We start from the raw sequence: 70,916 nt of genomic DNA, 5'->3' as shown, positions 1-70,916 counted from the left end.
GTATTTTCGTACTAATGTCACTTGAACTAAAACCTTGACATTTAGAGGTCAATGTTGTACGTAGGTGTACAGTCATCTACAAGATAATCAAAACTATAAACCGCAAAAAACAACCTTATTTCCAAAAGATAAGATTGTTAAAATCAGTTAGTTAAACGTGATAGGTTGTAGTTCCCATAAATATGAAAACGTACATGCTAAGAATTACTTATTAACAGAAGAAGCTGTTGTGCCGTGTGGAGGCGCATACTGCTCCTTCTCGCTTTAACAATAACAACGGTCTTCAACGGTCAACTCAAGATACCTCAGGTGTCAAAGAAGGAAAGGCACTGCTCGTTGCAGAGCGGTATCTATTTTCGACACGACAGGGAACCAAATCTGTTATTTACAATGGACGATGAATGAATGAAAATAAGCCTAAAATGACATTTAAGCATTAAGCATTTTATCTACATAATAATTAGAAATTCAGTACGGGACAGTAAACCCAAGGTCAGTGCAATGAATTTCCAATTATTTTGATAGCAAAATCCTTAAGAGAATAGGAATAATCTCAAAATTAATCCAATTGCCATTCGTTTATCGGCCGTTGTAAATAGCAGAATCGGGGCCAAGGTAGTCACCCTGCACTAGTAGGGTGTAATTTGTGAGGGTGTGACCACAGGGTGATAACTGTCGTCACTTGCCTCGCAGGTACGACATGATAAGACAAAATGTGGCTCCGCAGGAGATAAAGCTATTATTTATCTGACGTTTTATGCTCGAATATATTTTTGCGTAGAGTCGAAATGTTGCGTTTGAAGTATGCACGGCTCAATCTATATCCTTATTTAACTAATTTTATGTGTGGCAATTTGTTTATGTACATATGGAAATCATAAAGTCGAACAAAGGATTTGAATTCTCAATAAAGAGTCGTTTTTCAACCGACTTCGAAAAAGAACAAGGTCTCTATTTGTCTGTATTTTTTTTTAATGTTTATTGCCTCCAAACTGGGTACTGGGTGATTATTATAGCACGTTAGCATTGATTTCGTATCTTAAAAATTTCATCAATTAGGCCCAGTATGTTATTTGAAGTCGGTTTTACATTTTTTATTCTTAAAAAATAGTATTTGTTTAATTAAACTTGTTTCGTAAATCTGACTAACAATATTGGTCTTTAAAAGTTTATGAACAATTAAACATATCAACAAAATTAGAATCACTGTTTTTTTAACTTGAAAAGTAAGAAGGAAGACTTTTAATTGAAATGAAACTACTTTTACATATATTATCGCGGTTTAATCAATGTCCAACATTCGCGTAATCCTAAGAAACCACTATAGACTTTTAATTTTTGTACTTATCATGAAGTTATTCTGTACACAAACACTCGCCTACAATTGCAATGATCAGTTTGAGAGCTGCACCGGTAGAACCAGCCTCTGGATTATTAAACGTTTGTCCAAAGTGACGCAGTGGATCGATTCTCGCAACCGACAAATTGGTTATGTTCATAAGTATCTAACTAACTAGCAGGCATCTATGAAAACGTATCCATTGAAACTATCATAGATGTAGGTATATAAAAATGAATCATAAGTGCAAATGTAGAGTCATTAACATCTATAAATATGTACTAACAGATTATCGTAATTCGAAAGAAGGTTGAAGGTACAAAGACTTTTGTAGTTTGAATCTTGATTTTACATCCTTCTTTAAAGATATTTTCGAATGTAAGTCTCCTGTTCCACAGCACATATTGACATAAACATCACATGCACGATCCACCCTCCCGACGTTTACGGGCAATCACAGATGTTCGTACCACACTGGATACGACAATGAATTTAGAAAAGAGAAGCCACATCTAGATGCAAAGTATCTGTGTTATCAAGTAGCATAGTGTGTGGCAAAAATAAACTGATAAGTTACAAAAACGAACATTAAAAGTTAATCTCTGCCTCAAATCTTAACTCTCCATCGGCCATTTATTAAATATTATATTTTTTGGTATTTTACAAAATTGTTTACACTTCATTGAAAATAATATTGAGGATTCTGAATACTGGAAGTTGCCCGGGGGTAGTATGACAGGATAAAAATATTCGTCGAACGTATAAGCTATAAAAACTGAAAGTGGGCGTTCCGAAACTCAATAAAGTTGGTATTGCAGCGCCCGTATTAGTTGTATGCATTTCCTTTGAATTTTATATACAGTTTTGAGAAAAAGGCAACTGTAATACTTCTTCCAAATATCACCGCACAATCACATAAATCAGTTCTTTTTAAACGTAAATAATTACGTTAACGCAAAACATATTAGGTCTAGTTTCAAGTCATATTTCTATGGATAAAACAAACGTACCTTAACTTGTTACTGTTAAAACAACATCAAAACTAAAATCAAAGCACCAATCACGCCACATAACTGTCCTAAATCGTCGAAAATATAAAAAAAAATATTTAATTTTTATTTGAAACAATAAACAGATTACTAGGTAGGTACATCTCAAAGGGAGTAGAAGTGGGGTCTCGTCGGCTAATATAAATATTCAACGGAGGTTAACAGCGGTCGCCGGAGGTGATCCACCCTTGATAAAAAGTTAAAATAGGCTTCACACTGCCGTACTTAAGTCGCAAGTTATATAAGTACAGCTGTGTTGGTTTGTCATTCAATCATTTTTGAATATTGAATTATATATTTTGCTTTTTTAATCGTGAAAACTTCAATTACAGATTTGGTAACATACATTTTTATATTAGGTAACCAATATTAAAAACGTATTTGCAAATCAATCATATAAACTTACAAAAACCCGCAAGAGGTATTTTGTTTATTTATATCTGCTAACTCTATAACATCATTTACACTTTAAATCAGTTTTTAATGACCACCAGCAACACTAAAGACAAAAACAACAACCATCTGAATATATAAGTGACATTAAAAAAGTAGAGTACTTAAACACAACACTTAAAACAAATCCATAATCTTAAAAACATTCGACCTTTTTTCAAAAAAAGTACCATAATTCTTGCACTATCATCGTGAACTTTGAACTTAACGATAGGTCCTGTAAGTGAGTAATCACATCAAGTTGATACTAACTGTAAGCCTACTATGTCCACGTAAAGTCTTACTATTGAAAGGTGGAAGCGAGACGGAAGACAACAAGGCGTAAAGCGCCGTCTTCTTTCCTCTCCAGCAACAGTCATTTGTTTAGCGTAGGAGGTAGATACCCGTACTTACTAAAGGTTGCCGCCGACACGGGGTGAAACGATTGCGTGGGTTGACTGTACCGGCTCATTCATCTGAACTCTATACTAATAACTTTATACATAATAGAAATAATATTTATTTAGATGTGAAACGATTTCAATGTAATATCAGATTTTTTGGTAGATGAAGCAATTTTATAGTTATGACACCAAACTTGTTGCTTAAATTACACTTTTTTGTTTTAAATAGGTTGAAAAATTTACATTATATAATGAGTTTTGTGATTTAAAATCATGGAGATGATATGGTACCAACTACCAATCTATTTTAACTTAGAAGTCTACTATTTCGAGAAAATACCTACACCTAGTCATTTCAGTAAGTATTTTTTCTCAGAAAATACTCCGCTAGTCCATCTATAGAATTCCTCTTAAACACTTTTCTAGAACATTATATCACTCAGCTTCAAGTAAAACGAGGTTGCCGCATTCCGTATTATCTCTGATTTAAGATTTTCTCGGCTTAGTTATTTCAATAAGTGGATCAAATGTACCGAACAAAAGGTTACCAACACCGGTGAAGCGTTATTTTTACGTGGGCCTTACCATTTTCCTTTATACCCATACTACATCATGATAAGTATAATTATAAAAATAAGTCTGCCTGTCTGTACAGTTGTCATGGTTTAACTGATTTTGGTGAAACTTGGTATCAATGAATTCACAGATAGTCCATTGGTATAGTGAAGAGATACCATTGATTCGTACCCATCTTAGGACAGGCATTTGTGTAGTTCAAGATTATTTGCTCTGAGTCGTATTCTTTGTGCATGAGCCTTAAATGTTTATGAAACCCCCGCGGCAGTAGGATCACATTTTTACCTGCGGAGGACATTTTATAAAGAGAAAGTGCCTTTTTGGTACGATAATCAACTTCTACGCGGATGAATCTGCACTCGCACGTATGTATATTAATTCCTAAGACATTATTGGTGAGACGTTTTGTAACATCGTGAACGGCTTCAGAAATAGGTTACCGTAATGCGCGCTCGGGAGCTTACTGCAGAATTAATAGCGGTTAAAAATACATGAGAAATATGTAACAGTCTGCTTGAAAAGACATTGACGTATTCGATCTGGCATTCTCTTAGATATATGCTTATCATCGAGATGAACGTGGTTAATCTCATGCAAGCTATGATTAAAATCTTCAATGGCTTGTTATTGTTTTCAATGTAACTGATGTATATTGACACGCTAAATATTGAAAGAAGCATGTATGTAGGAATATGTGTTCTTATTCTAGCCGTGCCTATTTGGATCGGCACTGCTAGTATAAGAAGTGAGGATTAGCGATCAGCACACACACTCCCTGATGTTCCTTGTCCAAAACTTTTTCCTACGGATAACTTTTCTTGTCATATCGATTTTGCCAAAATTACCCAAGTGAGATATACTATTGTCTAATATAATCATTTTATTCATATCTTTCATTATTATTACTTTACTATAAAGTATCACTCGCTTATCAGGAGGAAAGAAAAAATCTCGTGACTCCCAGAACATTTTATGTAAACAAATCTGGTTAGTAGGTTCAAGATCAATGTATTTTTTTTAAATAAAACCAGATATTCATGAAACAGTAGACACGCTATGGTTATGAGTTTGCGACTGATTCTTTTGTGTTCGAATTTTTAGTGCCTTTGCAGATCTTTTATGTCGGATTGGTATTTTCTAGCAAGTTAACGTGCCTTAATGATAGATTTACTTACTGTTCTGCTTAACTTACTATTTAACTCACATAATTCTCTTGTACCGATAGATCATTTTAAGCAACAACTAGAAAGACCCATTTCTTATAAAATTCTCTACATTAAAATCTGCAGAATGTTTAAGTTAAATCATCATTTGTGTGCACATTGCCGCTACATTCAGTCTCCATATGTAAGTATTGATATTCGCTCGGTGACGCAAATTTGCCAATCATGTTTTAAATCAACTTAATGTAGAATACTGATATCGTGCTTAATGTGGACATTGCATAAACACTGCCGCCAATAACGGTGTAGTAAGCTAAAAAAATAAAATCAATTCTCAATTTAAACCAGCTAGCAACATACAGTTTGGTTCAAAAATGGAACGAGCTTACTCTATGGATACTGGACTATCGAATAACGTTTCGTTTTAAAATAGAGGGTAAAAGGTCGCTCTGGAATAATATTTTGCTTTTAAAAAGTAGGTACGTTTAGTTTATACCTATCAACAAAATATTTTTCACTTTTTTTAGTTTGAAAGTAAGTGATGCGGAGGTAATCTATCCGTGGATCGGAAATGGTTTTAGTAAAAAGTTTTTGGTATCAGGAATACCAAAATTTTAATACTTAATGTTAACCCAAAAAGATATAAAGCCTCTAAAATCAAAAAAAGCTGTTTAAAAAAGACACTTTTGACAACTTCTAAATATTACCACATAACTAGATTCACCCTATGACTATACGAATAGAATTCCCCATGAACGTTGAACACTGTGTTATTGGGTTCCGCACGTAGCAACGCGAAACGAAAGCACTCCTAAATATTGCAGCGGAATATATTATACGCTGCTTCGTAATATAAGGGCACAAAGGTTCGTAGTACCGCCTTTTCGCTACTTCAGAAGATTTTTATATTACAGGCTTTTGGATAAAAAGGTAAATTAATAGTGCGAATATTATACCAAACTATAAAATCCTTACTTTTTGGTTTACTGATTACTGCGGTACTCTTTTAAAGAACTTTTTGATTGAAATTCTCAGTGTGCCGATCATCATCATCATTCTCATCATAAGCCCACTTTAGTTTACTCAGATCGATCTTCAGCTCTCTTTTCTCAAATTTACGAAATGTGCGCCGATCAATGATTGCAAAAAATTTAGTCTACTAATATCAATGGGCTTCTAAATTTTGACGCTCAACTGAAAGAGGAGTTTATAAGCTAGCCGATCAGATGTAATAAAGTAACCAGCTCCATTAATTTCATGAAACCAGACTAGTTCTAGCAACAGAATTGAACAGAAAGAACTCTTTATTATACATACACCTAAAATCAATATCTTTTACTCAATCGAGATATGCTGTCACTACAATTGCGTATCTGAACTTCTTCTTAAGTTACATAATTAATTTGTTAGTGATTTCAATAGAGATTTGCATACATAGGTGCCGTGAATAAACTGTTTTTAGTTATCTTCAGATTCCTTTAGGTAACTAAACACAATGTGTGACTAAGGAGATGTGACAAAAATATTGAATGAACTTTTTAAAAGCGAAAATCTGTCTTGAGTCTGCAATACCACGCAGTCTTTGTTTCGAAAAATCAATATTACAAACCGATGCACGATGTCTCGATTAAAAACTCAACATCAACCCTCTAATGCACGGCAACTAGAATGAATAGCTCAAACCCTAAGAAATATCACAATACACCCCTATAAAGTCAACCATGCGATAATAGTATTAAAGTTTTCCATAAAATCGACTCTAACGCCTGGGCATAAGGCGAAATCGATACAAAACTGTTAGCAACTATTGTGTAAGGAACTGTACGATAGAATGTGTGACAAACCAATGTCGGTAAGTGTACCGATCCCCTGAATTTTGTCAAACACCGCGAATAAGTCAACATGTTGTATCGTATTTGTGTTTGTGGTAAGGTTATGCAACTGGTTTGGGAGTTAAGTTGATTTTAATACGTATACCTAGTATTTCCTTTAACGGTTATATTCTAAAACAAGAGGCAAAAGAAGTTCGTAAGGATAGTATAAGATTTTGTAGTTCCATAGTTTATTTGCCACGACGCGGTAAAAACAATCTACCGTACCCAATTTCTTTGAACACTTAGACTAGACATCATTAAGATAGAATAATTTACATTAATAAAATAAAATACATCGTTTCAACAACCAAATTCAAAAATGGGATTTTCAAATCGTCTGTATTTTGTACCTCAAAGCTTTGGACTGGATGAACCGATTTAGTTCTTTTAATTGAAGTATGTAGTTACCAAACAATCATTGAAAACACTTAATCCACCGAACTTCTAAATTTGCGTGAGGATAGTACTAGAAGGGAACTGTTCTAGATAAGTGGCAGTAATTTCGTCCGAAGCGGAGAGAATACATTTAGCGAGCGCGAGCGGTGAGCGCGTGGGCGACCGATATACACCTCCGCGTAACCTTTTAGATATAGCCTTTAACGATCTGGATTAAACAAATAAACATCAAAATAATATCCGATATTTATTACTTACTTACCTAGTTGAATTTTGGATATTGTGACTGGCAGATTTTTTTATTTTTATGGTTTTTTGGAAGGTCGGCAAGAAGATGTAAAAATATTAAATTCTTGTGCTATCTTTATAAATTTAATGGATGGAGGATAAACGGATTCTCACTGTGAGTTAGAATGGACGGGTAGTATAATGAAGATCCTAGAGATGCTGTGAATATTTTGACTCGCTGCGTGATCGACATCGTGTGTGTGTGCGTATGTAAAACTTATTTTTGTATAATTCTGATTATCATAACTATCCAAAAACGGCTTTGTATCCAAGACAAAAATACTTAAAAACATTCAGAGCTGTAAGGATGAATTTAGTTTAAAACTTTAACTTATATTTCAATTTTTAAAACGAGTCGGTTTTTTAATGGAGATTTTTCTCACAAGAGTTTTCTTGAAATTTTCTAAAATCATCCAATACCGAAGACTGATGTCGTCATGTGTACGAAAAACAACACTTCGTCTTAAACTTCAGTTAATATAAAAATGAAAATAATAATTTAAAACGAACGTAACACCGAGCGCATCGCACATTGTATAAAATGGAGTAAACTTGGCAGCACACACTCGGAAGCTCATTAAGAATTCCTGAACTAACATCCGGAAAAGCAATGTATGATTGATTTGTTTGTGCCTTTGTTTATGTGTTACAAGCATTGTGTAGTCTATACTGATCATATATTGGGGAATGTAAGAGCTACAAGTTTTTTTAAATTTCTAGGCTTGCTTTGGGCTTTTGGTTGCAACACATTGTGGTCTGGGTACCAGGTTTTTAAGTCTTTTTGTAGATTGATTAGAGTTGTATTATTGGTGAATAAATTCGTTCGTTATAGTGTTGTGTAACATTTATTTTTGTATCAAAAGTCGTGTTAGATTTATTTAATCAAAAAATTAAAACTGAATAAGTCCTATTGCTAGTCGTAAATGTCTGACAGCTGGGCAAAAGCATCCACTCTTCTTCCATTTGTCTTTCTCAAGAGCCGCTACAGTTACATTTGAAAATAATAACACATTTTGATTCACACATATGTAATCACAATCTTGTACAACCAATATCAAAAACCAGTCTAGACCGTGTCTCATCTAGAATGTTGTCTACCTGCATTCAAACGGAAACACACACGTGTCAATGTAGCCATAAAATTACACGTAGGTCCCTAAAATATCCAGCTTAAACTGAGCTGTATAATAACCGTATGAAATCACCTGAAAACCGTGTAATCTTAACTACACAGTATTACCAACATGAACCAGTATAAGTTGGTCTTTGAGAGCTTTTAGTTTTATTTGCTTGATAGGTCTAATGCGGAGCTGGTGAAGAGGTTGTATTGAGATAGAAAATTAAAAGAATCTGTGGAATTTTATGGTGGTTTTGTAAGGACATGTGTTTTAGTAAGTGATGTGAAAGGCGGATAGTTGGTTTGATAACGATTTACGAGATCGAAGTTAAATAGACTTAAACTTTACTGTAACTACTAAAAAGTACGATAAGGATAGGACAGTTGCTTTGTTTCCTGCACTATTGATTTTCATTATATTTTTCGAACATACTTTTATGTATTTCAAAGCTATTCTTAAATATTCTGCCTATACTGTAAAAAAACGACTCTGTCATGTAATCTAGTCCTAGTTACACAATAAATATATTTATCTTTATCCAATATCAAAATATTTTCATCAATATATATTAAATATCGAATATAATCAAACGACAAGACTTTCTTAAATATCTTACTGTCTCTACTCTTTATCCTTTAATGATAAAGACAGCATGATACTTTCCTTTTTTTTAAACGAGTCTCGCGCAAATGAATTTAATCCTTGTGTCACATGTACATACACTTAGACCCAGGACAAGCATTCGTCGAATCACACAAATGCTTGTCCCACATGGGGATCGAACCCGCGACGCGTCGTGCAATGGGTTTGGCGTCGTAACTCGTGGTGACCTCAACCACACCGCTATCCTTTTTATTTTTAAACACTGACGACCGGATTCGTGTCTTTTCGGCCAGTATCCGAGCTAATACGATCACATTCAATTGTTTCTACTTTAAGAACTCATTTTGTAAAGGTGTGAGTATGTGTGAATAAATCTAATCCCTCAAGGCTCTGTGGGCGGAATAGTTAAAACATTAAAACAGATAATTTTCTATTGCCAAATAACTATTAGTAAGTTATTATCTGTGATCACGTTTTATACAGCAATTGACCTTCTGTTAGTATTGTGAGCATAGATGTTGATCGTGTGTGCTGAGTTCGATTTCCAACTGAGATTTTTTTTAAAGTTCAGGCCTAGGAAACCTATCAATTACAAACCAGTAAGTGTAACCAAGGAATGAGTAAAGGGTGATGATTGATATAAATGAAATGTACCTGTTTTTAATTTTCTGGGATAGTGCATATGCATTGATCATTTGTGTACGATGCCATTTCATTCAAATATTTTTTTCTAATTATATGTATTTTTCTAATTATAGTGCTAAAACGAGCTATTTAAATATAAAAACGAATAAAAAAACGTACCAAGAATTCATCCAATACATTTGTAAAATATTTACAATGATTGTGCGAGCATCGCCGCGGGGCAGCCAGTGTTTAGCATATAAAATGGTCAGACCTTTTACTGGGAGACCTTGAGGAGATTGATTCACCTCGCCAGAGACGGAGGTTGGTAGCTATACACGCGATACACAACTCTACGTTGTTATGTGTGAATAAACATATAAAATATATTGATGTATAAAATGTATGAACCGACCCTGGTTATGCTTAAATTATACCTTCTGGGCCTGGTAATGAAAGACGCTAAAAACCAAGCAAGTCTTCAAAAACTAGACGGCTTTAAAATCCACAAAGGAAATTTGGCTTACTATACATAATAGGGATGACGACTGGGTATAAACAGAAAAAATCTCATTAGTCCCTCAGTTAGATAATTGAAAAGTATTAGACACGTATTTTTTCCTTTTTCAGAAAAACTAGAATTGACAAAGATTAACCGTTTTAAAGTTTAGGAGAGGGGGCTTGTGACGTTACGATATGGTAAAATTTATACACAATCGTGACGTCACGCGTAAGTTTCATTCACTATAATTTGGTCAATTTATGTTTGCGGGACAAATTAAAAAATAAGTATCCATTATTATACAAAAACTACAAGACGGACCCTGCAAAAAAAAATTGTCGTCATCCCTATTGTCATGTTGTCATTCGCGGATTAAAATTTGTATGGCAGGAACAACATTGTTTTAAATAGACCTAGCTTGTGAACTTAGTGTGCTTAGATTTGAGAAAGTAGTTGGTTTCCATCCATAAGCTTTATCCAAAACATGATATTGGATAATATAATCAAACAGACGTCATATCTTAAATAGCTGTTCCAATGATTAATATTAATAAGTTTTTAATAATCAACATACAATTTTATCTCTCTAGTAACTATTAATTGACTGCCGTTTAACAATCAGAATATTTGCAGTATACTTTTGTGTTTACAGGAGATTTTTAATTCAATTTTTTATATGCACATAACTTTTAAATCGATAAAAATATCTCGGATCGAAATTATTTTATAATGTGTCTTTAGAGACACCTGGTTGCTTACATGTCAACTTCCATTTAATACCTTTTATCAAAAAGAGGCGTGTGTTATTCTATCGTTAAACAATATAAGATCTTCTACACCTGCAACTGGGATAATACAAATTAATTTCAAACATTATCATCAACTTAAATAAATTAAACACTATTCTTATTCGGAAAAGTGTCAAACCGTAAAATAAGTGGACGGCGCCAGGACTTCCTGTCTGCCGGCGTGGAAACGTCAATACAAGCTAGAGGGTCGACTTCGTTTTACATTACCGAATCATCTGATAGCCGTGTAGGGTGACGACTGACGATATACTATCACATAACCTTAAATGGACTGCTTTAAGTTACCGAAAAGTAAGAGAGACATACAAGGATTTTTTGGAAGTCTTTTCAGCCATGGTTCTAAATATGGCTTATAGTAATATTATGGCAGTTGTGGAAGAGTGACAGCGCACTACACAGTTTATAACTGCATCTATCTTCTACAAATGTAAGTACGGGTATTGATAGATCAGGCATGTTTTGCAAAGCTGTGCAGCACCGCCAGCACCATCATAAGCGGCTGACGTCACCCGGCGGTTAGGTTTAGTCCTTAAGAGTCTGAGGGAGCGGGTGTCCATGAGGATTCCCCCGCCATACCAAAAAAAAAGGTATGGATAGACCATCCGAACTACAAAATTATTTTAACCGTCATCGGTCATGCAGTAGAAGAAGAAGAAAAGGCAAAAATAATTGAAAAAAAACGATATGACCCTGCTCTATCAGCAAAAGGTCCCCGTTTTCTCAAATTTAAGCTCTCACAGCAAATGCTGGTAGAGTTATGATTATTTAGCCGGACTTTTAGAGATATCTGTACTTACGACTGCCATCCTCGATAAACGAGAAAAATAATAAGTTTTATAGACAAAGAGATTTTTTTTTAAGTAAGTAAGATATTTTAGGTATTATAAGCGGCTTTTAATTTTATTTATCATTGATAGAGAAGTCTTTCAGGGCTTGTGTTGGATTTTATCATCCTGGCTGCTTATAAAATTAGTATACTTATAAAAGAAGTATGAGAAACTGTACAAAAGATGAAAGGAAACATAACGAATAAGCTAATTAGTTTTCACGTTATTTGGTAAAAGTAATTGATTTTATTTTGTTCTTTTTATCACCCACAAATAATCTAAACCCGTGTTACTCCGAAAAATATCTTATATTAATTCAAAACAAAAAATCTCACATCAAATAAACAAAACATTCGAAAACAATTACTCTAAAGTATTTAAATAAACAATTAGCGCCACGGTCGCTTTGACCGCCACTAATATATTTTATAGCGAGAGTCTGCGATCAATGCGAGTCCAGACTTGTTGCCCGACGGTTCGAGCACGGCTTGAGACTCAAGGCTCGTTCAAATGCCGCGGGAAATCTCAAACAAGTAGGTATACATTGCAAGGCCGCGTAGCCCTTGAATCAAAACTCATATATCATTGCCAGCAATGTATTGCAACTAGCTCGATATTTCTCGCTTCGTCTGAACGAGTCTTAACCAATAATATATGCATACGACCACGGATCACTAGCTCTACAGCTCCACTGCTACTGCACAGTAATCCATGAGCGCATTTTGTATGCCCACTGACTAAATGATAACAAGAAGTTGATTTCTCAAAGAATAATGTTGTGTTTTGTTGTACCTTTTGATCTATCGACAAAGATTTTTATCAGATATTTTTTATGGAAGCACAAATTTAATCGCAATGCAATGAAACTCCACACGAAATAACGTGTAGTACACTAATATGTCCAAAGAACATTCGTCACACAAAAATAAAGTTACCATAAAAACATCTAACTCAAATAAACAAGCGACGATGTTACATCAATAACTTTCCATTATCACCTCCTAAATGCGACTAACGCGTAAAAAACTCGCAAACTTCATTCATTCATTCAGTCGCCGTATAAAAAAATAATAAATATCAGATCAGTACGGAAATTACGTTCACTTATCGGGTCCGTATCGTTACCACATGTGTACTTACGGCGCGCCGTCAACGCGGCGTCATCTTGTTTCAGCACTGTACAGAATAGCTCAGAAGGCTCACTTTATTGGAACAAGGACATTCGAAATATAGAACGGTCAAGCAGACAAAACCGGCAGTTTGCTGAAACTTTCAAATGCTAGACAGCCGTGATACTGAGTATAGAGGTTCCGTATATACAATTCGGTCACAGGAACTTAAAAAAAAAAAAACAAATAATTGAGTCGGAACTTTCGGACGCAATAAGTTATGCTTGAGTTACGGTGGCTGGTAGAAAGATAAAATGTCGACGATATGACAAGCAGAAAATGATTTTCTACTCACAGAAAAACATTTTTATTTCTTTAAAAACGTAATGCCCTTTTAGGTCGCATTAGATGCATAAAGAAGAATAATAATATGTTTGTACGAAAACAAAATATTGTAACCAAAAGTCTGGAAAAATAAACCGATTATTGATATTAAAAAACAATACGATATCTTAGCAACTCTAGTAGATTTTATATTTTTATTGAAATATAAAAATACTGATAAGTTATAAACTGTATAGTGTTAACATAACTGAGTTCAGACATCGTAATCGGGAATGCGTAACAGGTGAGCACGAAACACTGACAGTTAAAACTACTGTTATTAATTATTATACTTATTGAAAAAACAATTGTTTATTTAATTGTGAAATAACTGAATAATACGTGACAACGAGCATGCATCACGCATGAACTGCTGGCTCTTGCATTTTCGAACTTAGTTTAAAAATTTTGTTTAAAATTATCTACACAATACTTTAACCAATTTTACCGAAATATTTGAAAAGCCGAATTTTAGAACGATAGATAAATAAGTGACATTTCAAATTGTCTATTTCAACTCTACATTTCACTTAAAAATGTCAAATGAAGCTTAAAAGTTAAATGGACATTTTGCTACGCGTCTGCTATGCATGCTGCATACGGCTGTATATTACTTAATGTGGAGTCTACAAACTCCTTCACTTAAGAGTAGGTCTTCTGTTTTTTCTTGTACCTGGTTCCTATCCCTCCGCGCCCCGCTCTCTGCCCCCTGCCCCCTCCACGCTACAGAGCCCCGCTTACCTAAATATTGTTTCGTAGAAGGCCCTTCGTAAACGCTTTGACGGAGACTCCGCTTGAGAGGCTTAGACGCCGATACAATGTTAAGATTAACCTGTAAACTAATAAAAGTTCATAATTATTGAATAAAAATAGTAAAAAAAAAAATTTTTTCAAGATGCCTTGATTGATATTTCGAATCTTAACAAGGTACGTTTTAGTTTTGTTTTAGACAACTTACTTCAGAAAATATCACTGATTACTATTTCCTAAAGCACTATTGATAAAGATTTGGATATGTCAATCAATATAAAAATACCTACATCTTAATGTAGGACAGTTGTCTCGTACACATTACGTAAAAAAACATTTGAATTAACAATCAACTATAGACAATATACTAATCGAATTTTCTAATTAAAGAAAACTACACTCGACCCTAGAGTCCATTTCATACTTCAAAAAATGCTCTCCATTTTACCAAAACAAACAAGTACTTTACACTTTGTAGACGCTGAGTCACGCTTACACTGGTTTAATATAATTCACAATAAGTTAACAACACATTCAATACCTACACAATAATACTATAAGTTATGCAGCTCATTACTGCAGGCCAACCAAAAAGGGGATTAACGTTCGCGTCACCTCATGTAAACACGTTGGCGTAATAACAACGAAGCTACTAACGCCATCTCTTGAGCGCGGATTACAACGCAGTACAATGGAACTAGTAAGGAAGACGCGTTTATGTATTGTGCATAGTCGTTAAGCTTTTATCTTGTTTAATGAAGAGTATTGTATTTTGTTTAGGTTTAATCATGTTAATTGATTTTAATTAATAGATAATGAGCTCAACTTTACGCATAAACAGGCAGCAAGTCGAAAACATTGCAACTAAATGAGTTACCTGCTTTTATTTCTGAAAGCCTAGTACTATTTTAAGAATCACCTATTTAATTTTTAAGAACATATCCTTAGCACTTTAACAGAAAATACCTTTTTCATTTTCGAGAGCACACTTTAAAAGTCTCGAAACTAACCCTTAAATGAATTCAAGATTCAACTAAATCTAAAAATGTATTCAAAGCCATGACGTTCATAATTGGTTTTAAAATAAAATCATTTAGCTTCCCCAATCAGGCTTCGCCCCTCCGTCTGTCAACAATAGGACAACAGATGGGTGGCTTACTAGCGCTCGGCATTTGATCCGGACTAAACGCTATTGTTACACAAAAATGCAATATACTCACACTTGGCTATTTACTTTAATAAGTATTATTATGAACTCTATTACAGGTAGTAATAGGGACTAGTATCTGTAGTAGGGATTATAGTAGTAAAAAGTGCTTATAGTTTTTATAATTGTTGTACTTTATTTATTTAATAGTTTATTTACTGCTTGTTGTGGTGGCCTTGCGGTTGTTTGCTGGGATTTGCATGCACGAGGTGCAGGCTCGATCCAGTCCAATGCAGTCAAAGTACCGATGTATATTTTTCTTTTTCTCGATTATTTTAAGGCACCACTGACAAAAACGGAAATATCGTGAGGAAACCTGGATTCCAAATATTTAATCAGAATTCGGCAATCCGCAGTGCACTGGAGATCAATGCTCAACGTATGCCCCTCACCCAGCCATACCATATACAAGCAGGGGCCTTTGCCCAGCAGTGGGACGTACATAGGCTAGTATAATATTGACAACGAGCCCTAGAAACCGAACATAAAAGAAAAGATTACCAATGAGGTTAATTTTTCAATTTGCACAAATATTTTTACTAAAATTATAAAAAGTCAGTCAGTTCCTTTATGGTTTCAATTATGCTAGGGTGCAAAGGAAATTGTTGCTAACTACATTAAGTATGTCTAGCCATCTCCGAATTATATCTGTACTACGCACCAGGCGAAAACGCAAATACTAGTAAATAGTGCATTATATGTGACAAGTAAGATGGCGACGTCAGAGCCAAAGAAAACAGATGGGTGTATTTCTATTTCAACTTTACTTCTAGTAGTAGAGATTTTTCCAAAAACTAAGAATATTGTTTAATAAAAGATAACGTCTTTTTTCAAAGCATAAAATTAATAACTAAACGTTTAATACTGTATAAGTATTAAAATTTAGGGACAACACAAATAGGAAGGAGGAAAATAAACAAATCGGTTGGGTTACACCCTAAATTTTTTGTCACCTACCAAAAAATATATGACTGCAACAACCGCTGATTAACGTTCATTATTATTAATAGTACATATTTGCTGTTATATCGACAACAGAAATAAATCATCTGTGAAAATAGCCACCATGGTGCAACAGCCAGCCTAGTGACGGACAGGCTAATAGAGAGATTCCCTTTTTACTCTGCGAGTACGAAATGATTTTCTATATTGGTTTTTAAACAAATTAAATTCAGATAGACGATCAAGAGAAGCTTCTGACACAAGAAGTATTTAATTATAAAGACTGGTAATCCGAAGCGTATCCTTAAGTCAAGTCTAAGGTTATGTAAAACAGTTCAAACCTTAACAAAAAGTTTTGTGAAGGCTTCGCTATGTGTCTACCCTCTGACAGGTCCGTGTGTAACATGTCCCTAATTATAATAAAGAAAGGGAAAATCAAAGCGAACGTTACTTAACAGTAAAAGTTATAATAAATATCATTTTCTGATAAGGAGTAAATTAAATAAAGACTAATCTATTAAATTAATAGACATTGCACGGACTTTGTTATATTAATTACTCTTACAGCTTTTGCTGATTTCATTCATACAATAAATTAGTTTCTCGGTATCGAAATATAATTTATTTTATTCCAAATAAAAAATAACAAAAATTACATTAAGTATCAAAAAGCTAAATGTTTGTGTAAAAGTCCTCGTCAGAAATATGGAGAGCGCTTTTATTGGTTAGTGAAATCAACTAAAACATATAATGTACCTCAAATAATTTATTTAAATTACTCTTCTATTTGTATACAGAAAAGTAATGTAAATTAAAAAAGGAAAGGAAATTAATACACTTTCTTTATGGGTCAAGCGCGAACACAGCGAGGCGCAGACAGCTCTATACAAACTTGGGCGCGTTCAAATAATTCAATTGGAGGTCCTATCCTGAATATTATACTACAATCAAAGTTTAATAAATAAATTATTTAAAGAAGCGTCTTTAATATTTAAGTATTTGCTTTCACGTATTTAAGGTAGAGACATTTACTTAACTACTCTATATCGCTCATCTTGGTCTCTACGTATTAAAATAGCATTTAAACACGAACCGAAAAACGTATGTTTTTATATAAATAAATCAAGAATAGATTCACAGTAAATAATTAATGTAGGCAAAACCTTCTTCTCCCGTTTTCTCAATTATAAAACTGAAATTTTCTGGTACATTCGAAACGTATTTAATAACAAAAATATAAGATACTTACGTATAAACAAATTATTCATAGAAATACAAAAAGATTTCCTAACAATATCTTAGTACGCTAACAATCTAACTTATCTAAGTAGTTAAACTAAATTGGACATAATTAAAGTCTTTTGTCTATGGCGTAACGTAATTTGTTTAATTAGTGCGACGGTTTCAGCTATCATAATAAAGCTGGGGACAGTTGTAAACTCTATGCACGCTGACTTGTCTATGCTTGTAATCTTTGGATCAATATCTCCTGCGCCTCGAGACTGGAAATGATACGTTAATTTTATTAGCACTCGAGCGATAGATCGCTTTGTTATTAACTGTTATATTGCCAATAACTCTTTCATTAAGTTGAAATTCTCAGATTTAATCAATTCCCGTTACTCTATGGCTTTTTTTAACAATGTTTTATGGATCTTGATGAAGTTTACATCGATTATTTCAAGGAAATAATAATAGGTTCAAAAGAATTTGAATATTTTAATAAAAGAAACGTAATGATTTTGCCGGAAAAACTGAACTTTAAGCTTCTTTCACAGTAAACTCGTGAATTTATTATAGAAACGTCCAATAATAAAACGGAAAACGAACTCTCATAACAAATAGAGTAGAAACAAAAGAAGCTACAAACAACTCCGGTTCAAAATAGTTTGTTTATCTATTTAAAAGAAAGATTCTCGACGTCTGAATGAAGTGGCTGCCCACAAACAGCCAAGGTTGTACGAATAACGCATAAAGCGCCTTTCACAAAAAACAAATGAAATCATCATCAAAACCACAAATGTTGGGCCAAACGTACTAAATCTTATCGCGTTTCGTCGGATAACATTGGAACAAAGATTGGGCAAACATTGTCTTGATATAATCAAACAATACATGTAAATTAAACGCGGAGCGCTGTGGCCGGAAATTTTTGGCCATTTAAAATTTTATCGCGCCCGACATTGGATATTAAACGTTAATGAACTTTTAAACTTGGTGCGCGTAAACTATGCGCCTCTCAAAACATATGGATTCGTTCGTTCACAAAAACTCGGGTAGAGGCGTTTTATGGTTGTGCCATACATTTCTTTGGAATAATTTACTAGGGTTACTCGGCCTGCATAACAACTTTTTTGTAACCTTATTGTATTGTATGTAGATGTATGTGTAAAGAACAGAATTACACTTTTTTTTTTTTTTTTTTTTTTTTTTTTTTTTTACCAGGTTATGTGTATTCATTAAGAAAGTATTATTGTCTCATCTACATAGTACTATACTACTTTATTATACTACTGTTATTTAACATTTCTCTCATATTATTAATATTCTAATAAAATATTTATAATTATTTATCACTAGGACGGTAACAGCGGTGTTGTGGAGGGTGCTACATCACTATCCCTACTGTTAGTCGAATTGGTGTCACCAGATGTCATGTACAACGGTCTGCCGTGGCCGGACGAAGACTTTACTAAGGTAATATATATAATACTAGCTGTTGCCAACACAACAAAACAACAACATCAACATAATGGTCGTATGTGCTCCGCAGCAAGTGAGCATCGAGCGCGAGCTGTACATGCGCGGCGCGCTGGAGAGCTGCGCCGTGGCCCGCGCCGCGCTGCGCCGCGCCGCCGCCGCGCCGCCCGCGCTGTGCCTCGCCTCCGCGCTGCTGCGGGCCACCGCCGCCACGCTGCTGCACCGCCTCAGGGCATACCTCGGTCAGGGGACATCGTAAACATTAACTGGTGATACATAGGCAGCCCAGTCATCCGCGCAATACATAGCATTGAGCGGCACCTCTGCTCCCTAGATGGCTCCTAGCTCTCTAATTAAATGGGCCCGTTCCGTTCCGTATTAGCGTTTCATCTATTAAATATGATGGGACATCCACACCTCCATGACCACTTGCCAACATGAGTAATACAGGTTTTTTATAATATCAGAAATGCAAAATGTGAGCTTTATTACGTTTTGTAGATTATGTTAACTTTTTTATACTAGATGCAGTTAAATGTAAAAGTAGACACCTTTTATAATTTTAATTTAATTTAATTTAATTTAATTTATTTATTAAGATAACATAATCCACTTGTTAGTAATACATGAATAATATGGTTAGTAAGTCACAATCACAATATAAACATATAAAAATACAGCAACATACAGAATAGATTAGACATGAAGTCTTATAACATTATTCATGTACGGGGAATCTACCCTATAAGCTATCATGTTCAGGATGCTGTTGGTGCTGGCGCGTACTCTGCTGACCATTGAAGCGATGCGTTTTCGCATTATCGCGCTAAAACCGTCAACATGCGCGTCCGCGAACATGCCGGAGGCACTACAATAACGCGGCAACCCCAACAGCATCCTGAACGCATTATTATACTGGATCCGAAGGGATTCGTACGATCTTCGAGTATATGTAATCCATAGGCTGCACGTGTAGAATGTTGTGCAATACGCTCTAAACAAGGTTGTTTTAGCACCAGTGGAGCAACGTACAAACCTACGAGATACCATATTAGCTCTTACCGATAAAGCCCTTCGTTCCCGTTCCATGTCCATGTCGTCACGTAAATCTGAGGCAACCACATGACCTAGGTATTTAAAACTATCTACTCTTTCTAAGGAGGTTCCATTTATTTTTAGCGGGGGAATATTGGTGGGATATTTAGTTCCGGATTTAAAGACCATAACCTGGCTCTTTTTTTCATTATATTTAAGTCCATGGGTTTGTGCATACCCCTCACATAAACAAAGCAGCCTCCTTAGACCACAGACTGAGGCGCTCAACAGCACCATATCGTCAGCATAGCTGAGATTATTGACGCATACGTCATCAATATGGCATCCGACATGTTCGTTGCTGAGCGTGACAATCAGTGCATTAATATATAAATTAAAGAGTACAGGAGAGGTCAACCCTCCCTGCCTCACACCACACTCCATTTTATACGAATCAGACAGTTGCCCTGCCCACCTTACATTGTTGACCTGGTTTCCATACCAATACCTAAAGATATTTATGACTTCTGGAGGCGTATTCTCCTCTTTTAACTTTTTCCAGAGTATGTCGTAGGAAACCAGGTCAAAAGCCTTAGAAAGGTCTAAAAAACACGCATATATTGGCGTTCCCCGATCTGTATAATATCTGACAGTTTGCTTGAGACACATAATTGCACATTCGGTTGAGAGTTTGGGCCTAAACCCAAACTGATTGTCATGTATTTGAAGATGTTTATTTAACTGTATCTCAAGCAATCTATCAAGTACTTTAGCTATAATGGTGGCCAAGGATATCGGCCTATAGTTGCCCAGATCCGACATGTCCCCAGATTTATTTTTAACAACTGGTATCACTATGGTTTTTATTAAATCGGGTGGTAAATAACTATGACTCATACATAGGTTACAGAATAGTGATAACACTCGCGAAATATGAGCACCACCGTACTGAAGGTGCTCAATGCTCAGACCATCATGGCCAGGGGACTTACCTCGCGACATGTGTCTGATCACGTTCTCCACGTCCTTGGCCCTAAAACGTAAGCCCACCTTTCCTTCAGGTTTCTCAGCATTGAGCATCTCCCCCGATGGTCCCAACTGTGAACGCACATAGAAGTGATCCTTGAATAAATTAGCAATATCTCTCGTATCACTGCAGCCATTGACACTCACAGGCAGACCAGGCCCACTATTCAATTTACTTGTGGATTTCCAGAAGCCACGAAAATCTTTCGATGCATGTTTATCGGCAATGATATCCATTTTTATTTGGTGCTGATTATTTTGGCACCATTTTAAACGGGATTTGAATATCTTCCTACTAGCACACATTTTTTCATATTCACGACCACAATACGGTTTTCCACTTAAGACCCAGCACTGAAAGTTTAACCTGGCCTCCCTGTGAGCATCTCTGACATGCCTATTCCACCTATTAATACACATTTTTTTTTGTTTCCTACTTTGTTTACTTAATATTGCCGCATCTGTGAGGGCCGTTACAATATTACGATATAATCGGTCAATGACCGGTTTATGAGAAATATTGTTACAAAAACTATCACAACAATGTCTAAACTCCGATGGAAAATCAATTAAACGCAAGTTTTCATGACAGACACTGCGATAGGAATCAATCTGCTCCGGACTTCTCTCTCCCCATACTGCATTATTTACTGTTACTGACTTATGACATACCTTTGGTGTTAAAAGGTTAAAATTACATTCTAGTATGAGGGGAAAGTGGTCAGACCATAGCACATCATATTTCACGTATACATTATTAATAGTCGGCACAGTAGCCTGTGTAATCAAACAATGATCCAACCATCTCCTGGATCCATGCGCCTCACTCACAAATGTATAAGTATCACTATTTATACCCAACCTTTCAACATCAATACATAACAAATTTTGTTCACTAGTAAAAGCAGAGAGTTCTCTAAAAAACAATTCATTAGGGTGGGCATTAAAATCACCCATCACATATACAGATTCTATCATACAGTCATCCGTTAAAGCACTCACCGTACCCAGACAGTCCGTAAAGTCCGACAGGTTATCCGGCGAGTCTGTGGGCATGTAGACACTAATTACCACAATAGGTCTGTCGTTTGTAACGATTTTAATGGCACACACGCGCGGATTATTACACTGTATAACAGATACGTTTTGAAACACGTCACTGCGCCATAACAGCGCAACACCTCCGTACGGGCGGCCACGCAGCAAGCCAGCTGCTGTGTCAACGGCAGAAGTACCAGTTGAACTAAATTTTTCTGTCAATAGTGCTCAGGTACTGGATCTCATCCGGTAACAGCCACGTCTCCTGAAGCGCAATGATATCAGAAAAACGGCACATTTCTCGTATGTTATCGACGGAACGTTTAACGTTTTTACAGTTAAAACTAGTTAACGTAAAGGTGCTATGCATTATATGTTTGATTTGTGGCCGTTTTTGTTGACATATCTCTTACATATTTGCTTTTAAAATGCACGAAACGCCTAAATATAATGCCTTCAGGCCATATATTTTCATCTAAGAATAAAGATAATTTACTTTCTGATACAAAGAACTTGTATGCGTTGTGTTCTTTTTGTTTCTTAGTGTTTATCTTTTCTAATGATACAACATCCTGTGTTTTACTTTGTATGTAAGACACTATGTCCTTAGCCATCGTATCTTTATGGACATTAGAAATGAAAATAGGAACTTTCCTTTCAGCCGCCTTGAAACTTCCTTGAACGTCACGCGCAGTTCCCGCTTTGCCTGCATACCTATAATTCGATCTTTTCTTGTAAGATATAGTTCTCCACTCAGTATTATTTCGCGACTCGCATTCCGATTCCGCTGCATTAGGTGATACGGGCGCACTCGTTATCAACACAGTCAGCTGATCGTCCTTTTGTTGTTTAGTTTTGTTCTCAGTTACCGGCGCGAGCGGCGGCGGCGTCCGAGGCGATTTTTGCATATCACGATGAGTCACTACGACACTCGGCTCCTCGTTAACGCAGTTCACGATTTCTTTGTCGCTTATTTTCGGATACCTACAATTGGAATTATTCTGCAACTTACTGTTTGCAACAAGTTCCTCTTTTTGTAATTTATCACACACACTATTTACTTCTATCGTTGAGTCATTAATAGCATTAGCTTCATTATTATCAATCCATGCGCCACTTTTGTTATTAATGTATTGTGCTGGGGTATACATTATTCTGTCGTTTTTTAATCCGATAACTTCGTTTCTTAGGTCTTCAAGCTGCTTGACCGAAGCATATGTCGTCTTAACTTGCTCAATTTCCTCTTTTACGAGCAGCAAATCCTTGAGAAGTTTCGTACAATCAAGATGATCAAATGTAATAGGCGGCAATTTTTCTAATTGCCTCGCCACAAATATTGGAATTGCATCAGGATCTGTTACTTTGAAAAGACTAATGATGTCTTCCAAATCTCTAACTTCCTTTCCTTTACGTTTTCTAGATATTTTACGTACATCCGTTGACAGAGAATCAAACAACAGCGATTTTGATTTCTGTATTTCTTCGCTTGAGAAAGACGTTGTACATATTCTCATTAATGTAATTTCGTCTATCACCGATATTTTATTTTGTATATACGAGAGCAACTCGTCTATCACAATGTTACAAACACTGCACTTTAACGTACTCGACATATTGACGGTACCGATCACACACCCGTCACAAAGCGATGCGTGCGCGCGACTGTGTAAATAATATTTCCATTTAGAACTCCAGGGCCCAGAAAGAGATTATTAAATTTAAAAAAATATTGTCCTAGATCGTCACACACAGTCTGCTGAGATGGCAAAGGAACGCGCTGCGCTTACCGAGCTACTATCCACTATGACACTGGGACAGTTACTGCCGCACCCACTCAACCACATGCTCGAACTAGCGCCTGAACTAACAGCTAGCGAGGTATCAACATTATAATACTTTTTGCTCTATTACATTTTTAGCTGCTCATTACTTGGCAAAGGATGATTGGCTTTATTATTGTCTGAGCCCTTTTATATTAATACCATAGAAAATGTTTTTTCGTTTCATGTTCCTATCAATAAATCATTTACTGACAAATGCTGGAAATTGGAAAGTACTTTTTCTTTTTCTGTACCATAAGACTACAATTAAACTGCTTGAATTTAATGTTTTAAAATTATCGAATTTAATTTTGTGTTACAGATAGTGCAAGTTTTACGTGATTGTCTATGGAACTATACGAGAGATCACGTGCCTTCGCCGGCGCTTTTTGCTTGTGACTCCACTGGTAAGAAACAAAAAAAAAACTACAAAGACGCAACGTGGTGTTACTGGCTTTTATAGATTTTATAATTAACAATAACTGCAATACATTATAAAAATTGTGTCTATCTCATGCAGGTCTTCATTGGCGCGATCCCTCAACGTGCAAACCACCCGCCACGTACACGGACACTTTAAGATTGATAATACAGAAGAGAATATCAAAACTTGGACACATGTACCCAATAATGTTTTTGAATCTTGAGAAAGAAAGCTAAATGTTATGCCCTAGTCTTAATCAAATCATTTGTAAATATGTAAATAAGACGAAGTGAAGAAAATAAAGTGCCTAAATTTAGAACAGTTCCTTATTTTCATTGCCTGATTATCTTGGTTCAAATATGTCTAAAAATACTGAGCAGTGCCATTTTTTTTTGTAAAAATTTAACAGTATAAACCGCCCCTGAAATATATTTTGAGTAGAGGAATAGTCTAGTCTTGGAGATCCTGTACAGTACGCCAGTCTGTGAGTGACATGTCGATCGATCGACTCGATCCCTGCGTAGGACAAGTATTATTTTGTGTGATTCACGAATGCTTATTCTGAGTCTGTTCGACGTTGTGTGTGATTTGAATGTTTGTGAAACTCACCTTAATACATGTCATACAAATAATAATAAAACTCGTAGTCTATTACGACACATATTTCCCAGTTATTGATTTTTTGTCATACGGTCTATGGCAATTTCAACATTAGTTGTCATTGTTGTCAGTTGACTGACAGTTGAAAGCATGAGAGCGTTGTGTTTGGGTTGTAATTTACTGATGTTGTGATTAAACTGTGCGCATTTCAAGAAAAGTCTTAGTTTATGTTATATTAAGTGCAGCCTAGTATTACCATTCTGTAAATATGGCTGCTAGTGAGGAAAAACCTGAAGCAATGGAGGAAGACTCTAGGAAACCAATATGTTTGATTATTTTAGGTTAGAAAAGTGTTTTTTATTATTTTTATGTGAAAAGCCACTATTTACCTAAAAACACACAAATATTTACGACTTTACATATAAAATGGGACTTAGTGTATATTGTGTAAACCCATTTACATGAATCAACACACTAAATCTTGAAATTTAGCTTATTTAGCATGAAAATGTAAATATACTGACAGGCCTTTCGTTTTGTAGTAATTTCCTGAAATAATACCCAACGACTATTAAATGCTACAGAAAGATAAAATATAACATCTTGAACTTCACTGTTTCCATAAAAAACCTTTACAACAAGTATATAACTGTAGTTTCACATGCTGTTGATGTGTTATAGGAATGGCGGGCGCCGGTAAGACTTCATTCACACGTCGTTTGTCAGGAAAGGTTATTGACGGATCAAGACCTTACCTGATCAACTTAGATCCAGCTTGTAGAGAAGTTCCTTATCCTGCTAATATAGGTAAGTCTACTATTCATGATTCTATGTAATCTTGAGTCTGTTAGCCCGAGTGGCAATCAAAAGATATGATAAAACGTGTATATGTTATGCAAAGATACATTATATATTACATTATCAAGTAGTTTAGCATATTCAATCATATGTTCAGGTAAAAAATATACAAGATAATTAAAATGGGATCTGAGCAGCCAAATCCTTGCTTGTCATTGATTGTCGCAAATTTCCATAAAAATAACAATTAATTTAAAACAGAAAGAAGTGGTGCTTGTTATTATAATGTTTATAAACTATTTTCCAGATATTCGGGATACTGTAAACTACAAAGAGGTTATGAAACAATATGGGTTGGGACCCAATGGAGGCATAGTAACAGCTCTTAACCTATTCTCCACAAAGTTTGGTCAAGTTGTGGATCTCATTGAGAAGTCAGGAAAGAAACACAAATACTGTATCATAGATACACCAGGTAAATAATTTATGATTCATCCAACAGGTTTATGTTCCAAATCTATGAAAATGAAACTGATGTTTCAATTTTATAAGATGGAAAATAAGATGTGTGAGTAATCTAATATATAAAATTCCCGTGTCACGATGTTAGTTACCGTACTCCTCCGAAACGGCTAAACCGATTTTTACCAAATTTTATATGCGTATTCAGTAGGTCTGAGAATCGACCAACATCTATTTTTCATACCCCTAAGTGATTAGGGTAGCTCACATTAAAAAAAAATTATTTTATTTTTTGGACGAAATTGTTTGTTTTTATTTTTTTATAATGTGGCATTAAAAATACACACCACTAGAAAAAAAAATTCGGCGAAACAACGTTTGCTGGGTCAGCTAGTAATATTATATTATAGTTTCATTTTATACACATAGTAGTAGTTCAGTTTCAGAATTATTCATATTAGGTCATAAGTTAATGATAATTTCTCAAATGATAGATTAAAAAATGTATGTTACATAAAGCATCAATTAGCTCTTTTTGCAAAGTTTTGCTTCCATACTTACTACAACTGTTACAACTTGTTACAACTTTTTGGTATTTTTACTTTCTGGTATCTTACTTCTAAACGAAAATAACCTTTATTAATGTTAATTATTTCACTAATTCCAGGTCAAATAGAAGTGTTTACATGGTCAGCATCAGGCACAATAGTAACAGAAGCATTAGCATCATCATGTCCTACAGTAGTTGTGTATGTAATGGACACCGTCCGAAGCGTCTCACCCGTCACATTTATGTCCAACATGCTGTATGCCTGCTCAATATTGTACAAGACAAGGCTGCCGTTCATTGTTGTTATGAATAAGGTAAGAATGTAAGATTTATTATTTGATATGGACTTTTTATACCTACACATGATAACTTTTTTGATTGAAAAATGTACGTTTGTTCTTACCAGGCTTAGCTCAAGTCTAAGAGAAATAAAATCTAAATATTTAAGTGCTGTTAAATAAATAAATATTTTCTCGTTGATATTGGTGACTTATTGTCATCTAACAACAATTCATATGTATATATGTAATATCAACAATTCATTTCATTCAATCAATAATTCTTTATGGTTTTAAACCTCCCAGTAAAGCACATTCAGTTGCCCCTATGGTATTAAAGTATTCATTAAAATATACAACCTTATTTAACATTTCCCTCTCGTAATATAAAGACAGACGTCGTAGACAATGCTTACGCAGTTGAATGGATGCGAGACTTCGAGGCGTTCCAAGAGGCGTTGGACGCGGAGGGTGACGGCGAGACTGAAGGTGGGAACACCTACATCGGGAACCTGACTCGCTCTATGGCGCTAGCTCTTGATACATTCTACACAGATCTGAGGTGCTGCGGAGTCAGTGCACACACTGGCGCTGTGAGTATGTTTATTTATTTAACTGCTTTATTTATGCATACGAAAAAAAAAACTAATCTTTACAAAGAGATACAAAAGGGTTCTGCTTATTCATCAATTAAAAGAAATCTGCTAGCAGCATTCATAATTTTACAGCGAAGTGTGTGTGTGCTTTTATTTCCATTTAACTTGTGGTCAGGTCAGCTCTCATTTATTTGTTAATTTAATAACAACAAGTTAGTTGTGAGAATTATGCTATTTCCAAGTTGACAAGTAACTTAGCTTATCATGAAACTGGAAAGAGCCATATGATTTTGGTGCTCAATATGATAAGAAGAAGAATTAAAGAAATTGGTCCATTAATTTTATTATTTTTAAGTATTGCCCGTTTATTTCAGGGTCTGGATGAATTCTTCAAACTAGTAGATGAGGCTGCAGAAGAATATGAAAAGTATGTATGGATTTGCCTTAAGTTCACATAAATTCGTTTTTCAATAAACTAAATTTTTGTGTTATTTTGTGCACAGAGAATATAAAACAGACTGGCTGAAAATGCGTGCAGAAAAGTTAGAAGAAGAAAAACGGAAAGAAGAGGAATTAAAAAATAAAGGTACATAAAATAGATAGTCAATTTGAATTTATTTTTGAAAACAAAATTGATCCTTTACAATATTACTTGTTCCGTAGGTCCAGATGACACTGTGATAGATAAGAAGAACTTAATTGAAGAAGTATCAGCAGGCCGTGAGATTAGCGACATGTACCTAAAGCACCCGGCTAATGAAAGTTCTAGTGACGAGGAAGGCACTGAGAACGAACCTGAAATAGGTATGTGTGGAAAAACCTCTTTTGTTACTTTTCTTAACCAATCAACTGGGCCTATTGCGGTCATAGGTGTGGCACAAGTGGCGCCAGGACGCTCGGATCTCAGTCTTCCGCATCCACCTTGCTTACTCTTTTAGCCTAAAGTATATGGACGAATAACTAGGATCTCAAAATCATTATAGATACAAGGGCTTTAAATTTGCTGTTTTCTCTAACAGACATAAAACAAACAAATTTTTTTACCTGATGTCAATTTTTATGCAATGCTAAATGATACTAATTAATGAAGGCCATTTCTGCTACTAATTAGGCACTGATTATTGAATTAATAATGGTTTACGTATTTATCGGGACTGTCAAACTAGTTTTTCACCCAATGGAATCCTTAATCATGAGCTGACGGGGCGGTGGGTCGCGAGTCAAATTAGGCACCGGTTTTATAAGGAATACTACTATAGTTTTTTTAAGGGATTTCTAACAATACCATTTTATTCCAGATGACAAACCAGAGGACGTGGCGATGTTTCAAGAGTTTATAAGGAAACATGTGAAACCAAACGACAGCGGAAACAAAACGTAATGATAAGGTCGTTAAAAGACTGTAAATATAAATAAAGGTAAGAATATGTTAGAAACCAATATTACAGCATAAAACTGCTTGTTAAGAATTAAACAACTGAAATTGTCGTAACTTGTATTTATTTTAAATTTGTCAACACAACCATTTGTAATTCGCAAACGATAGATGTATTTACGAATGCAATTTAATAAATATTTAATGTGATAAAGATCTTGATAAAATTATTATTAAAGCTATTAAGTAAGTAAAATGTTTTCAATTACTGTAATAAGGCATATTCATATACACAGCAACATAGATTTAATCAGCGAAACATTTGTTGAAAAAATACAGTACAAAGACAATTATGTTAATGTCAAGTAAAATGCCGAAAAATAAATAAGACGATACAAATTATAAATAACTAAAATAATTACGAACATATTTACAAATTATACAACATAACACCTGGTTTCTGAAAAAATATTCTACTCAAAAAGTTACCACATACGCCTTGTAAGACCAAGTTCGCACAATTTGAATTTGAAATCAGAAAAAAACATTCTAAATTGTATTTTCACACGACAGCGCTTTTACATCGCCGCGCTATGTATCAACTAGCTTTGTATGTTCAATACTCTGCTACGTTAATTTCTACTTTAAAGCTTAGGTCTTAAAGTATACATTTAAAAGCTTAGGCAGTCTGGATGATAGACTTTTAAAAAGCACCCGTGAATGAATAAGCGCTGTCATCGATTTTTAGTCTTTTAGCCAGGTTAGTTTGTCATTGTGCGCAGTGTGTTGTTCATAAAATAAATAAAACATGCATAAAAAATATTTTTTGATCGGCACTTATGCAATTTTCATAGGTATGTTTGGTAATTACAGTATCCAGTAAATAAAGTGTCCTTAAGTAATTGCAGAAAACTTTTTTACAATTCAATTCTTAAGTATATAAAATAAATTTTAACAATATTCTAAAAACAGATTAAGCTGGCTGCCAGACTGTTGGGATAAGTAATTTTATTTGTTATGTTAAGTACTTTAATGTGATCAAAAGATAACTAAAGCGCCAATATTTTTAATTATACCATTACTATTTAAATTCGAGATGTTAGAGATAAATAATTTAGTTTAATGAGACAGAATTGTAATGTAATCCATCTGATTTGTCATTCATAATTTAAATATGTAGAATGAATAGTAATTTGAATTGCCATTTAAAACTTCCATTCCTAATTAGTAGTCATTTAATATGCCATTTAAAATCTCTAATAATAAATAATAAAGTAAATAGTACACGAATATTAAATGGTACAGATAGTTCAACTCATCTGCGCGTGCGCCGCTATGTATGTGTGGGACTGAGTCCTATGTTCAATTATTGAGATTTGTGTGGCAAACAGATGGACATCATTGTTTATTAACAAAGGTCACACACACATGACGTCGTGCGCAAAGCCGAGTTGAAATGATTATTAGTATAGCAATTGGCCTATTAAACTAAGATTTTAGGTTAATTAGGTACTTTTGACCGCAATTTGGTATAGCGTATGAAAGATAACCGCTGAGCGAGTTTGTCAAATCGTAGCTAAAATACAGTGTATTGTATTTGTATGAATGTATTATTATGACGGTCATTTCAGTTTTAAATGGGTTATATAGCCGAGCGAAGGCAAGGACCACGTCATTTGTAATTTAAAGACTTTAGAGCCTTAGTACAAATGCAGAGTGCATACTTAAGTATTTATGGGTTTCTTTTGTTTTCATTTTATTGTACAGATGACGTGTGTTTCTTAATAACTTAAAAATTATTGTGCTGTAGTGTGACATTAACGCTTCGCGCTGGTTTCATGAGATATTTTTTTCTTAAGAATGTTTCTTGTTAAAAATTAATGTGTTTATGTTAATTAAGTTAATGGCTTAGTAATTACGACCATCGGTTTAGGTTTTTTTCGATTACTGTATTTTTTTTGCCGATAATTTGTAGTTCTACTATTTATGATTATCTTTTTGTAAATATTTATGCAATAAGGGGTTCAAGTTCAACTTTATTTTTAAAATAATGTAATAGCCGTGTTATCTGGTCATTATAAGATGACCTAATAAATTATTACTAGATATTAAATTCGAACTAGGGATGACGTGATTATGTCGTCAGCTACCGACCATGTGTTGGTAGAAAAATTGTTTAATATTTTTAAAATGTAGAAACAAAAATGTATTTATGCTTTTTTTGCTGACTTTATCTATGGTATCGTTGACACAGGGTAAACTTAGACAATATGATGGTTCTTACCAACAAGGAAAAAATAAATAAGTGAAATAATTTCTAACCTAATTTCTCAAAGAAAACTGAAGTCTCAATTTACCCCGTGTTACTTGCATAGAAATCATTTAAAACATTATTTGTACCTGTCTATATCACGTCCGTAGCTAATTTAGTAATTATTATAACTATTAAGTATTTGCTATACACAGGAAGGAGGTATATGATCACTATTTGTTATATGATTGCTATCAATGCCGTTTGTCAAGTGACTGTTGTGGTTGTATTCGTGTCCATTGACGGGTAGCTTAGGCGATGAGCCGCGGCCAGCCCTCTCTAGCGACGCATCGGATAGCTGCCAAGCTGGTAAGTACGTAAGGGCGCCGTATTTGTCCTTGTGTGCTAATGCGGGGTTCGGCCATGTGTTGTCTGTGCTGCCTATTGATGTGTATCTGTTTAAGAAAACATATTATTAGTCACAATATTTACATAACATTTTTGTGAGAAAACCCACACTATAGAAGTTGCATTTCTGCATTCACGGCTTCTATGGACGGAAATAGAAAACTTCGAATTGAAATTCAAGAAGATTATTCAAAACTGCTGCTAACTTTGTGTGGCAAACTGATTTTTTGCGTTTGCCAGACAAAATTGAATGAAACTATTTTTAAGATACAAATATGATCTGTTATAAAATGAAGGGAAATCTAGTATGCTTTATGATGCATAGATATATCTCCGATTTAGAAACGGTTTGATAGAAAAGAGTCTGTTATGAGAGATAAGAACTACAAATATTTTATCAGTGAATTGCACGCGCTTCTGCACTTGTTATGTACGAGTGCAAAGAGACCACGTGGAGCTGTTATTTACATAATTTAAGAATCTTTACCTGTCAAAACACAGTTAATACCGCTATTTATTTAGTAAAATGGGTTCTTTCTAAGTTATTTCTACACATTGTTAAAAAGACTATCGAGCCTACTTAAACTTACTACTATATGTTTATATGTTTTACTCCCTGGTGAATTAATTAAGGATAATACTTCCAGGAATAGTAAAACTATACAATAACCACATACTAATTAACGTTTTTGACTGATATTTTTATTATTCTTTGTATTCGTGGATCTTCGATACAAGGCAATTTAAAGATATGACTTACCCTTTATCATATAAGCTACAATAAGGCACTCTCTGCTGCAGGTATAACTCCATATCTGATGGTAGGTCCAGTTCAGTAACGGGGACACTCGGATTATCTGTGGCCAGCTTGGATCCGTAGTCTGTTGGATAAATGTGGACAAAGTTATAAGCTTTGCGAAATTATGCACGGAAGATATTGAAAATCTGTTAATTAGAGACAAGTTCATAATAACATTCGCACTGCGAAGGTATTGTTTCAAACTTATAATATAAGGTTTTCGCCTACTGGAAATATAAATTGAACTTAGCGTCATACAACCTGCTTATGTCTAATCAATGGATAAAAGGAACATTATCCAAAGATATGTTACCCGAATAGAACGTAAGATAAATTAAGTTTGTTTTCTACATTTGAAAAATATTCTTATTATTTTGATTGGATGAATCTACTGGATTAGTATATGGATAAGTTTAAGTATAAGTAATGTTTGTAAGATAATCTTGTCAACTGATTTACTTACGACCGATTGGAATTCGAATGTTATGAACATTCTTCACTATCAATATCGTTGCCAAAAATGTCCTTTTTAAAATTCCTACAGAAATAACTTACTATTTACTACATAACCGCCTAATTCCTAAAGATAACGATGTTATTACAGTATTAGCTATCAGATTTAACGCAAACATTTTTATTTGCATTCTTCTTTACGATAAACAAACTTTATGATGCGTGGGAGGGCTTTTTTGCACTTCTGTGTGTGAGTAATTGAAATATACACACATACACATGGGCTTTAATGGTAATTTAGTACACAAGGTAGTCAGTTATTAGTCACAAGGTTAGAAAGAGTATCTTATTGTTGACGTCAATAGTTTAAATCTGCCTAGTTTTTATTTCACTGGGATTTTACAAACATTCAAGTCATATGCACAAAGAGTCCCAGATTCACGACGAGAGTTGCGTGCATGAGAATGAACTGAAAAAAGGGAATGCTACAAAAAATAAGTAGGCAGAAGAGGCAAGTGGTAAACTTAATAAAAAAGAACCTGATCGCTGCTGGGCCAACCGCTGATATTAGGAACATGAAAAATAACAAAATGGTAAATCTGAACGGACCAGAACCTGAACGACAGGAGTAATAAAAAGTTGATGTTACCTGCATAAACTTTAAGTTCTCGCTGTAGGGGTCTGTCCTCCTGGTCCCCATGAGACACGCCTTCAGCCGACTGTCCTGCTCCAACAACCTCTGCAGCGTCAACTTCAGTTCACCTTCAGTCACTATCAAATTAACACCATAATGTTCTTCGATTTCTTTCACGAAACTTTCGATTTCTCTAAACGGTCCCTTTGTACGTATATACACAATTTTGAGTTCACTACCGATGTCTTCGCGTTTGTAAATATCACGCAACACGTTTATTGTCAAGTCTAGTAGCACTGTACAGTCTTTGCCGCCGTTAAATGAAAGGAAAACTTCGTCGATTTTGTATTTTGTGAAGCATTCTTTAAGTACCTGGAAATAAGAACAAGTTTTTAGAGTCATTTTGAACTTCAGGACAGATGTCAAAAATGCAAAGAAAAAAGTTCTTTGATGCGTAGTAGGAGAGTAAGAAGAATCATGCCACTGGCCTTCATAAAAGTTAAAATATTATTTTACACTGTTTGCTTTCAAAACAAGCAAGTCATTACAACTGAGTAAGTGCTAATACGACATCTATATCTAGCTACTCACGGTGTGTATCAGGAAAATAAAATAATCTTAAATAAAATCTCATTATTACGCACTGAGATTGTTCAATTCTTAATCAAATAGAGATACAATTAATAAAAAAAACATGAGCGCAAAAATCATTACGTGCGAATAAAATATGTGAATAGAGTTTTGTATGTTTCCAATGTTGTAGTATTTTTTTGTTAATCATAAATACGAGGATCTAAATCATACCTGTTCAGTCTCTTGCAAGATATCTGTGACGTCGGGAAGGTCCATCGCTATATCTTCGTCGGCAGTTTGAATTGCTCTGGCCTGCGGAACGCGAAACAGCTTTTATTTATTATCTACCAAATTAAATACGATGTTACGCTTAGTGACTTCGAGATTTTGTCTGTTTGTTACAAAAACTCCAAGGTCGCGATAAAGATATTTATTATTATTATTTGGTTAGTTAAAGTATCTTATAGCTACTTAATCGTGATGGTTGTGTGGCGAATATGGTCGCAAAATTTGGGATTTAGGATGAAATTTTGGGAATCAGATTATTTCCCTATCCAGGTTAAATACGTAGAATTTTTTACTAGGCTTAAATAAGTTGTAGTAACTGTTTCTTAATGACAAATGCATTACGTAAAATACTTATTGAAAAAACACTCTTTCAAAAAATAGTATTCGTTACCAAGATTCAGTTTAGCATTTCTTCATATTACACTTATCTTATACTTAGAAGTTTTTGAATAATTTTCTTGAAGTTTTTTTTTTATATTAAATGTAATAAGCAAACCCGCGAGACATACCTAAATACATAAAAAATACCGTTTTAAGTTACTCGTGAATTTATTAGCGTCGATTCAGCGACGGGGCGAAACCTGACTGGTTCGTTTGAAGGAAATATATCCTCTGCAGACAACTTAATTCAGTTTGCACAGCTGATAACATTTTAACATAATGCATGGGTAATGGAGGGAAGTGCTCATTAGAATTCTTTCTTTGGCTATCTTTATCTTGTTACAAGAATTATTTTCCTTTGACATTATTTTGCGTTTCCTGCATCATTTTTGGAGTATTTTTAAGACTATTAATGTTGGACATTTTGGACAAACAATATTTCACAGTTTAAATGTAGGAAAATTATGGATAAGGTGTTATCTTCATTTCATTTTATACCTTATAATTTCCTTTTAATCTGCGTACAATCACGATTTTCAGTAGAGTCGATTGCTAAGACCTGATGAGTATGCGCAAAAACTAGTCTTTAAGTGTAATTTCTAGAAATTGCTCAAGAGGCCCATTTACATGATATTTCGGAAAAATAACAATGATTTGATATCAAGCCTCCGGGAGTGAGTCTAATGTGTAGTACTAGCTGCAAGTTTACTTAAAATAATCGAGTTCTATTTCAATCGAATTTAAATCGATTTGGTGCTCTGGGAACTGACACTAGCGCAAATGCGTTCTGAGGGCAACGTTGGTTCTACGCTTGATCGACGACTTACGTTGCTGATGACACTGGACCGCTACACGAACTTAATATTGTCAAAAACAGAACGAAACCAGATCCAACACTGCGCCTTTAGATATTTTTTTAACCAATAACGTAACCTCCTTTATTATTTTACCGTTGAAGCTCTTTGCAATCTATCGGGTATGGTGTACCTATCTTAGATAATTTTGAAAAAGTAATCGGTTAATATCAGTATGTAAAGTAAGTATGTCAGAATTATCGAAGCCTGCCTGAACTCTATGTATGTGTCAATGCAATAATTCGTTTTGTTTATCGTAACTTGCTAAAAAGAATTAAATCCTACATGCTAAATACCCACCAACATCAATCTGGTAATTCAATCAGTATAATTTCGAAATATACGTATAAAATTAATAGCTAATGATTACATCCTCTGCGGTGCCGTCATTACGCGCATGCAACGAAGCTGCGAAAGTAATAATTAGATAAGAACCTACTTATTCACACGTTGTCAGTGATCGTCTATGATTAGATACAGTAGTTTTTTACATCTTTGTTTCGTCAACTTTCAAAGAATTGAGTAAGTAGGAAAGCCCTAGGCATTCCCTATAGAAGGTGTGAGTAACCGTTACATCATTTAATATAGTGAAAGCATATTAACGCTTACGGTGTCTGTCTATAATCGCTTCACCAAGAGATAGTTTGGGATCGAGAATAAGGATGTACGAAGAATGCCACTGGATCTTTGATGTTGACTGGTCTACCACGAGCCATGAGCTAAATTGTTATCAACCGACTGTTGTGTCTATGTACCTACCTACATTACAAGCGCTAATAATTAAATCAGCCTGTGATCAATCAATTCTAGTTGTAGTCATGCTTAAATTCGCAATCGATTCTTAGGTTTACCAATCTAATCTGCACCAATTAATGTTATCCTCGTAATATTATTAATCAATGAAAATAATTCGGTCACGGGTAATTGCAAGATTATAAAAGTAATTTATGAAGTAAAAATAAATACAAATAAGAGGTATTGCCTGATTATAGATATTATTCCCGATTACCGTCAGCTCAATACAAGACTCTTGTTGTTGAGGTAACGAGATGCCGCTATGCGCTGTCTGGTGCGTAACATGCTTCTATTATAACAACAGTCCCACATAATGCTTTTTCGTGGAAGCATTTTTGTTCCTGATAACATGCTACATGGGAAATAGCCGATACTGTAATAGTGACTATTGAATTAGGAACTTGGTAAGTACTTAATAAGGCAGAATTCGCAGATGTTACATTTTAAATATTATCTATAACATAAACCATCACCATATAAACAAGCTAAACCTTAAGATATTCCTAAAGTTGCGTTAATTTTCTGGCAGCGGGACAGCGCGGGTTGCGGCGTCTCTCTTACACAGCGACAATAATATTACTGTAAAAGGTGATGACGACCCTTTAAACCTTCTACTGGGTTCAGCAAAAGTCGAGCAGTGCATTGCGAGCGATCCCGTGACTAGCTTAAGCACTAGATGGGCGCTGTGTGTTGTTAGTTAGAGGAAGTCTGCCAAATGCCCACGTCGTGCCCTTACGCTAGCCTGATGACTTAAAAAAGGGTAGCTACTGGTTTCCACTGGATGCAGAAAGCGGAGGCACGAGTTTTATCGACCAACTTGAAGGAGATCTTCGTATGGCATCATAGGACTTACTACGTTACGATTGATTTGCCTACACTCAGTCAACAAGACTATCAAAACATGAACCTCATACATACTTACAGAAGTTCATCTGATTTACTATAAAAAACAAGACTAATACAAAATTTTCACAATATATAGCTCTTATCAGCTCTTATCATGAGTTATGTCATTTATGATAGTATGAGTAACATTGAACAAGATATTTGCAAACAATACTCAGAAAATTTGTTTTCTGCTCAAGCAGTAGACCAAATTAAAGACAGTTTTTATGCATAAAAATTTATTACATAATTTTTGGTTTACATAAAAACACTACAAAAGTTACCAATTGGCTCTTATCAATAATATTATGGAAATCTTAGTAAACACTTATACACACAACTTTTTAAGAGGAGGTTCACCCAGGGATTTGGGACCGACTAAAACCTCTTTAGTTAACTTAAATGTCACTCTCATCATTTCTTTTGTTGGAGCAACCTTGCGTACATTATAAATAAATACAATATCTGAGGATATATCATGTCCTATGTTTTTGATCACTAATTCTTTTGCCAATTCAGCTTGATCATCACCACTAGGAACAAAACAGTATGCGTATACAATGATTTCTTGGTTAAAGTTTTCAGCTGCAGCAGTGTCTTTGAGTAAACCGTTGAAGTATTTCAAAAATTCTACTGCTAGAGCTGGTAAGTTCATTGTTATGCGAATCTTCCCGTCCACCTTCTCAACACCTTTACACAAACGCTCTAAGTACTCTTTGAATACATTACAAATAAAATCCTTTCCGTCTTGATTGTATGATTTAAAACACGACATCCTGATTTTGTTGACATTTGCATTGTAATTCAACCATTTGTATGATTCAGGATTTAAATCATTGGCAAATACTTTTGTTATTTTTTTGGCCGCTGGAATTGCAAAGGGTCCAACACCACAAAAGATATCAAATAAGACATCTTCAGGATGTAGGTATTTCAAGATTCTTTCGTGCTCCTTGCATAAGCGTGAGTTCCAGTACACTTTAGAGAAATCAAAGTGGAATGTGCAGTTATTTTCTTTGACAGATACTTTGAAATCTTCATCTCCAGCAAGTACTTCCATGTCAAAATTTCTGTAGGTATTATCAATGGTGTTGCACTTGTTAACTACAGTACGACAAGACTTTAATTTGTCTATCAGCACTTGTCCGATAACAAAGCGGTATTCAAGTAGATGATCCCTTAAGTTTAGATGAATAATATGTCCAATTTGGGTAAATCCACTCACACCCTCCTCATTTTCAGGAAGAACAGCTTTGAATATAGTTTCATAATCCCAGTTGTCATATGATATTTGTGCATCTTTGAAAATCAAATGATCCTCTGTTACATTTAAGTCTTGGAGCAAGACTCGATCATTTTCACTGAAGTCTTCCCATTTCATCACCTTTTCAGGATTCAAATATATGCATTTCTTGAATGGCGAATCTTCAGCTTCGTTCAGATCTCTTATCGGCCTAAAGGCTTTAAGTTTTAGGAAGTAATTTTTGCACATTTTCATAACATTATTAACGTTTTCTAGCTTGACCTTTAGAACTGGCACTTTTAAATTGCGCAAGAATTTATCTCGATCGAGAACTTTCATACCCCGCACCCCCACAGGCAGTATCGAGACACCGGTAGTTGCACTCATTTTACGTATAAAACCGCGGATGTAACCAAAAGTCATACCAAAACTATGAGAAAAGTTGTTAACACATCGTTTATACTAACCTATTTTGAGGTCAGATCCGATGTGAATCTTCAAGTAGTAGTATGTAGAAAGTCCGTATGTTGTTCAGTATGTTTGTTTTTTTACTTTTTTTGATAACAAGAATAAATTTAATACATTAATATTTAGGAGAAAGTGCAGAACTCACTATGATGCGTGACACTAGGATCACATTACTTGTCAATTTGACGGAAGGACATGCTTCAAACTGACAGCCTTGTTGTTTGACACTAACGTTCCGTTTTGCATGATATGCAATAAAAAGAGCCAACTAAAGCCCCTGACAATCGTGTTTTCACGCGTATACGCGTTTTACAATTAATGTCATATTTCTATACCTTACGAACTTTCTAGAAACTTGGAGTATTTTCTTTAAAGCCAATAATTGCCAAGCATAAAATGCAGGAGAAAAGAAGTCCCTGTTCTGAAACGGGATAATTTATATTCAAATAAAAAATATAAGAATCCTTAAATAAATAACTGTTTATAAATGACGTGGATATTACTGTTAATAAAAAAAACGTTTATTAATATCGCTTTTGTCGATCTGAATCCAAATAGGATATTATAGATCTGTCGCATGCTCCAAAGCATCACATAAATATTTTACTGAAAATATATGATTTCTAATCCCTATATGATTTTAAATCCTTTTTATAGGGCCTGAACTGATGTGGCCTGAACTCCAAAAGAGGTCAAAGGCCTACTCTTTGCCACGATACCAGACAAAGACGCGAGCAGCTGTAGCTAAAACGGATAGGTAATAAATGACTGTAGTAACGTAAACGGTAAATTTAACGGTAGTAAAACTTGTGGTAATATGGAAATGGGAACTTGTGCATGTAAAAATAAAAGTGTTGTGCATGCACTTGTCTGTAGTAAGACATTTAAGGAAGAAGTCTAGTCTTAGAAATAATTCGGGCAACGAATCGGTAAAGATTTTGGTAAAAAATGCTTTGTCATAAGTTTGTTTCTGTTCCGTTCGGATATATTTGCGTTTTTTGGTACATCTACCTAGAGTTTCGGCATAGTATGCCTGGTGTAATTAATAACTCTGCCTTGTCATACGATATTTAAAGCAATCTCAGAATATAAACCAGTGCGTTCAATATCTTTATTCTAAAGTAATCTTAAACAACGTTGGTTTATTCTTTGGTAACTAATTAAAAAACCTTATCAGGGAAAAAATAATATAGATTAACACATTAATACATATATAACTCGAAACCCATATTTACCAATCACGTTGCGCTGGTCTCATGGTCAGAAAAGTTGTTATAACATAATTAAATCCATGTAAAGTAGGTACCTTTGGTACCTACCGTGTTTACTTTTTCGTTGTAGGTATACAAAACCCTAAAGAAACATGAGCCTGTTAAGAAAGTCTTCACTAAGTAGCCTAAGGCTTAAGTTTACCTTCTTATTCGTATATCTAATTATGAATATTGATTTTCTTGGCGACGTCATGTTTAATCCATAAGGTTTTGGTATAAAAGCCGCCCGAAAAACACCAAACATCGAGTAGTCTCCACGCCTCGGCAGCTCCGCCGCATTCGGGTTTGGTTACATTACAGACTGGAGTAGTTCGTTCTACGATTTTCTCCAGTATCTTCGTAATAACCATCTCGACACGAGAATTCTCCTGATTTCAAATACACATCAATAATACAGCGATAATGGCGATGGATTCCGATTCTGGACCTGGAGTGGCAGCTCTGCAAGCATGGGGCGGCCAGGGTGCGGGCATGGGCTCCGGCAACCAGACCGTCGTGGACAAAGTATCAGCTGACATGCTCCACATGATCGACCCTCATTGGTACCAGTTTCCACCAATGAACCCGCTCTGGCACGCTCTCCTGGGATTTACCATCGGAGTTCTCGGATTCATCTCCATTGCTGGTAACGGCATGGTTATATACATATTCTCGTCCACGAAGAGCCTGAAAACACCATCGAACTTGCTGGTTGTAAACCTTGCTTTCTCGGATTTCCTCATGATGTGCGCTATGGCTCCAGCTATGGTTATAAATTGCTATAATGAAACATGGGTATTTGGACCGTTTGCTTGTGAACTATATGCTTGCGCAGGCTCTCTGTTTGGATGTGCTTCTATCTGGACCATGACAATGATTGCATTCGACCGTTACAACGTCATCGTGAAAGGTATAGCTGCTAAGCCTATGACTAAAACTGGAGCCCTTCAGCGCATACTTGGAATCTGGCTCTTCTCTCTTGCGTGGACTCTGGCACCTTTCTTCGGCTGGAACCGTTATGTACCTGAAGGAAACATGACTGCCTGTGGAACTGACTACCTGTCCAAGGATTGGTTTAGCCGAAGCTACATCGTGGTGTACTCAATCTTTGTGTATTTCATGCCACTGTTCCTGATCATCTACTCATACTACTTCATCGTCCAGGCCGTATCTGCTCACGAAAAGGCGATGAGGGACCAGGCTAAGAAAATGAACGTCGCTTCACTTAGGTCCTCTGAGGCTGCTAACACCAGCGCTGAGTGCAAATTGGCGAAGGTTGCGCTGATGACCATTTCTCTGTGGTTCATGGCGTGGACTCCTTACCTCATCATCAACTACACCGGAATCCTGGAGAGCGCGCCCATCAGCCCTCTGGCAACGATCTGGGGCTCTCTGTTTGCTAAGGCTAACGCCGTGTATAACCCTATTGTGTATGGTATCAGCCACCCTAAGTACCGCGCCTGTGCTGTACCAGAAGTTCCCAGCTCTGTCCTGCCAGGTGTCACCTGAGGACGGCGGCTCCATCGCTACGGGCGCCACCGTAGTCTCTGATGAGAAGCCTGCCGCGTGAAGCTCAGGCTGCGGCAGCGACAACCCCTCGCCTCAGGCTCGCTTCCCGCCGCAAATACGACCCTGAAACGTGTACATAGAGCTCAATATCTCTCAAATTAGACTTGTAAATAAAGTGCCTGTGTATTAAGTTTTCGCCGATGCACGATGTACAGTGTAATAGATATTAGTACTTTATTTTGTGAAACAGTACATCCAACTGATGAATATCAAACAATATCCCGCCAGGAATGAGACTACTCCTCTTAGATGTAAGATACGATGGATTTTACGACGAACCGGCTTTGTATTATTTGGTCAATAAAGTATTTTCAGGCAAAGTGGTGTGTGACCACATAAAATATTATCTTTCTTTTATATACTTCTGACTCCTGCCTACTAGTATTTAAGAATTAGTAGAGTATGCATCTACTTATTTACTGAAATACACAATACAATACAAATTACTATGAATGAAATAAAATATTACATTTAAATTAAAACAATACAATGAGCAAAATAAATATGCAATTTTGAATAAAGCTCCATTTGAAACAATAAATACGTTCACAAATGACTTTAATTTGTAAACTTAGAAATCAACGAAATCGGTTTAATACGTTGTTAAGGTCTGTAAAGAAAGCTCTACTTAGTATGGGTTAGTTGAATCGAATGAATTAGTCTACCTAGTAGCAATAAGTAAAGTTCATTCAATAAAATCATTCATCATTGGCCTAGCCTTTTCCCAACTATGTTGGGGTCGGCTACCAGTTCAACCGGTTTCAGCTAAGTACCAGTGTTTTACAAGGAGCGACTGCCTATCTGACCTCCTTAACCCAGTTACCTGGGCAACACGATACCCCTTCGTTAGACTGGCTGTCAGACTTTTTTAAGCTTCTGACTACCTGTAACGACTGTCAAAGATGTAGGAATAACAGCCGGGACCCACAATTTAACGTGCCTTCCGAAACACGGAGGAACTCGTTATAACATAGATGGTCACCCATCTACGAACCAACCGCGTCAAGCATAGCTTAACCTGTGATCGAATCACTTATACGGTTATAGCTTAGACATGAGCTCCTCTCGTTAGTTCATTCAATAAAATAACGACATTAAAAATGCTACATGAACTACAAACTAATTTGATATAACCAACCCTTATATAGGTAGAAATTTCTTAACGCCAAGGTTAATAGAATTTGCTAAAGTTCATTGTCACTGTAAATACCAATTTCAGAAGAATAATGTGCAATTGTGGAGCTCAAGTATTATTTCGACGTAAATAGGGCGATATATCTTTAGCAGTGGATACAAGACTCGCGTTTTAAATAACGAAGTAGAAATTTAATGATATGAATTAAATAATTGAAATATTCTTCTTTATAATAACGATACTTTTTGACTTTCCAGATAACGATAATATTGACCCATCGTATCATTTAATGAAAACAAGTTTTCAACTGGTAAACATCTCAAGCGCACGTAAAAACGAAAGAATATCAATGTTCCAACGGCGTTTGCATAAAAATATCATCGCAAAAAGATCTACGAATCAGAAAACAGGATTCCGATTTCTCGAAACAGAAAATACTATTTTAAGGTTATAAAATCTCCCGCCATTCTTGTTCGTTCGTTTTTTTCTTGTTTACGTTTAGTTGTTATTGCTGTTAATGTGACTTGGGTAATGGTCGGGGTCGAACGTTCCACTTCAGAATCACAGTTTTCCGAAGCCAATAAAATCTTATTTCGTACCAACTACAGTTTTGAACTCTTGAATGGCCGCCTGAGATTTATTCATGGTGTTTTCGATAGACATCGTTCGTTTAAATGGCTGCTGTTCCTGTGATTGGTTAAGACAGTCGTATTTATGCGAAAATTTGATATTTGGTGAAGAATCTATTTCTGAAAAAATACTTTCATGAGAGTGAAAGTATTTTTTCGTTTTTATATGTTTTAAATTATGTTTATACTAAACATAATTTAAAATTCAGTAAAGCGCGAAAACTGAATGAAAAATAAAATCTATTTATCTCCATAATCTCGACTGAAAGAGCATTTAAATTGCGTGTCTCAAATTTTTAAATAAAGTCTAAACCCAAATTTCTATTTACTTGATGAATGTAATCGCTTCAACATGTAATAAGCTATTTAAATAATTCCACGCAAGTATCTATTCAGATACAAAAACATTTTTCATCTGCGCATTAATTAAAAAAACAATTTGAAGGCGCGAGGCGCAAACAAAGATTCATTCATTTGAGAATCTCGTTTTCTTGTTACGGTTAAAGCTCGCTAAAGTTTTTTAATTTAAATTCGTGTCCCGAGGACAATGCATTGCTACATTGTTGAGTTGTGCAGTTGACGGGCAAGTTTTCGGGACCTTTGTACACTCGTAAAACATTGATTCGTTGTACAAACAAACGAATATCTGTGCCCGCGGTGTGTTGTGAACTCATTAAAAAGTTAGTGTAATAAAACGTTGTCTGTAGTGGGAGAAAAAGTTTAAATTGATTTAGGCGTTGGAGAGTATCGTGTCCTAATTTGTTAAGGCTGTTCACAGCTTTTATAGTTTAGTGAAATAAACCATCTTTAGCCTTTTGAGGGTTCTATAACCAAAGGGTAAAAACGGAACCATGTTTCTAAGACGCAGCTGTCAGTCTGTCCGTTTGCCACCAGTCTTATAAACCGTGAAAGCCAGACTCTTGAAATGTTCACTGTTTGTGTATTCCTATTGTCACTATAAAAAGAAGGATCATTAAAAAAATAACAAAAAATAGAGATCAAGGTTACGTTGATCAATTTTGTTTATAAATGTACGGAATCCTCAACGCGAATTCAAGTCGAACTTGACTGTATTTATAATTAGGTTTATTGAATAGAATTAACTTCATTCGTTTAATTTTCACGACGAGCTTATCACGTTTCTAGATAATACATAGTTAGAAACAATTTAATGTTTGATACTGATGATGAAATCTAAATTGTAAATTTTTCTGTCTGTACATTAGGACATAATCTAATTGAATTCAAAGGACTAGTTAAAATCGACTAAAAGTAAAACTCCTGTTCACTATCGGGTTTGGTCACACTGGATTTGTGCAAAGAACCTTTTGACCAGCAATAATTGAAAAAAAAAAACACGTTTATTCATAGAAAAATGTACGGTACCCTTGTACTGTACACTTTTAATCAAATCGACAGTTCAATTCAATGGTGTGGAGTTGTGAACAGACAGATTATTCGAATTACCCAGCCTGCTAAATAAACCTTTTCCAAACACCTGAACCGATTATATTAATCGTGTACGCAAACACGGCGATTGTTAATCTGTACAGCAAACCGCAACAGTAAAAACAGGGTAATTTTATAATTGACCCTCGCGTTGATTTTAACAATTTACTCAACGTTTACATTCCATGGAAATTTTAAAAGAAATATTGGACCTGAAAAACAAACGACGGCATGAAATTCCGTCGTTGAAATAAATTACATAAAATCGTATTGTGTGTTTGGCACAAACTGAATGAATAAATAACATTAAAATCGATTTTCAATGAAATGACGAATATTTGTCGACAGTGAAGTATCGATGTTTATTTATATCGATATATTTTTACGTGGGATGTTTTCGATGGACGTAATAATGTATTCTGTAAACTAAATTGGATGATTAATGTATCGGAGCGCAAACAATAGGGTGGTCAGGGTTTGTCAACATTTTGATGCGTAACAAACGATAGATATTACTAGTAATTTGAATAGAGGTTGATGAATATCGTACCTAGGGGGGTTGCATTTGTGTTTCGACACTCGTCCAACAGTATTGAGCAAGCTACCCCTGACACAAACATTACCTATTAAGTGCAACATTATAGCGTTACAGCAACCCAGTAAAACCTATTTCACTAAACCGACTAAGAAAATACCTATCTAATCCTGTAGATACGCACATTATTCTCTCCTGTCACCTAATACTCGAGAGCCGTACACTGGCCGTACCTTTCAATTAATAAATAAGGCGGTACTATAAGTAATAATTACATGTAGTCCGATATATCACGATTTATAAAGACAGCGGTGGGTAAGTGAACGAAATACGCGAGTTGAGGGCAAAGTTGCCTCCGCTTTTGGGCCTTGGAGGGCAAAAACTCGGCTAACGACCTCCGAAAAACATTTCAGGGGCCTACCGGCACTATTAAAAGTAATACTGTTATGGTGAGAGAAGGAGATGCTGCTCTACATAGTCTATTTGCTGTCTCGCTTCTTCAATTACTACGGTATTATTTTAATAGGTAGTAAAAGGTTTTCAGCTAACCTACGTTATAGAAATAGTTTTCCTACAAAATAACGCGATAATTTACACTTTGAGTAACGGTGGCCTTTAAGCTTTTAGTGCTGTGGAATTTTTATTTTGTTTACGGAACACGTGAATAATTTTATTTATTTTTATTGGTTTTGTGATCAAATTGTGTATAAAATGTTCCGGAACGTTTTATTTAATTTATTAATTGCTTACCTTAACAATTTGTTTGAGGTTTTTATGTTTGTAAGCTTATTTGATGTCAAACACTTTTATTCAGTCTTTAAAGTTGAGTCATGGAAGGAAATCGGAGGGGATGCCCTACAAACTAAGAAAAACTGGCAGTTTCTTTTTTTCCTGATTGAAAATCATCGAATTATTCTCCTTTGGGTTGAGCAGAAAAGCCAGGACACAATCACGCTGGAGGGTTGGCCTCCAAATTAGCAATCACAATAATAGGTATACCTCAATTGACTAAAATATCATGTTATGTTTTCCCACAGACATCACAGTACATTGAGCGGACACATCTAATTCCCAAATACCAGGTATTTTATTAACGAGCCTACCTGACGCCTTTAAATACTGCCTTCAATGTTCTGAAATAAGATCAAGTCAATTATCGGCATATAGAGAAATAAGGCAACGTGTCCCCGAAGCGAAACGCCTGATTACGTCATACGCAATTAGGTCGTCTTACGGAATTTGTTCCGTTCCTATAATAGTTGGTAATTAGTATTGAAGTTAGGTGAAAGGTTTGATATATCGCTTGTTCCTAAAATTTGTTGTGCAAGCAGTCCAAATAGACAAAATAATAAGATTTATTTGGATGTCGAGCGAAAACTGAAGTCGATTAACTCAAACGGATGTTCTACTATATCTTTGAGTACTGACTTGATACTAGCTGTTGTCCGCGACTTCGTTCCCGTGGGTAGAAGTTATAAGTTATGATTTATACCTGCCCTGTTTTTTCACATTTTCTATTGTACCTATCTTCGCTCCTATTAGTCGCAGCGTGATGGTTTATAGCCTAAAGCCTTCCTCGATGAATGGTCTATTCAATACAACATAATTTTTCAATTTGGACCAGTAGTTGGTGAGATTAGCGCGTTCAAACAAACAAACAAACTCTTCAGCTTTATATATTAGTATAGATTATTATGGTTGTGGAAGCCTAATAAAGTAATACTCGGCGTAGAGCGGCCTCTCTCTTCATTTCCCGCAGTTACGAAGAAGATTTGACGTAGTTTTTAATGGTGGTTTAGACCTAGAAGACTAGAGTCACTAATTAACGTTGCGACAGTGCCCGAAAAAGGTCTACTTGAAAAAAAAATGATTTTGTTTTTGGGTAAAGGTGAAAAGAACCATAAACCATGTATTTCAGGACTCAATTCAATACGTTCCCTGATAACAATACATTTCTATCGTACACAAATAAAACAGCAGACGGTCGTTAGTCTCGAAATGTCGAAAGTACGAAAGAAAAATAAAAAGCAGGCATTGGTAGCCCGATAGGTTATCGACTACTAAAGCAGATAAGTAATGGAATATTATTTTTCCATCTTCGTCACGATAAAGACGTTTAGCATCAGGGAGCCCATCACTTACCCGTTGGAATTCAGTATTGAGGCAATCGCGGATCCGTTAACGGCAGTGTAATGGTGTTTTTATGATTTTTCCCCGCCATCAACACTGCCTAAAGCTCTATTGTTTCACGCTGAGTGATTTATTTACGCCGGAATGTATGAGGTGTTTAGAGAAGCTGGATTTGGATGCGTGCTTCTGTGAAATGATGGCAGTTTATAACGCCCTGACACGCGGCCGGGCCTGATTTTTTGAGTTATATGGTTCTGCCTATGTAAATATCTGACGGTGATTATTAAGCAAATCCTTCTCTCGCATTCGTTTCAATGCTCATGGATTACTGAGTGTTTTTATGAATATTGCAGATAATATGGAAATTGAATCACGGACGACGAAAATATCTAACACTTTTGACACACTTTTAGGAATTTCAGATATATTATGATAACGAAAGGAAATATAATTTATCTTTTCTGACGAAGTATCATCAAAAGCCAATTTTGAACGTCGTCGCTTTGCTGTTCTTGTCGCGATTTCACATCTGCAAATCTTTATGAAATCAAGATTTGAACATAACGTTTTTACAGCGCTCTTGCTTCTAACTCATTTCTATAAATCGACGATAAAGCTTTACAAATAACAATAACATGATCTTTATTGGCAATTCATTGTGAATACGTAAATATGTCGCGTATCAAGTTTATTGCTTTGTTGGTATTCGTCAAAACGTTTTATTATCTCGCTAGTTTGGGGAGGCTCATAAACTTGGATCTCAACCGTGGGAAGGGCTGCAGGATACTTTTTACTTCGACACACGCACACACAGCCTGTGAACGCAGACAGAGGTTTGTGAAAACTCATCCCCGCATTTGTACACCAACTGGCTTCGGTAAATGTTTGCTTGGCTCGATATTGCACGCCACATGACGCTTTTTGCTCTCCACTCTTGCCACCGACGGCTGTTTGAAATCATGTCCTGTTTACAAAGATAACTTTCATCTCGAATGGAACGGTTACATTAGTCGTTTGACTGTTTTGCGTCCGCGGGGCGGAAAACTAATTTGGAACGAACGATACGTAGATAAACTTTGTTGCGCGCAAGACAGTTGCGTTTCAAATAAACATGTGCTTTAATTGTTAACGCGATAATTGTAATTGGTTTATACAGTTTGTGGGGTATTCCAATAATCGTTTGTATTTCCAACTTTTTGGTCAAACATTAAAAAATTAAATCTTCATTGTCAATCTTCCAGCGAAACATACAGTTTCAATGCTTGTCAAATTGACAACTTACGAATTATACGCAAAGTATAGTTAGTAGTTTTGGATATTAATTCTTAAGTACGCCTGTTAAGTGCAATGGATTATTTCGCTGATTCCGATGAGGACTCGCCTCCTTTGGTTGAGGAGCTCCATGTGGCCATTTCGACCACATCGTCATCTCAAGAAGTGTCTTTGGAGTCCGTGGAGTGGATTCCTGAAGACAGTCCGAAGATGAAGCTGTACAAACAGGGGCTCTACGATCCTGGTCCCGGAGAGATTTGTGCAGAATATGTGTTCGTGTCGTCAAGCTCGCTTCAGGAACATCTGTATTACTGCTATCCAGGGGTTACAGATCCAGGCATTGTTGAAGCGATACTTCGTCCAGGTACAACATAATATAATGGTATTACAGTTTATTTTAATTAGTGGGAACTCATAAGGAAGGGATTGTATGTAATATGTTATTCTACGTAAGTATAATTTGTAAGTTTGTATATAGTGTTGGGTTAGTAGCTTCGAGGGATGTTAACATTGGTAACTTTAAAAAGAATATTAATGTATTTCCTGTGCTCTGAAGATTTATTGGTATTGAAGCTATGTTAAGTAACCACGCAAAAGGCCGCATTGATTACAGTTAATTTATTTAATTTTGGTGTTGCTTGACCTAAATGTTTTTCGATTTCTAGAGAAGCAAAAAATATATCCTGATGATGGACAAGAATTATATTTGGATTTGTGCGATGAAATGAAGATAATGCCAGTTGGGATATTTTACAGAGGTTTGCGAGACAAACAAATCGATTTAAAAGTTAGTTTTATGTAAATTTCTACTTTACTACTATTTCTACTTTTTAAATATTTTGCTTCTATTCTTATAGAAGCAAAATATTTTTGGATTTTATATTTTCAGTATTACGGCGTCAACCCATCAGGAGTGAGGGCTATGTGTATGGCGTTAGTTAACAATCGTACTGTCAAGCGGCTGGATCTGACTGGGAACTACTTAGAGGGCCCCGACGCCTGCTACCATCTCGGACAAATGCTGGGTGACAGGAATGCTCTGCAAAGTCTTGTGTTGTCTTGTTGCAAGTAAGAGGGAGCTTAGTGTTTGGAAAACATTATTTTGAAAAGATTGGGTACCGTTCGGAGTAACCTCCACTAAACGTTGATAGACGGATACCGGTCTTGTTAGACGTGTGGAGGACTCGCGTAAAAGAGGGTTCCTTAGAAGGAAAATACAAAAAATAGTCTGCATAAAATTTTTGGTCGCGCCAACAGTAATTCGTTATCTTGGAAAATTTATACTGTTAGCAATCAGGATTCATGAGATACAGCCTGATAACAGAAACACGGACATACATCGAAGTCTTAGTAACGTGGTTCCGTTTTGTAACCCTTTGGGTACGAACTATGAGACTGGATAGTAGGTAGCGTGACCCTTTGCTCTGCTGTGGAACAATTTAGGTTCAAAATAGTAATTTTCAATAGTACTGATACAAACTGATGAGAGAATAAGCCTGAATGTTTTATTTCTATTTTCATTATATTATTTGTATTGTTGAAATAACGACAGATATTCAAGAGCTTACCAAAAGCTCTCTAACTTGATTTACACCTTTTTTCATGTCGAACACAATTGATTTCTGATTGATTTGTATTTTTCTACGTTTTTAGAATAAGTCCTGAGGGTGTCCGACGGCTGGTGGTCTATCTGTCTCGACGCCAAATGACATTACTGGACTTATCGTGGAATGATTTAAGAGATTTAGGACTGTCGTACCTAGCCGAAGCCATCGAACAAGGTGCAGTTATTAAACAGTAAGTTCTATATTTTATTATAGACATTATTGTGTTTGACACAGGGTATAATTTCGTAAGATGAATGATAAATTGCTATGTTCAGCATTTATTGCTACTGTGTTGAAGGTAGGGTAAAGTTTAACCACTTTTTTAGTTTCAATATTCACGACCTTTAAAAGTCGGCTGAATAAATCACATGCCTTTACCTTAGTAAGTACATAAGTCGGTACCAGCCGATATACATCTCTATGCTAGGCACAGCCCCCTTCCTGCATTGATCACCATGATAGCTCACTGCAGGTTGGCAATTTCAAATTTGGCAGGGGATCTCAATCTGCACTCATAAGTTTTAATTAAAGTTTTTGTTTCAGGTTAAATTTGAGCCGCAATGACTTGTCAAGCGCAAGTGCTTTCATATTGGCCGATGCGCTCGGCGTCAACAATTGTGTTACACATTTGGATCTTTCTTGGAATAAGTTCACGAGGGTCAGAGGTATTTGTAATCGTTATATTTATATCTCTAGCTATAATAGGCTAAAGGACAAAACCCAATGTACCCCGCGTAGCATAACTATTTTTGAGAAATGCTGGTTCTGAGCCTGAGTGTCTTTGTGCATGTGACTTGAATCATCGTTACACAAGGGATAAATATTTTTTGATATTTATTCCTCATGTAATTATCATTCAGGGTCTTCTAACATAGTTGTGTGACGCAGTTGTAACTATACGTAAACTGTGAGTGTATAAAACTCTGTATCATGTAATGTTTAATGCGTTGAAAGTTGACAATAAATTCGTTGAGGCGAGCCGGCACACATGGCCGTTTAGAACATTCACAACTGGAACTTTCAACGAGCTATTTCGTTGGCGGGTTCTACCCTCTCATAAATATTAAATAGGACATGAGCTTGCCACAGTTTTATTTCGAACATGCTTTTGACGTGTGTTTTCTGCGCTTATAATGCTGAAAAACTTGGATGTCAATCAATGCGCGGTTATTTCACACGGTCATGTCGGATGGATGGAAACAGTTTGTGTTTTTTTGTTGAACGTCAATATTGAAGCTTATATCGGGATTTGTGGAGTATAATGGTCGTGTAACAAAAATTGGAATAGGATCTACGTTTCTTTTTTGTTTTTCGTAATTCCCATATAGCGGGGTTTTTGGAAACCAGTAAATATGTTTCATACCTCAATGTTTTTTTTTTGGATTTAGGTATTTGTTTACATGCAATGTAATATTCTGTCTAAAAAATATTTTTTTATTTATATTTCTTGATTTTTGACCTATGGGAGCATAGGTACCAGAAAAATCATGAAATATATTCTCCAAAAATATATTCTAATAAATAAACATTGAAAATTTGTAAGAAATATTTTTTGAGTTATAAATGATCTACAGTGGACAATTCCTACATTCGTCCACATCCTAAACGTTCTTAGAGCAGAAGAAAAAATGGGCAACAAAACCAGCAAAACGGACGAAAGCCAAAATTTTCAGCCTTTGTTTATAAATGCCTAATCAAACCTAACCAAACCATTCAGGTCAAGTTGCCCTTTGCCGTCGTCTGGGCCATAGCAACGTGCTGGTGAAGCTGGACTTGTCCTGGACAGGCCTGAACATCACCTTGGAGCTGCGGAACTTGTTGGGAATCAAAAACTTAAAGATACTCAACCTCAGCTACAATAGGTATTAGACTGTTTATAGAGCCTGTAAGTACACTGCACGTAGGGGTTGTAGGAGGAAGATTCAAAGGAGGTTCTCAATTCTTCCTTTTCTTTTATTTACCACAGATCTTCTGAATTAGAAAATCCATTTTTATTGATTCTTTTTTCATTTAACCTGATATAGCTTTCATTTGGTCCTTTAAAATTTTCATCAAGTTAGGCTCAGTAGCTTTTGTTTATTTTTAGTACTTGTCGAGTTTAAAGTTGACCTAAATCACATTTAGGTTGAAAAGGTGATCGCATTTTGTTTCTTGCAAAGAGACTTTCTATTTTTATGCCATTAACCTGCCTTAATATCTCATTGGCTTTACGTGAATAGCTCAGTTGCATAACACCTCACTATTCAGTAGTTACGTGTTCAATTCCTTATAATTCCCGTGATATAAGGTTACATTGGAGCAATGCGAGATCCGTTTCCTTATTATCTGCAAATGAGATGCAATTATGTCTATTTCGAGCCCGGCTTGATTACCGCTGTGGAGGTAAATAACAACGTTAAAAGAATGTCCTGTTTAACGATGCCGGTGAATTATAGTCGCTTTGAGAGAGCTATGATGAGAATCTTGATGATATTTTGCGGAGGACAAAAATGCTGAAAGTGAATGCTGGCAGTTAATGTGGTAGGAGTTAAGAGCACGGAGCGTTTGAATTGGAACTATTTATATATTTTCAACTAGCTTCAAAAAGAAGGTTTTTGATGCGTCTGTATTTTTCAGAATAGCTGGTATTTGGTCGCAAAAAAAATCTTGTCTCAGTGGTTTAATTGAAGTCGGTTGTATGTTTTTGTTGTTTATATATTTGGGACAAACAGTTATACATTATGTCTGCATAAATAACTTAAATTATCCACAACATATGATATGCTTAAAATATGATTCAGGTGTATATAATTGTGAAACATAATGGGATCGATAGATGGGAGTAGGATTGACGAGAAGGTCAAGAGGTTAATGGTATAAGCCTACTCTCCTGTTGGTATTACATTTTCAAAAATGTTGTGACTAACTACTAACTCCATGGTTAAACTAAATCGTTGTTGAGTTTGATCGTGAAGTGAATAAAATTAAAATGTTTAAACAGGCTTTCTACTGTTGCTGCTAAGATCATAGCCAAGAGTCTACATTTGGCGAAAAAGCTTCAAGTTCTGGACCTGTCTTCCAATCCTTTCTTGCCAGGTGATGCGTTGTTGCTTCTGGAGAAGATGAGACACGAGAATGTCAAAATACAGGAGTTACTGATGAACCATGTTGTGGTCAGCAAGGAGTTTTATGATGTAAGTATCTGCCTGAATCTAGTATATAAAATTCTCGTGTCACGATGTACGAAATTGAACTCCTCCAAAACTGCTTGACCGATTTTTATGAAATTTTGTTTGCATATTTGGAAGGTCTGTGGCCGTGCAAAATCTATTATTCATAAAATGTTCACCAACCAGGGCGCCACCCAAACGCATACAAAAAAGTGGTTTACCCCTTCAGGAGAACTTCAATGATATACACGTATAAAAAATATTGCTTTGCGTAATGGTGACAGCGCTCTATATATAGATCGGCGTCTTCCTTCCACTACTGTAGGAGTCCTAAAAGAGGTGGTTGTTGGCCCTACAGTGTGCCTAGGTCCTCTGTACTAAGGGTTAAACAGTAATGAGAGCCTAACATGACATCCCACTGTGGGCCGGTTAGATGTCAAGGCCTACGTTTAAACCTGATTATAATCTTGGTAGAACTTCAACGAAGTTCTAGTTCACAACTCTTAGTACGACAAAAAATAAACCGGTCAAGTGTAAGTTGGACTCGCACTGAGTTTCGTGGACATAGATTAAAAATAAACGAATTGGCTCGACCTTTATTTTTAGAAATAGAACGGAATTTATAGTACGGAACTCCAAAAGTCATGTTAAATCTGACTTATATTTAATATGAATAAGAAATAACGTACGGAAGCCTTTGAAATGTGAGGATTAAGATATTTGAAATAATGTTACCAGGAAAGTGGGTTTGTTAGCTTGTTAGAGTAGAATTACAGAGTCGGATCTACTCATTTATTGGATTTCTCGTTTTAATTTAGAATCAGGGTCTCTTGGAAATATGAATAGAACTTTATCCTTTACGTTTATTTTAATGTTTAATGAAACGTTTGTTTCTTTATTCTCGTAATAATTACTTCTAGAAAGGTATTATCGAAACGGTTCTTCAGCTGTTGTATTAGTTTAATGAATATATGTTTAAAATGTTCTTCTAACCTAAGCCTATTGCCACCTATTTAAAAAAACTTTCATTGTAATTGTTGAAAAGAGACATCGCTGCACAATATAATAATAGTTTTAGCGCGCGACTTAGCGGCGAGAAGCTATTAGTTAGGATTTAGTTTTAGACGCAACTTATCCCCGTTTTTGTAAAATATTTCATGATTGCTCTGCTCCTATTAATCATAGCGTGATCTATTCCCATAACCGCTCTCATTAATCATAGCGTAATATATCCCTTACCTTCTTTAATAAAAAGCTATCTAACACTGAAACATTTTTTTAAAATCAGACCAGTAGTTTTTGTGATTAGCTCGTTCAAACTCTTCAGCATTACCTAAATTCAGCATTAAGTACCAATTTATGAGAGTTTTATTCGTTTAGGAGCTGCAAGCAATATTGGCGTTAGATTTTAGAAAGAACACAAAGATAACACATGGTACGGTGCTCTGTAACTATTCGATAAAGTTGCATGATTTGAGGACGATCACAGTGCAGAGTCTGATCCATACGACAAAGAAGAAGAAGAAAAGTAGGAAGCCGGACGCTGTGTAAGCAAAGTATTATTTTTAAACGCGGATGCAAAAAGGTGTCATATGTATGACGTATAAAAGGTGAATTATGTGCGAGTCTAAATATAAATGTTTCATTAAAATCGTTTGAGGCATTCAAAAGTTGTGGGGGTAAAATTGGGGAAGAATAACCAAATGTCTGCAAATAAGTATACATGTCTGATAACTTGGTGGAGGGGGGGGGGAATGGGATATGGAATTCTGATTATCGTACTACATTTCAGTCTTTGTAATTCATCATTGTCAAGGGTTTTTTATTTTTTGGTTTATCGTGTAGTAGTACTTATTACTTACCCTAATGTAGGGTAGGGCACGTCAGAAGCCTACGGGTGTGTTTAACTCTGACGCCAGGATGTATGTCACTTGGAAGCAAAGAAAGTCGGAGAGACCCAAGTACGGTTGGCAGTAGATTAATAATAATAATGATTAGGTGTCGCCTATAGATCCTATCAGAGAAAAGAGGAAAGAATTTATAGATTCTTTTGTTTTAGAATTTTTTACTCTGATGCAGTTTTGATAGTTCATACTTTACTTGAAAAATTACCTTTGATGTAAACGATATTGCATAGCATACTCTTTTTTAAACAGAGACTTCATAATGGATTTCCAAAAGAGACACAACAGTGTCGAGCCAGGGGAATTCATTAAAATATTGCAGGCAAAGGAACTGCACATCCATGATGAGATCATAAATGGTCTCGTGGATCTGTTTCCTGGACCCAAGAATGATAATGGATGGAAAACTCTTAGCTTAAAAGGTAATTGTCTTTATTTATCCTCCTTTTATTATTAGTACTTATTACTTATAGTAGCATGGGGGACGATGGAAGAGGCTAAGTCTGGAATAGGAGTGAGATAAGCGGTCAGATATTTATCTCCCTGATGTCTAACTAGTTTCCCATTACTACTAGACTCTTAGTGTGTGATCTAAAATGAATAGTTTAGAAACTGAACGGAATTCGGCAAGTAGAGTTTAGTTCATTTTTGCCTATATAGCATATTGATCTACACTATAGGACGCTTCATAAGATTCCATACACGTTATAGTGGGAAAAATATCTGTGTGTAACATTTTTTTTATATTTCATTTGGCCTGAGGGCGTATCATTAGGTAATATTTTTGAAGAGAGATGTTGCACCTTTGAGGTTTGGGTGGTTGTAGCATTTCTGAGCTCTGATTCCTGACAGACCTTCCTTCAGGTCTCATGTATTTGCTTAATCCTCATATTTTTACAGCTCTGGTCGAGTACATCTATAGGCTACTCCCTCATAAGATGCCGCCACTGAGCCCGCCAGCGTCACCAACGCCACCTGAACCGATTTCACCAATGGCAGGAAAGAAGTCACCTATACAGGGAAAATAGTTATGACTTAGAACAAAGTATGTCATGTCTGTTAACGAAAAAGTGTAAGCATGAAGAAATGGTATTCTAAAATACCTAATGGTGGTCTAAAATGATTTTCGCGTCTAAAGTGTTTTATTTCGAAACCATACAATGTGTGGAGAAGCTTCTTTATTTCCTCCGAAAAAAAGTGGAACGTTTTATTTTTAATACTATCTAGATTAGTCATGCAAGACACAAATTATGACTAGAATAAAGATGGCAGCCTGCTAAAATGATTAGTGTCATTCCGTGTTGCCATCGTTATATATTTAATTGTTTAAGTTGACGTTTCATTGTTCTTGTTTAAAGCAAATATGTAAGAATCAAAAACTTAAATTTAAATAGAAGATAATTTAATTTAAGTTAACAAAACAGTAAGATACTATTTTTTAAGTTCTTTTTATTACAAAGTAAGATCGTTCGCTTACTTTTATGCTCATAACATATTGCTAGGTATATTTCGTTCTGCAGGCTTAAATGGATTCATTTGTTAAATGTAATCTGTAAAGATTACATCGCCTGGCCCTTGTGTTGAAGGCAAAATTAGCTGCTTCTCTTTGCTAAGGTATTCACAACAATATCTTGTTATCTTAAGTTTCACTTTGTACTGAAATATTTAATTTGTTTCTGTGAGTTGGCTCGAGAAACATTTTAGATAGAAGTGTGTTTATGTTATATTTTAAGACAAGCCCCTATATTTTAATTATTTTCATAAGATTCAATGTATTCTTTATGTTCCAACATTGTAGTTTTGAAGTAATTTAAGTCAAACTTTATGTGTGTAGTAATAAAGTTGTAAATAAAGTGTCTGAAGAGTGCTTTTGTGTTTAGTACGTGAAGTAAATGTCTTTTGGGTTTTAGAGGCCATAAATAAGATTTTAATCCTTCGTGTAAATACTGGGGTTGAGACGTAACGATGGGTTGGGGAACAGTGTGCGATCCCTCTCGGTCTGCCCGACGCGAGTATATTATAAGATGTTTCTCATAGCAAGTAAATTGTCAAAATATTGCTAAGAATTACTGTACATATCAATAAATTATTGAAAATACTAAGCCAATTTAACTTTGCGCGAGTATGCCTATCAGAGGCATTATAAGTTTATTAGCAGAACGTCATGGCATGTTGCCATTATACAATAATTTATAATGTTACTTCTTTAATAACCCTCAACACGGTCATGAAGCAAGGTTTAATTGTTAAAAAATATATAACAGTAAACCCTATTACTAACCTTAAACACTTGGTAACATGGTGCGATAGTGGATAGACACAGTCAAAGTCATTTCCCTAGTTTGAATAAACTACATAAGATGTATAAGAGGCATATTTCTTGCCAAATATCCAATCCAATCCATAATACTTGTCCAAAATAAAGCGAACAGTTTTCAATATACCATTCTAAAACGAAATTGGTTTCTCGACATGTCGTGTGACGTAACAGCGTGACAAATGACGTCACGGGATCGACCCAGTGTCACGTGACCGCAGCAAAGGACTCGAATTGCTTTGATGTACAGCAGTTAGTGTTCAATTGCTGACGGTACTTCGGTAATTTAATTTGCTTTGGAGGCTAAAATTATCTTTGGGTGGTACTTAATGTTTGAGGTGTTTTGGTGAACTGATTTTACTTCTAAAGCGCAGTTACAGTCATTATTATGTTTTAAAAGAGCTTGAAAAAGGCTTTTGAATTGAATGGGTAAAAGACCTGGATTTTTATGCAGTACCTTTTGTTAATATTTTTTTAAACTCATCTTGTCCTTATGGTGGACAGGACAGTTATTCACTAAGTAAAGTTTTGTGTATTAATAAATAACAATTTTAAAATTATACAAACTGTAACTGTTTTCATGATAAGCACATGCTAGTTCCTTCAGCTGTGGGACATAGCATACCGGCCGATAATATATATTTTTTTAAAGCTCGTCATTGGTCATCTACAAAACAGAAATAGTCGATTCACATAAAAACTCTTTTGTCTCCTACGCTCGAGAACGGAACACGGTGTACGTATGTGTGTGTGAGCTCCCGCGTGACGTCATCACGTGTTGTAAAAGGATTACGGCATGTGTGTCATGTTGTGCTGTGCATACACGCTTGACCTGAAGCTTACATTCCTTCAGTTCCTGTATTATATTGTTATGTATGCGACTCACTCTACGTACGTGACGAAGGTGAGTATGTAGTGTGGTATGTAGTCTGATATTGAGGCGAATTTTTGGTTGATTGCTTAAATCTTCTGTGCATTCTTGTCATTGGAGGTTAGGTTGATGATGTCGATGGTGATGATGATAAAATCCTGTTATCCCTCATCAGGTATATAGGACTCGAAGAAGATCTTTCCACTCTTTTCGATCTTGAGCAGCATGGAGGTTAGGTTAATCTATAATATAATTACTAGATGGTGTTGTAAAAAGACAAGAACTTTTCGAGCGAGATTACAAAGCTCATTTTGTGCATTTGTCATTTTTTTTACTTATCTTAATGCGCTATGTCCATTCAAAATGTATCTCACTAAACCACCAAGCCCGATCCTTTTTTAACCGAATACTCCCACTAACATCCAGATAAAGTTAGGTCTAACTGTTCAAATCGTAGATGATTCCCTTTTAGTAGTATAAAGCTATATCTTTCTTAACATTTAATGAGCTGTAAACGTGGAATAAAACGGAGATATTCCGAACATCAAACTGAAAAACTATATTTTCATAAAAATGCGAGATACAATTTTAAATTTAAATAACTCCTATAGAATTTTAACGAGTTTCTATAAAACAGTGGCCTTTGAACTTAGCTGGAGTCAGTGCTTGGAGTAATTATGCTGGAAGAGGGCAAAAACTACGCAATCCGCACCTTACAGTCCGCCTCAATTAACAACTGGTATCACTCGGATTGGGGCCCCGAAAAGTGATAGATTTCATCCCAAAAAAATAAAGCAGAAATCGATTCTGATTAAACTTGTTTTCGGGTTGGATCATCATCACCATCATCATTTTACAAACCCATGATTTCCCCTTGTGTCACCCAACAGATAGACCAATATTATATCGCATTGGATTTTTACATATACCATAAAAGATCACGTGATGGATCAGGCATAGGACTGGAATACACTCAGGATGAGAGGATTTATGCAAGTCGTTTATTTAATGATAGCTGTTAAATTTGGACATTGATGAAAATCTTTAAAGGGCTATCGTGACTGTTAAGTAAAAGAGCTAAATGACATTAAATAAAACAAAGAAACGATTTGATACTAGCGATAACATGGCTAATATTTTTTTCTGTAAAACAAAAATCTGGTAACTTCAATAATTTGATCAATACCAATATATTTCTAACAATCATACTTGCTGCCTTAGTGGCCACATGCCCATAGCTATTTATTGTACACAGGAAATTAAGCCCTTTGTCGTTCATCCGTCTGGCTTTCAAGATTCATTTTTGCTTGCGTGCCACGGATACCACCACTTCTGGGAACATTGCTTACCTTGCTGCGATCTGTAATTGTAATATGGACCCTATTAAGCAGTAAATATGGGTGCTTTTTCTGTGTTTGCGAAGGTGTTGCATATTCTTTTCCCGCTAGTGAAGAGTCCAGTGTATCGTCGTGGAGATACGACCCGCTGTTGTGCACTTAAGGTAGATATTTAGGGTTGTCTAACGATTGCTTTCCATCATCTTTTTTATTTCTTCATATCTAACTTAAACCAATGTTTGGACTTGGCTTAAACGAAAACTTTGCTAGTTCCTTTTTATTATTTCGTCTTCTTTAAATTGATCACCGACTTCAACATTCTTAACACCAAACACAATCACAGCAGTCACGTTTTTATTTTTATTAAAGTTATTTGTTTCGTGATTATTGTTGGTATGACTGGTATCATGATCGTGTGGTCAACGTTCTTCAGTTTCCCATCATGTGGCAGCCCTGCAGCGCTCCCGCGGTGCATGGGCCCGAGTGACTCGGCTCGTTTTTCAGGCCGGTGCACATTACAGCTCACGACGATCCTACAAACAACATTAAAGTTTTTATCTCCGCCTACCTGTCTGGCTGCCACTATAAACTCCGTCTGCAAGGATTCCAGTTATATTGTATATCACTTTGAAGATTCTTCTTTTGATTTGCGTTGTTTTACTTGATAAATATTTTCAATGTTTGTGTGTAAAGTCTGGTTTTGATGAAAGGTTTTGGCGTTTATTGTAGACGGTTTGTGAATTTGTGATTGGTATAAGAAGGTTGTAGTAGTAGTGGAATGATATAACTGCAGAACATAGTAAACTGAAATTCCTTGATACAGAAAATTTAATTCAAAATGTGAGTTTGAGAAAATTACATGAACTAATATGAATAGGGACAGATCAATCACCAACATATTAGACACAGCCTCTACCTTTTAATTTATTCATATCGTTGGGAACACTGATATCCTAACTTTATATAATATCATTCATAATTCGGGTCGGGATCGAATTTTATGTAATGGCGGCTTGGTGTAAATTCTGAGCGTGGTCGACGCCGTGGCTATTGGAAGCACTCGTGTCACCTCGCACGACGTTAGATTACTATGGATAAGCGAATTAATTAATTAAGACATGAAGTTGTTGTTGCTGATCGAAAGTTGACTTGATCTTTCTTTTATAGAAATAACCTTAATAAAAAATGTATATTCGTTATTTGATCGTGGTATTAAAAAAAGAAAGAATACAAATTTGGAAAAGAACGCCTGCTTGAGAAAATTTTCATGATAGTAAATCTTGATTTGTTGTTATAACAGCAACGGATATTCATCATCATTGAAAGTTTCAACCTTCTAGTTATAACGGTCCTCGGTCTGGTGACAGAAGGACAAGATGAAAGACAGCGGACCCTTAGTAATAAAAGCAGGGTTCCTTTTTTACCCTTTCAGAACAGAACCCCAAAAATGACTACCAAATTTGAATACAACCTTTTCCTTAAATTTAATCAAGGACCATGAAATTAACTAGTTTTACAGACGGTATCTGTCACTCTCATTAACACCTAACTATTTTAATGCCAACTTACAAATTGATATTTGTTCTATTAAGTTCTAGTACAAGTTGCTAGTATACTAGTTTCGGTACAGAGGTTCTAATTTAACAAAGCCTCCGCTTCTAATAGAAATGAGGGCGAAAGTTAGCTATTAAACTTCTTGCTATCATTAGGACTTAACGATCTGTGCCTAGGTATACACAGTTGAAGATCTACACACTTTTTGTATGGGGTCTGAAGTGGTCTAGTTGGCAGAGTACGAAAATACACCTTTGAAGTGAATGTTTAGTTTCTCTTTACTCCAACGTCTATTGTTGTCTATTTTATACATTAAATCAATTATTGATTCTATTGATTTTTAACTTCAATGCAACACAGCATCTGTTCTATTCTACAGTATTTAAGGTTAGAAAACAGTAAACTGTAAACGTCAAAAATATAGTTTACCGAAATATGCTGGGTTCAGCTGGTATCTTTTGGAATCGGCAGGATTTTAAGTGGAGCGACGGATAATTGGAGTTTCTCAATCTATTACTACACACCATGTCAAACGCGTCCTCAAGCAACCCTAAGGTTTCCCTTGATGCTTCTACATCATAAGATGTAGTAAAACAATGGAAAGCGTCAGTCATATCCCCTCTAAGTAAACGAAGACGGTTCGTATATCCACAGTAGCACCTCGGCCTCATCCGACCACCAGACATTATTTATACGCCGGCGGCACCCTAACGTGACATATTTTAAAGCGACCGTTTTAATAAGTCGCCTTTAACCTGCCACTTTGGGACCATCGACTCAATGGAAGTGACCAGATTGTTATTCCTTTTTAGGCCTAAGTAAAGGTTTTTTTAACTGAAGTTTGGAATATTGCTGTTTCTAAAAAAACACTGTATGGTATTTGACCAAAGGGAGATTACCCCGTTTTAAATTATTATGGTTGAGAAGAGCGACATTTCTCTTCGCAATAATATTACTTTAAGATGCGGCGGCAGGCTTCCATAATACAGAGGTTTTGGTATATTTCTGATTGTAAGCTAAAGATAATGAATCTGATTGGGCAGTTATCTATAAGTAGGTAGATAATTGAATATCAAGTAAATAACTTTATCTTCGACAAATCCTTTTTTTGGCAATCCATCGAAAAGGTGAACTGGCGAATATGCACAAAGTTCAAAGAAACTTAATAACTTGTGTCACATATTCCGTTAGTTGAGCTCCTCTATGGAAGTCGGTTGGGTCTTGTAAAGCAGGAATTTTACAGCCGAGCCGCTGGGCCACGTCTATTTCCCACGAATACCGCTTCCGGATCGGATGTCCCCAAGGAAAATTTCGTACAGATAAAAATAAATTCAGATTCCAGTTTTATTTTACATCCGTGGTCGGTCCCTGGCCGGCGCCTATATAACTTGCGAGGATTACCCTCGGCACCTTCTAAAATCTAAAGCTAGTGGCATCTGCAACTAATTGATGTGTTCTGCGGGGAATAAAAACTGCACGATTAGGACCCCGATAAAGGTACCCTTGTTTATCACCCGGAGTTCAGAAGTTCGTTTTGTAACAAAATTGTTTATACGCAGTATGGTGCGTGCAATTTCCGGGCACCCAATAAAATATACTGAAATGTTGTGAATTTTCATCTTCCGAAACAGGTTGAATCACTTTTGTTTTGAACTTTTCCGCAAGTTTGGTGTGAAGTTGATAATTTAGGGCGTGGGACTGTTGGTCGATCGCTAAATCTTATACACACGGAACATACCGCGGGCTCGATGATTTACTGGGCAATAAAGTTTTTAATTTCAAGTGGAAACATTCCATTATCGCAGTTTCGTTTTTAATAAGTGAGGGTCGGAGGTGGACCGGCCAATTCCGCTGTGAAATTGAAAAAGTTAAACGACAACATCTAGTACAATTGGTTTTGGGTCGATGGTACAAAACTCATATCGGAGGCCCGGCAGCCTGACTTATCTATCGGTTTATAGAAAACGAGGAACGATTATGGAAATTCAAACAAAACTGGGATGAATGTAATAAGTTTGGGAGCGGAATTTCGTATTTTAGGTATTTGTGGAACTGGCATTAACAGAAGTTTACCAGTACGAATGATTAAAAGGTTTTAGGTGTTTTCGTTGAAATATCCTTTAAGCGAAATAATGGTTCCGTATTAAACTGTAACATTGAAGTTTCATTCATTAAAAGGAGATTTTCTGGGAATATACTCAGTTACTGATGAAATTTTAAATGCTTGAAATTTTAAGTGTTTATCGTGAAGAACTGAGCTTTTATCCACTAAACCATGCAAACCAGAATGACTAAGATAAGCTGAATAAGTAAGTACCTACAATCTTCAAAACAGACCTAGTTCAAACAGATTGATTCGAAATATCGTCACATCTTCGGATTACGTTGTATCTAAGTGTGTCACTACAGTACAACTGGCCAGGCTTCGACATCTAGCTAACAGAATTTCAATCTTGGGCATTTTGCAATAGTGCTCAAGTTTCCTTGTGCTCTCGGGGTGATTATTCGTTAATAATTTCCGAGTGGGCCCCCAGGGCTAAGGGTAAGCTGGTTTGTTCCCTTGAGGGAATCGGGAGTGACTGATTTCTATCGTATCGGCCTGAATCCTGATAGCTTTTGTTGCGAACCGAATTATTTTTAGCCTGCTCAATTTTAATTCAATATAGTTTTCGATTGGACAAAAATATTGGTTTACATGATACACTATTGAGAATAGTTTTTTGAGCCAAACAGGTATCAAATAATTTGAATCGTGGTTTTGAATGGAAACGTTCGCGTTAACTTTATTTTGTTTTCATTAGTCAAATGATTGCTTTTGAGGTTTTTACGCAACATTGCTTAAAAATAAGTAGGGTTTGCGTAAAATAAGGGCAAAACTTTATGTTCAAAAAGAGTTACACACATTTACGATATTTATAATAAGGGATATGTTGATGTCATTCTCTTTGCCCTTTAACAATATGGCTACCAGAAACTAGTCTATACTAAGAACACACACAACCTACAACCCTACCCCAGAAATAACAAACGCGTCTAAAAATACAAGCAGCGAACTCAATAAGTCAATTTCAAGGAAATCGAATATACTAAGCTAGTTACAGACAAAATAACAGAAACAAAGACAGGGCTAGATCCCGGGCCGGGCAAATCCCCAGGGCACCGCCTTCAAGCAACAAGTTATAACGGTATATGGGCCTACAGCCATGACTTAAAGTAATGTCATTGCTGGTGAGGAAGCGGGATAGCGCGCTATACGTTGTAGAGCTGCGTCCCTCTCACACCTGCTGTATATTAGTTTAAAAGATGGTGTTTGGTCTGAGATAGTGGGATGATAGAAGCTATGTTTGCGCAGACTCCTAATTGATTGTTGCTTTTTATGTCTATGTGATGAGAGTCATTTGTAGGTGAGTGTGCTTTTATGTGAATATGAGAATTGATTTTTTTAACTGCTGCCGCAATAATGATCCGCATTTATTTTTATATGGGAGGGTTGACAATATTGCATAGAACTTGGAACTAATTTACATCTTCATGCTAAGGCGAAGCCAAGAACAGAAACAGCCAAGCATATTTTTTTATTGAACTTGGCTCTTTTTTTAGTTTTTATATGAAAAAATATATATATAACTAGACACTATGTGTATATCGTGGTGTTCACGATTCTTTCTCATATACGGAAAGTTTTATTTCCATGATCGCAATGATAGCTAAAGGTTAGCGATTATTTTTATTAAACCAATTTCAATATTATTTTTTTCTCTGCCTGTGTTCTGCATTTGGTCCGGCTAATCTCTGAAATGCCTTTCCCAATCTTGACGTATTAAACTTATGTGAGGTGGCTGATGTTGTCAGGAGTTACTAAGGCTTCATTAATTTAAAATGATTTTTGTTAATTTCCACGCGGTCAAAGTCGCGGTTTCAGCTAGCGTGTCTGCAGAGCACCAGTATTACCTAAAGTGTCTGTAGTATACTTAAAGAGATTTGTTCTTATTTACCATATTGTATAATTCACTTAGCGTCATGGTGTACTGGCAGGCAGTCTCCCGGTGCGTCGGTAGTTTATGAGCAAGATGCTACAGATTAGCTACGGTCCGCTGTAAATTGTGCGATCTAACTGAGTTAGGGTTTCCCCGTATATTCTATTTAAAGTTTACAGCGAAATTAACTTGGTTTTGCAAGTTTTAAGGATGTTTTGAGGAATTCGATTTTTTGTTTTAATATATGGTGGGGCGGGGGTGCGTTAATTTACTGTAGGGAGTGCTACGATTGTTAATTAAACCTTAAAGATTTGGTCAAGTAATGACTTAATCCTTGGTGTATAGAGTAGAAAGTGCATGAGGGTTTCTGATTTTAGATGAATATCTTTCGTTGTCGGTTTCAGATGTGTATTTTTTAGTTTAACATTTAATTATTGTAAGCGATTTCATTGGGAATTAAATTTGTTAAAATGATGTAGATAGAAGAGCGCTATTTTTCCAATAAACTGTTTAACAGATTGGCGATTTTTAAATATTTTTTTGTTGATAAATAAATAAACATATAACATTCAAAACAGTTTGTTGAACCATTAGTTAAGCACTGCAAAACGAACGCAGGTAAAAGGCTTTTCAAAACAAATATTACTCATAAATTTTAACCTGAGATCTGATAATACGCATACAAAATCGTTGACGTCACTGTTCGAGGAGTCTCTATGACTTAACCTCATCGTACAAAAAAATACCAAAGCAAAAAGTCTCTACATCCACCCTTGTCTTTTAACAAAACCTTCGATCCTTATTACTTGTTTTCCCTCTTACACCTATAAGAATAAAACCGAATACTCACTTCATTACGTGTTCTCACAGTTTGTTAGTTCGGAGTGAAGGAAGAAATAAAAATGTTCCATTTGCCTGTCTTTCCGGGACGCTCGTAAAATCTGACGAGAATTATGGTTCTGTTTACTTTTTTTTTTTGTAAAATTTCATCATTCAAGAAGGCTTTATTAGCATGAATTGTGAGAAGTCATGGCTAGTGCTATTTCATGATTTGTTTGTGTAAAGATATTTTCGATGTATGTTATCTGTGTAAAAGGTATGAATATGCTCATTTTATTATCTCCTGGGTTTTTTGGTTGGTTGGGTTAAAAGGTTGTAAAATGGTTTTTTTGTTTTTTTTCGCCTATAAAAATAAACTACCTCGCACTGGCAGAAAAACTTTAATCTCTATTATTATTCCGTTAAACTCTCTATATTTAACGAATACGTTTCCTTTTTGTAGTCTCTCCTTTTCCTATTTTTCTTTTGCTTTTTTTTGATCTATTTTCTGTATAAATAACAAATAACAAAGTCTTGAACAGGTCCGAGCAGTTAGCTTGATCTTAGACTGTAACTATATTGGCGAAATGAAGTATCCAAGCACCGATTACATAAAGCATTTAATACGATCCACCACAGCACGGGATTCCCGAAACACGGAATGTTTCGTTGATCTAAATAAACACGAGTTGTGCTGCAAATTGCGATCCATAGACTCTACGTCGGTTCGCTTTATTTATTTCGTTTCGATGCACATTGCCGACATCGATTTAGGGCTGTCCCTTACCAGATTTTTTTAGAACGAATCCCTCTGTCGCGGGGCGTATGACAAAAATTCAAGGCACATGCACAAAGACTAAGAATAAACATTCGTGGATCACATATATTATGCTTAACCTACGCGGGGATTGAATCCGTGACACATCGCTCTGAGTGACTTCTCTATTTCGTTTTTTTTTTCATATAAAAAATGAACAAGCTGAGCACTTGCTTTATTAACATAATTATGTACCTAATTTCCTTTCTAGATTAAACAAAGTTTATCTAGCGACTATAATACCTACTACATTTAAATGAAGCTATGTCTGTAGCTTCGAGTCCTTTTCTAGGAATGTCTCAAGTGGTTTATTGAACAATTGAATAAATTATTATTCAAATTAGTTTGAAGGAGAAATCATACAGAAGCGTCTAGATCTAACCAGTTAAGTGACTGCTTGTTTGTGATATGTCTGGCTTTTTCTTAGACTTATCGCGAGGTAAAGTTTAACTGCACGGATAGCCGAGTGGAGTCACAGTCTTAAAATGTGCGCGTCGTGCCGCGGGTTCGATCCCCATATAGGACAAGCGTTTGCTTGATCTTTGTGAATATGACTTGAATGTCTCTAAAGCCCCCGCGACACAAGGGCAGTTAGTTCCTTAGTGCAGGAGTCTATAGCATCTACAGAGTGGAAGAAACGAAGGGAAAAATTTACACAGTAATGGCTAGCAAAAGAATCTTCATTTAATTTATTTTATTTCGTTAGAAATATCAGATATCAACCCTAGCCGTTATATTTGTATTGCCGTAAACATGCCGCTAACCTGTAAACCATTTAGGTAAGTGTTTTATGCAGACCGCGCTTTCCATTTAGATATTGAAAACTTGTCGAGATCGGTTCCCGATCGGAAGTGGTCCAGATTTGGGCAGATATATTGCCTCACTGATTAGTGGCTTCGTTTTGTTAATATATTCTATTTTTTTGCAGAATTTAGGTGAACCGTGGTGTTTAAGCTAGTTCATTTTATTTTTTAGCAGAATTCAGCTCCGTTGCGGTGTTTTTGTGAGTTCTAGTGTAAAGATTAGAAGCCTTATTTCTTGGAATGAGAGAGTGATATACATATCTGTAAAAAAAATCAATTTTTGGAACAAAGATTCCGATATGGAATAAAGATTCAGATAATTGTAAATCTATATTAAATAAAATAAAATGAAAAATAACCTATATGATATTAATAATTAAGGGAAAGCGATGAGAAGGTTCTCAAATTAAGCCTATTTTTGATTGAAAATTTATAATGCCTGAAATAGCGTAGGTTTAGGTATTTAATAATAAATTCATAATTTGGACGAAAAAGGTTCAATCTCGGTATAAATAGCCATTAATAAAATACTAAGTCAGCGTCGAGTTTATTTATTTTATCTTTATCCTAAACTTTCAGACATCAAACCAGTCACTTTCTTTCCTTTCATTTTCTTCTATGGTTAATAATCGAGACCAAGTTCGTCGACCCCTTCGATCAAATTAAAATTGTTTTTTTGCAATAAATAACATTCACTTACAATTTGTGAAATATTTAAAGTTACAAAAACCATCATAGATCCTGTCGGGCACAGCAAAACTTTAAAACTATCTTATTGACCCCATCTGCATAGTAAATAATTTTACAATCCAGGATTATCGAGTAAAACTAAAATTCATAAAAAGTCCCTAAACAGCTAGAGTACGTACTATGATATCGACATTCGTATTTGAATATTGCAATAATCTTGAAGCGGGGTCTTCGCATGTAAAACTTTTATCTTCGGAAAGTTTCACAGAACTCGCTGTAATAGCAGTTCCGTGACTTTTATATTCAACTTAGTTTAGAAATATAAGTGATTGGAACGGGTTTCGGTAGTTAACGTGGCTTCGAGTAGTTACGTCAACTTTCATGTTTATTGGAGCCTTCAGATTTATGACCTGATTATTTTAGGGAGAAAGAACAAAAGTCACGCGCACAGATTCGCATCACTAGCGTTGATTTCGATGTTTGATGCAAACCGACAAAATTTTGGATGCAAGAGAGTCGTAGTTGTAGGATGTTATATTTGCAGAGGAATAATCAGGATTTTCTCCACCAAAACTTTTAGATGGCTAGTTGCCTTTGGTTGGCTTACAATATACACAAAATGACAAGGAGCAAACAATCTTTAAATGAATTAAATGTACAATTTACTTGCCAGGCGTTCTCCTGGAAACTTCTCCAAAAGGGCAAATTTTCTCTCCAGTCTCAGTATTACAAAGATCAATTTACTAGAAGTGCAATATTCAACGACCTTACAAAGAGGAGACAAGGCAAAAACAAAAGCTATCCGTCCTTAAATCAGTTCCCACGCAGATCTCGATGTAAGTACAAGACAAGTGATATCGCCAAGTGCCCGCATCACCCATTCAATTTCCTAGTGTGTGGCTAAATTATATAATACGCAGCCGAGTTTCCCCTCGGCGGACAAATCTCGCGGCCATCATCACGCAATTGTTCCAACCTTCGTCCATAGTTCAATACTAAACGGTAGGGAATGGGTTGCCAGTGTTTATCGGAATTCCCTAATTAATGGGTGTTCTTTTAGGTTGATTAAATTGTATTTTTTATTTATATATTTTTTTGGGACTCTAAAGCTTGTAGTATTTTGTGTTGGGAATTCTCAGGTTGATAAATGTATTTTAGAATTTTAAGTTTTTGTTAAAACGATAAGGCTGATTAAGAACTTTGATATAGTTCTGCGCTAGATTAACTATTTTGAACTTGAACAATATTAAAGATTTTTAATCTTATTTTTTCACCTCCCAAAATAGAACAAACATCAACCGAACAAACCCAAAACCCACAAAACTAAATTTATCAACCAAAAGATAAAGCGCAAACAACAACAAATTAAGTTGTTAAAGCTTAAGGAGGTAATCGTTTTAGGAGAACATTTCATATCCTGGCAACACTCTAGGGTCAGGAGGAAGGAACGAGGAAGCCCCTTCAATTTGCGAGACCATAAACATAGTTTACGAGCTGACCGTGATGGACATACGAACATTATTCGTGCGAACACCGACCAGAGCTGTAACTAGCTCCATGTTATATAGAATGTCACTAATTGTTTCAGTTATTATAATAGTTCCAATAATTATACCCTTCGAAATCGGCATGCAACCTTTTTTCTCAATATAAAAAAACGTGAATCGTATCGTTTTATATTTCAGTCTGCCCTTTTTAACCCTTAAATTCGGCTTAAAATAAAATGACAACGAAAACCGATTCTAGGAATTTTATTTCGCGTTTTTACTATAAACGAAGAGCAGAATTCCAACTTAAAATTCGAATAGAAATTGACGAATATAACCAACGAATAAAAGTGTCATTATTTGATTTTTTTATCCCTATGGATTTTAAATAAAAATGCTGGTTTCAAATTTCGATTTGTGATTCGAGAAAACATAATTGGATAAAATTACATGTCAAAAAGAATTTACACATTTTAAACTTACTG

At 35.6% G+C, this 70,916-nt stretch overlaps 5 protein-coding genes and 1 pseudogene across 5 annotated transcripts; 4 read left to right on the top strand and 2 right to left on the bottom strand.

The window, feature by feature from the left end:
- The first annotated feature begins 18,844 nt into the window (after positions 1-18,844).
- Positions 18,845-24,761, top strand: LOC113507116 (integrator complex subunit 5-like). Its single transcript, XM_026889974.1, has 5 exons — positions 18,845-19,093; positions 19,170-19,338; positions 23,934-24,073; positions 24,338-24,422; positions 24,536-24,761. Exons 1-5 carry the CDS (start codon positions 19,052-19,054, stop codon positions 24,673-24,675), a joined length of 576 nt encoding a protein of 191 aa, XP_026745775.1. The 5' UTR covers positions 18,845-19,051; the 3' UTR covers positions 24,676-24,761.
- A 412-nt stretch (positions 24,762-25,173) lies between these two features.
- Positions 25,174-29,215, top strand: LOC113507112 (GPN-loop GTPase 1-like). Its single transcript, XM_026889972.1, has 9 exons — positions 25,174-25,380; positions 25,721-25,846; positions 26,145-26,312; positions 26,967-27,163; positions 27,520-27,720; positions 28,098-28,150; positions 28,227-28,309; positions 28,387-28,527; positions 29,022-29,215. The coding sequence occupies exons 1-9, from the start codon at positions 25,308-25,310 to the stop codon at positions 29,102-29,104; spliced, it is 1,125 nt and encodes a 374-aa protein (XP_026745773.1). The 5' UTR covers positions 25,174-25,307; the 3' UTR covers positions 29,105-29,215.
- A 174-nt stretch (positions 29,216-29,389) lies between these two features.
- On the bottom strand, positions 29,390-40,664 carry LOC113507113 (annotated as a pseudogene).
- LOC113507110 (tRNA (guanine(37)-N1)-methyltransferase-like) lies at positions 35,721-39,123 on the bottom strand. The gene has a single exon (XM_026889970.1). The coding sequence runs from the start codon at positions 39,083-39,085 to the stop codon at positions 37,748-37,750; it is 1,338 nt and encodes a 445-aa protein (XP_026745771.1). The 5' UTR covers positions 39,086-39,123; the 3' UTR covers positions 35,721-37,747.
- A 123-nt stretch (positions 40,665-40,787) lies between the features above and the next one.
- LOC113507111 (opsin-1-like) lies at positions 40,788-42,010 on the top strand. Its single transcript, XM_026889971.1, is given in 2 exon segments — positions 40,788-41,841; positions 41,843-42,010. Coding segments are annotated over 2 exon segments (1,146 nt in total). The 5' UTR covers positions 40,788-40,803; the 3' UTR covers positions 41,951-42,010.
- Positions 42,011-47,359: 5,349 nt separating this feature from the next.
- LOC113507109 (leucine-rich repeat-containing protein 74A-like) lies at positions 47,360-58,006 on the top strand. The gene is made up of 10 exons (XM_026889969.1): positions 47,360-49,463; positions 49,765-49,886; positions 49,989-50,167; positions 50,753-50,896; positions 51,250-51,371; positions 52,424-52,568; positions 53,687-53,879; positions 55,236-55,402; positions 56,012-56,181; positions 56,660-58,006. Exons 1-10 carry the CDS (start codon positions 49,175-49,177, stop codon positions 56,785-56,787), a joined length of 1,659 nt encoding a protein of 552 aa, XP_026745770.1. The 5' UTR covers positions 47,360-49,174; the 3' UTR covers positions 56,788-58,006.
- The last annotated feature ends 12,910 nt before the right edge of the window (positions 58,007-70,916 follow it).

The sequence above is a fragment of the Trichoplusia ni genome, unplaced genomic scaffold (assembly GCF_003590095.1).
Source record: "Trichoplusia ni isolate ovarian cell line Hi5 unplaced genomic scaffold, tn1 tig00000615, whole genome shotgun sequence".
NCBI lineage: Eukaryota > Metazoa > Arthropoda > Insecta > Lepidoptera > Noctuidae > Trichoplusia > Trichoplusia ni.
The sequence above is the reverse complement of the archived record's forward strand: the minus strand, read 5'-3'. Positions and strand labels throughout refer to the sequence as shown.

Coding starts and splice junctions, on each gene's coding strand:
- LOC113507116 (XM_026889974.1), top strand. CDS start 19,052: ATGTACAACGGTCTGCCGTGGCCGGACGAAGACTTTACTAAG. Junction 19,339..23,933: donor CCGCCTCAGGGCATACCTCG/GTCAGGGGACAT, acceptor ATATTGTCCTAG/ATCGTCACACACAGTCTGCT. Junction 24,423..24,535: donor TTTTGCTTGTGACTCCACTG/GTAAGAAACAAA, acceptor TATCTCATGCAG/GTCTTCATTGGCGCGATCCC.
- LOC113507110 (XM_026889970.1), bottom strand. CDS start 39,085: ATGACTTTTGGTTACATCCGCGGTTTTATACGTAAAATGAGTGCAACT.
- LOC113507112 (XM_026889972.1), top strand. CDS start 25,308: ATGGCTGCTAGTGAGGAAAAACCTGAAGCAATGGAGGAAGACTCTAGG. Junction 25,847..26,144: donor TCCTTATCCTGCTAATATAG/GTAAGTCTACTA, acceptor ACTATTTTCCAG/ATATTCGGGATACTGTAAAC. Junction 27,721..28,097: donor TCAGTGCACACACTGGCGCT/GTGAGTATGTTT, acceptor CGTTTATTTCAG/GGTCTGGATGAATTCTTCAA.
- LOC113507109 (XM_026889969.1), top strand. CDS start 49,175: ATGGATTATTTCGCTGATTCCGATGAGGACTCGCCTCCTTTGGTTGAG. Junction 50,897..51,249: donor CAAGGTGCAGTTATTAAACA/GTAAGTTCTATA, acceptor TTTTTGTTTCAG/GTTAAATTTGAGCCGCAATG. Junction 56,182..56,659: donor GAAAACTCTTAGCTTAAAAG/GTAATTGTCTTT, acceptor ATATTTTTACAG/CTCTGGTCGAGTACATCTAT.